The sequence below is a fragment of the Protopterus annectens genome, chromosome 10.part0 (genome assembly GCF_019279795.1).
Source record: "Protopterus annectens isolate FY-2018-M chromosome 10.part0, PAN1.0, whole genome shotgun sequence".
Classification (NCBI taxonomy): Eukaryota; Metazoa; Chordata; order Ceratodontiformes; family Protopteridae; genus Protopterus; species Protopterus annectens.
Window position 1 is genome coordinate 1,085,152,821 of NC_056744.1, and position 72,089 is coordinate 1,085,224,909.

Consider the following 72,089-nt stretch of genomic DNA (forward strand, 5'->3'; position numbering starts at 1 on the left):
ATATACACCGACAACCCTCTACTCTTGCCTCCCAACACTCAGGCTTGCGAGAGATGCACTTGTCTTTCAGCTTTTCCTGGTTAGGGGTCACCACAGTGGAACTCTGGTCCGCTCATGATTGACAGTGGATTTTTATGGTGCCCAGTTTATAGCCCTACGCCCAACCTTCAAAGAAGGCATGCCCATTCACGCTCGCACCTACCTGCATGCCTTTAGTGTCACTCGACCATGGGGAGTACATGCAGACTCCACACAGAAGGCACTCCAGCCGAGAATTGAACGGGAGAACCTCTTGCTGTGAGGCGACAACACTAACCGCTGCACCACTGTGACTTCTTGCGAGAGATGTACTTATATATCCAAACTGGAAGACACGCACTCTCCAGCTAAGACAGGAATAGCTGGTCAGGAGGAGAAGGTCAACACTTGCACCACACCACATGGAACACATAGCCCTCCAGAACACACACCAGCACTGCCTTCACATAAAAACACAAACCACACACCCACCTTCCCGGAGGCCCTCAATAAAAATCTACCCAAACAGCAGAGGCTTTCAAGGCAGAATGCACTCAACCATCACAACACAACACTAATCACGAGACACATAACTTTCCTAAATAGTGTGCCACTTAAACAAAGCCCTTAATGCAAAACAGCATGCCCAACACACTAGTCATAGGTGACTCGATAGTGAGGCACACTGATGTCCCACTCACTAGGTTGAATAAGGAGAAAGTAACAGTCAGCTGCCTGTGAGGTGCCAGGATCTGCCACATAACGCATGCACTCAGGTCCCTCAACAACAGATACAAATATGACTCTGTCATTGTACATATGGGTGTGAATGACCTGAGACGTACCTCCCTGAACTACATGGATTATGTAGCCTAGGTGAGTATGAACCTAGCCCTGAGTAGCATCCTACCATCACCCAGAATGATACCACAGTACAAGCAGAAAATGATTGATTTCAACAATTGGCTAAGTTTCTGGTGTCATTCTAAGGGGATCCAATATCTGTCTGCCTGGGATGACATGACTGGCAGACCTCGATGCTTTTCCAGGGATGGCATGCATCTGTCACTCCTGGGCTTCTGGATACTGGTCAAGGCTCTTGCCACCCCTATAGTACCTTTTTTAAGTGGTGTTCCAAAGACCAAATTACCACCATAACAGCTACAGACAAATGACTCTGAGGGTTATGCTGCTCAATGCTAGCAGTCTAAATCGCAAAATGCACTTGCTCGAAGCACTCCATAAAATGGAGAACATTGGTATTTGTGCTGTAACAGAGATCTGGTTTAAGGCAGCAGAAAGCACCCCTGCACTACCAGGCTATAACTCATTCAACACCTTTCGGCCCAGAACTTGGACCAAAGCTCAGAAGGTGGTAGTGTCTCCATATTCATAAAGGATGCGCACACCTCCAGACTGGTGGCCCAACATAACACATCAGAGATACTTCAGGTGCAGCTAACATTGGGTAAGACAGCGATTCAGGTCGTAGCATGCTATAGGTCCCCAACCATGTCCCAAGACTCGCACTCCACTTTCCTAAGCACCCTGGAGAATATTAGGGTCCAACCTAACACTCTCATACTGGGCAACTTCAACTATCCCTCCATTAACTGGGAAAACTACTCATATACCAATACACTTGCCCAACATTTCTTGGAATTCATCAATTCCAATGCCTTGGACCAGCTCGTTCTTGCCCCCACTAGAGGTAGCAACATCCTTGACCTGGTCATTACTAACATGGGTGATCTTTGCTCTACACCAGTAGTCAACTCTTCCCTGGTTAGATCCGACCACAAACTAACCACCTTGGAAATCCCCCCGCAAAGGTAACCACCTCAATAAACTTCTCCAAAGCTAACTTTGGGCTCCTAAAAACAGAGGTGGCTAACTTCACAGCATCCATGCAAATGGAGGATAGTTGCATGACTGCCGAATCATACACCAATGCACCGTATGAACATGTACACAAATGCATGGATCTCACCATACCCAATAGAACCAAAATGCTCTCCTCCAAAAAAAGGAAGCCAATCTGGTGGTCCCCTGCCATAAACAAACTTTACAACAGAAGGAAGAAACTGATGTGGAATAAGGTGAAGTCCCAAGACTGGAAAAACTCCCTTATCAGTCTCAACAAAAAGTTGAGATCCCTTATCAAATCTTTAAAGCTAGCTATGAAAACAGAATTGCAGCAGATAGTAAAGACAACCACAAGGCTTTCTATAGTTATGTAAAGAATCTCCACAGCAATACCCAGATTTGCTCTGAGCTGCTGCACAATGGTACCACCTATGAAGAGCCAACAGATATTGCCGATGTACTGGCTGACAGATTCAGTACCAACTTTACCCCTCCCCCCCAAAGGGACCAATCACAATACCAGTAGATTGTCAGGCACCCAGTATTACTGCTGCACAGGTTAAAACAGCACTGTCCAAGGCCAGGAGTGCAGCTTCTATGGGACCTGACAATATCCCTGTCTGTGTTCTACGTGAACTACAGAATGAACTGGCACCACCCCTGAGTGCCCTGTTCAATCACAGCCTCAGCTCAGGGTTTGTCCCTATCAAATGGTGCACTGCTACAGTCATCCCTCTCCACAAAGGAGGAGTGACTACAGAGCCTGGGAGTTATCGCCCCATTAGCCTGACGAGTCTGATATGCAAAGCTATGGAACACATCATCATGGACCTAATAAACAAGGATATAGGGAATCTCCAAACTCTGGATCTCACACAGTTTGGTTTTGTGAAGGGTAGATCATGCCTGCTCAACCTGGTCGACTTCTTTGAGTCAGTTACCAGAGCTGTGGATGAAGGTAAGGTGATTCATACAGCCTACCTTGATCCGGCCAAGGCCTCTGATACCATTCCCCACTCAGGAATCATAGAAAAACTCACTAAGCTAAGCATCAACCCCTATATCACTAGGTGGGTTGCAAACTGGCTCACAGATAGAACCCACAGTGAGAAAGTAGCTGACTCCAAGTGAGACTGATGACCAGTCACAAGTGGAGTCCCACAGGGTTCAGTCCTGAGTCCTCTCCTGTTTGGTATCTACTTCTCTGAAGTCCAGGCCAACACAAAGGTACTCTGGCTGACAAAGTTCGCAGATGATTGCAAGTTGGGTGCTGTTATTAAGTAAATGATGTTGACATACTGCAGAATGGCCTCACTGAGACCAGCGACTGGTCACAGAATCATGGCCTTAAGCTCAATAACAAAAAATGCGTTGTCATCCCTTTTGCGAAAAACTGAGTTCCCATGAATTACCACATCAATGGTAGTCCACTGAACACAGAAGACGTTATAAGAGATCTGGGAACACAGGTTGACAGCAACCTTTCTTTTGACCACCACGTTGCCGTGGTGGTCAGTAAGTCCTTCTATGTGGCACATCTTATTACTAAGGGTTTTGCATCCAGGAAGGAAGAAAGAGGTCATTGTCTCCCTCTACTCTTCCCTCATTAGGCCAATCATCACGTACAACACCCCATTTGGCATGTACCTCACTAGACACCTGCAACAACTGGAGAGGCCAGAGAAATACTTCACAAAGATGATCCTAGGCCTTAAACACTTGTCCTATATGGACAGACTCAAAAATCTCCAACTATTCTCTGTCTCATATCGCCTACTTAGAGGTGATCTCTGCTTGATTTACAAAGCCATGTCTGATCCAGCTCTCTTAGAAATGCTACACCTAAAGAAATCCCAATCCCTCCGCATCACATGCTCCAGAGACCTTATCCTCATTACCACAATCAACAGAACATGCTGGAAGGACAGGTTCATAACCCAGAGACTGCTCATGCTCTGGAATAGACTTCCCATGCATGTCAAACAGAACACCTAACTGGCCCTCTTCATGACAGAATCTTGATGAGTGCATGGGAAATCGAAAATTCACCCAAGGGATCACTCCAGTGGCACTGGGAACTAATGTCAGGTGGCATAATGCCAGGGTAATCCTATGGGCTAGGCTTGTAAAGGCTCCAAGGCCATTAGCCTAGTACACACCTATGAAACTATGTGTGTGACTGTACCGTTCTTAAAGAAGAATGGCATTAAAAACAAAACAGTGTATTTTTTTTAATTAAATGTGGCAAAGGTGCTCCCAGGGAAGACTGCCCTGGTCTTAGTAGTCTAAACATGGTGCATTTTAGTAATATATTTTTGCAGCAGCTTCTTTAGAGTGTCCTGCAAATGCAAAGGCTTTGTCATTTGTCAGGGTTCAGGCACCTGGGCAGCGTGACATTTCCCTGTGGTACATTTGACTAGGGACACATGGCTGAAGTGACAGTCAGCTGCAGAGAAATATGGCTGTTTGCAAATTCCCTGTGGGCAAAGAGAAGCACACACTGCCATGCCCACAGCTTTAAAAACCAAATGCATGGCAGCAGAAGAAGTAATGAGTATTGTGTTCAGTGTACAGTACATACTTATGTAACTACAGCATATAGAAGTGTGCTACAGCATGGAGGAAATCCTGCAGGCTACTGTAGTCATATTTATGCTCCAGTATGCATTTTAGGTAATGTTCGCTACACTCTGTGAAGGGGATAGTGGTCCACACACTCCAATTATAAAGGCACTGCCCATTGTGTACTGCATTTTTACTGCTACTGACATGCCCTCTGGCCAGCCTGCTGCTGATGCCTGCCATATTGCCTGCTGCCTCATGTTCCCTTGGGGACCATGGACATTGTTTTCCCCCTGTGCATTTGGTTCTTGAAGTTGTGGGCATGGCAACATATTCTTCTCTTTGCCCACAAGGAATTTGCAAACAGCCATATTTCTCTGCAGCTGACTGTCACTTCAGCCATGTGTCCCCAGTCAAATGTACCACAGGGAAATGTCACACTGCCCAGGTGCCTGAACCCATCCTGATGTAGGACTATGAATATGAGAGAGCTGAGTAAAAGGTCAGCTGTCTGCTTAACAGGCAGACATTTGGCATTTATAATTATGTATTCTGTATTATATGTTCTTTTATGTAATTACATGTGGAGCTTTTCTTCCCGGGCCTCCACTGAAAATGGGCTCATCCCTGATAAGGGTTCAGGCACCTGGGCAGCGTGACATTTCCCTGTGGTACATTTGACTGGGGACACATGGCTGAAGTGACAGTCAGCTGCAGAGAAATATGGCTCTTTGCAAATTCCCTGTGGGCAAAGAGAAGCACACACTGCTATGCTCACAGCTTTAATAACCAAATTCATGGCGGCAGAAGAAGTAATGAGTATTGTGTTCAGTGTACAGTACATACTTATGTAACTACAACATATAGAAGTGTGCTACAGCATGGAGGAAATCCTGCAGGCTACTGTAGTCATATTTATGCTCCAGTATGCATTTTAGGTAATGTTCCCTACACTCTGTGAAGGGGTAGTGGTCCACACACTCCAATTATAAAGGCACTGCCCACTGTGTACTGCATTTTTACTGCTACTGACATGCCCTCTGGCCAGCCTGCTACTGATGCCTGCCATATTGCCTGCTGTCTCATGTTCCCTTGGGGACCATGGACATTGCTTTCCCCCTGTGCATTTGGTTCTTGAAGTTGTGGGCATGGTAACATATTCTCCTCTTTGCCCACAGGGAATTTGCAAACAGCCACATTCCTCTGCAGCTGAATGTCACTTCAGCCATGTGTCCCCAGTCAAATGTACCACAGGGAAATGTCTCACCGCCTAGGTGCCTGAACCCCATCAGGACACTCTTATACCACTCTCTGATGTGAAAAATCCCCCCCTTAGGCCAATACTTGCAGCAAATGGGTCCAAGATACACGCCCTTGCAAAATTTTGTGATTTTTAAGATAAAAAATTATGGGCTGGAAATAAAACTATTTTAAAGGACTCATGGGACCTATTAAAGAGCCTTAAAAGTGAGGTTTATAGAAATGAGATTATTTTTGTAACCATAGATGTGGTGGATTTATTCACCAGTATACCCCATAATGAAGGTATAGTTTGGTTTGAAGAAGAGATAAGGGAAAGGAAGTGTATGTCAGGAATGGCATTCGGGTTTGTGTAGACCTTATGAATTTAGTGTTAAAAAATAATTTTCTCCATTTTGAAGGAGAATTTTACCAACAAAGGTCTGGAGTAGCTATGGGGGCTAGTTGTGTCCCTACTTTTGCAAACCTGATACTTTATGTATGGGAAAAGTAATATATTTATAATTCAAATTATACTGGATGTTGGACTTTATAGCAGAGATTCCTGGATGACATTTGTATTTTGTGGGTAGATTCCAAAGAAAGGTTAATGGAATTTATTACATATATTAATGGAACTACCCACTTTCTAAGATTCACCCATGAAATAAATTAAAAAGTTATGAATTACTTGGATGTGCTATTACTAAAGCCGTTAAGAACAAGAGGTTTAAGTCTAAGATTTATAGGAAGAATATTTTCTCTTACTCTTACTTACATTATACAAGTGAACATCCTTTTAAGCAAAAAAGGAACACAGTAAAAGGATAATATGTCTGTATAAGTGGAATGATATTGGAAGATGATGATTTTGTCCAGGAAAGTAGACATTTGAAGAGTATATTTCTTGAAAGGAAATACCCAGAGAAACTAATAGATCAGGTACAGGAAGAAGTTACAGTGGGTGGAAAAGCTAAATATTGGCCCATACTAGGTTTGTGTGATGCTGGTGAAAATGTTAGTAAGGTTAAAAATAACAAAAGAGAAGGGTGTCAGTATGGGTGATGCCTTTGTCATAGATTATATTGGGGATGCCAAAGTAATTACCAAGATCATTGGGGAAGAATGGAAGAAATTTTCTAAGTTTTCTGATTTAGATGTGCTTTTTAAGAATCCCCTTAATATAACTTATAGGAGGGCCCAGAATTTAAAGGACCTGGTGGAACGTCAGGTTAAGACTAAGGGCAATGAAAGGATGGGTAAGTTTAAGTGTGGTGCGTGTGCCCAGTGTGCTTATATTGCCCACAAAGAAAGTGTATTTCTGACAAGTAGGAACAAAGTTATTAAAATAACTTCCTTTTCCAATTGCAATAGTCAGGGGTTAGTGTATCTAGTTACTTGTGAATGCTGGAATGCATTCTATATTGGTAAAACAAAAAGAACCTTAAGGAGAAGAATATATGAACATTAATGTGATACATTCTAAGTCTTTTGGATTAAGCACTTGGGCTTCAGACCAGTTGTTTTACATTAGGAAGGTTTGTGGCCTGCACTGTGGTGGCAGGACAGGTGGCTTACATCCTTCTAAGTTGGGAACTGCTGATTGAGGGCTCAATGTCTGTTATTCTAAAAGTGTATTAGTTCTGGTTTAAACACTTGGGCTTCAGGCCAGTTATTTTACATTAAGAAGGTTCGTGGTCTGCACTCTTGTGGGAGGAGAGGCTGGACTCTGACCTTCTGAGCTGGGAATTTCTGGTTAAAGGCTTATAGTGCCTGCATATTTCAACTGTTTCTTACTGAAATTGGTACACCTTGTTTGCTGTAGCATAGACTAGATCCAGGCCTGCTGAATCTAGCTCTGTTTGTATGCATGTTGTTTGTTTGCTTGTTATTTCCCTGAAACGCTAATACCACCTAAAACACGGCTTTTCAGCACTTCTGTGGATCCCTAGTGATATCTGCATTGCTTACTGTACTCATTTCCTTGTTTCACTTAAAAGAAAGTTACTGTTTGTCGTTTTTGCATTTAAGTTACCTGTAACACATTGCATTTAAGTTACCTGGCACTTGCTCACTAAAGGCACTTGCTCACAAAAGCAATTATATAAGTCAGCACTAAAAAATTAAAAGCACTACACCCTCACAAACTCCTCTCGAGTACCTTGTTCCCCATTGGCCCTTTTTTTTTCAATTATAAAGGAATTCCCAATACTATTCTAGCATGTCCAAAGGTCAGTTGTCAATCTTTTCTCCGGTCCAGCTGGTGAATCTGGGAATCTTGAGGCAATGTTACAACTGCCTCATGTACACAGACAACCCTCTCCTCCTCCCAATAAATTCCAACACATGTGAGAGATGCATCCATATAGCCAAACTGGAGGCTAAGCTCTCTCAACTCAGTACTGGAGTAACCAGTCAGGAGGAGAAGGAAACCACACTCAGTACAATTCCAGTCTCACATAGACCTACCACGACAGCAGAACAAACACATAAACACACAAAAACATACTCGGAGGCTCTAAATAAAAATCTGCCTAAGCAGCAGAGACCTCCAAAGCAGACATCCAAGCAACTGCTACCCCAAAACAAAACACGTGCAACACATAGCTCACAAAGCCAGTGTGCTGAACAGTCACATCCCTTAAGGCTAAACAACACACCTGATACACTTGTAATAGGTGACTCTATCATCAGGCACACTGACGTCCCACTCACCAGGCTGAACAAGGAGAAGGTCACGGTGAGCTGCCTGTCGGGCGCTAGGATCCGCCACATAACACAAGCACTCAGGTCACTCTAAGGCAAGTACAAATATGACTCAGTCATTGTCCATGCTGGTGTGAATGACCTGAGACGTACCTCCCTGGACTACATGAAAAGAGGCATAGAGGAGCTCTCTGAGCATGTGGCCCAGGCCGGTATGACCCTGACCTTGAGTAGCATCTTACCCTCACCAAGAATGATGCCACAATATGAAGACAAGATGATCAATTTCAACAATTGGCTTAATTATTGGTGTCATTCAAAGGGGATCCAATGCCTGTCAGCCTGGGATGACATGCTCAACAAGCCACGATGCTTCACTAGGGATGGCCTGCACCTGTCACCCCTGGGCTTTTGGATATTGGCAAAGGCTCTTGCTACCCCCATAGTGCCTTTTTTAGGCAAGGCCCAAAAGACAAACCCACCTCCATAGGTAACACAAGGGATAAGAAGCTAAGAGTAATGCTACTCAATGCCAGAAGTCTAAACCTCAAGATGCACGCACTCGAAACTCTCCTTAGCATGGAGAAAATCGATATCTGTGCAGTAACAGAAACCTGGTTCAAGGCTCCCGAGAGCACCCCAGCACTACCAGGTTATACCTCATACCATGCTTTTCGGCCCCAAAACTTGGACTGACCTACAAAAGGAGGGGGAGTATCAATATTCGTCAAAGATACCCACACCTCCAGGTTGGTGGCACAGCACGAAGCATCAGAGACTATCCATGTGCAACTGCCTTCCAGTTTATAGCCTGCTACAGACCACCCTCCCTAACACAGGAACCCCACTCGGCCTTCATGAGAACACTGGAAAATATGAAGGTCTCTCCAAACACCATTATATTGGGCGACTTCAACTACCCAAACATAGACTGGGAGCATTACTCTAGCTCCAACACCCTAGCCCAAAGGTTCCTAGAATTTATAAACTCAAATGCTATGGAACAACTTGTTACCACTCCCACAAGAGGGGAAAACATACTGGACCTGATCATCACCAACATGGGGACTCTATGCTCCAGACCAGAAGTGTATCCCTCACTGATAAGATCAGACCATAAACTAATCTCACTGGATGTTCACATCCTGACACCACCCCCTGCCCAGAAAACCACAGTGAAAAACTTCTCTAAAGCAAATTTCACACTCCTCAAAACTGAGGTGGAATCCTTCAAAGCCCCCGGGCCTGTGGAAAATACAGCCCAGACCGCAGAATCCTTTATAAATGCATTCTATGAACACCTTCAGGAATGCATGGATCATGCGATCCCAAATAAAACCAAGACCCAATCCTCCAAAGGCAGACGTCCTGTCTGGTGGACCCCAGCCATAAACAAGCTATACAATAGAAGGAGGAAGCTACTAAATGATAGAGCAAAATTCCAAAAAGGGAAGGCATCTCTGATCAGTATTAGCAAAAACTACGGGCACTCATAAAATCGTCTAAGGCCAGCTTCGAGAAAAATTGCACAGGACACTAAGGATAATCACAAGGCTTTCTTTAGTTATGTTAGGAACCTGGGTGGTAATTCCCAGATATGCTCAGAATTAGTCCAAAATGACAAAAATACACTGAACCCACAGACATTGGCAACATCCTAGCTGGCAGGTTCAGCGCAAACTTATCCCCCCCCTACCCACCAAAACGGCAAATATGTATTCCAGCAGAGTGCTGCCCCCTGACATCTCGGATGCTCAGGTAAGAGCCGCCTCTCCAAAGCAAAAACACAGCATCAATGGGACCAGACGGTGTCCCGGCTGCGTCCTACATGAACTCCAAGAAGAGCTAAACCCAAACATAAAACTACTGTTCAATCTCAGCCTTACTACAGGATATGTACCCAAAGAGTGGCGTACAGCAACTGTGGTCCCTCTCCACAAAGGTGGTGCCTCAATGGATCCTGGAAACTATCGCCCCATAAGCCTGACTAGCTTGGTCTGCAAAGCTATGGAAAGGATAATCATGGACCTCATAAATAAAGATATTGGGGACCTACAGACACTAGATCCTACCCAATTCGGCTTTGTTAAGGGCAGATCCTGCCTCTTAAACCTGGTTGATTTCTTTGAAACAGTCACCAAAGCCATTGACGAGGGGAAGGTGGTCCACACAGCCTACCTGGACCTCGCAAAAGCCTTCGATACAATACCCCACTCGGGCATTATAAATAAGCTCACCAGCTTAAATATAAACCTCTATGTCACTAGATGGGTTGCAAACTGGCTCAAGGACAGAACCCACATGGTTAGAATTGCTGGAGCCATGTCAGACTCCAAACCAGTTACAAGTGGCATCCCACAAGGCTCAGTCCTGGGACCTCTCTTGTTCAGTATATATTTCTCTGAGGTACAGGCCAACACAGAAGAACTGTGGCTGACCAAGTTCGCAGATGACTGCAAACTGGGTGCCATAATCGACTCTCCAGCCGACACAAGCATCCTCCAAAAGGGCCTCATAGAAACAGACAACTGGTGCCAGAGCCATGGCCTCAAGCTAAACGCCAAAAGTGTATAGTCATCCCCTTTGGCAAAACAAAGTGCCCACAAATTACCACATAGGTGGTAATCCATTAAGTACAGAAGAAGTAATTAGGGACCTGGGGACCCAAGTTGATAGCAATCTCTCATTTGACAACCATGTGGCCAAAGTGGTTAGAAAAACATTTTATATACCCCACCTAATCATGAAGGGATTCACATCTAGATCAGGGGAGGTCATCGTGCCTCTTTACTCATCCCTCATCAGGCCCATAGTTGACTATAATGCCCCTTTTGGGATGTACCTTACCAGACACCTGCAGCAACTGGAAAGACCCCAAAAGTACCTCACCAAGAGGATCAAAGGGCTCAAACAGATGCCATATGCTGCCCGGTTAAAGAAACTCCAGCTCTACTCAGTGGCATACCGCCTGTTCAGAGGTGATCTGTGCCTGAAGTATAAAGCCATGTCCAACCCGGAATTAATGGACATGCTGCACCTCAGAAAATCCAAATCCTATCGAGCTACACGCTCGAGAGACTTGAACCTCAGCACTGAAATAAATAGGACATGCTGGAGGGACAGATTCATAACCCAGAGGCTCCCTTCACTCTGGAATAAAATCCCAGTCCAGGTTAGGCAGAGTCCCTCATTGACTCTCTTCAAGAGGAATCTTGATGAGTGGATGGGAGATCGTAGGTTTACCCCGGGTATGACTTCTGTGTCACTGTTAGACAGAGGCACAGTATACTAACCTCAAAAAAGGGCATAGCAAAATTAATTTAAAATGAGTGGCGAAAGCCAAACACATTCTGGCTAGGCTTATAAATGCCCTAGGGCAGATAGCCTAGTGTGTACCTATGAACCTATGAACAGCATATGCATTTGAAAGGTTGCCTCAATGGCAGAATATGTTTTTTTTTGTGATAGAAGCAGTTCCTTTTGATTTTAAGGGGGGTTCTTGGGAAAACAAAATTGAATATTGTGAACTGTACTGGCAGTTAATCCTGGAAGCTAACAGAAGCCCAGGACTTAATGAGAATTTAAGTATAAGTTCAGTGTTAAAAATGAGAACGGCTAGATTGTTTATTATTTGGTGTAGGATAAGATTTCAGCACTTTATTTTTTTCTGTTTATGTCCACCTGCATTTTTGTGCTTTGGCCACTAGATGACACTAAAGAAAGATTAATATTTTGCTATTTTAAATGCAGAAACGTTTTTTTTTTCAAACTTTTATTTTATTGTATTTTTCAACATTTAATATGAAAAAAACATACAACATGACATACCTTCATCAACAGATTAACCGTGAACTATCAATTAACAAGATAATGCCTTTTAACTACTAGTCTTAGATGACAACGTTCTAGTACCAAAAGAAAATGATTCATTTATACAATTAAATTAAATGTTTGGAGTAATACAGGAATACATTTAGAGTAAGTGGTACATGGCAGGATTCATTTACACATACTATATGAAACTACTTAACATATAGTGCTACAATTATTGAAGTTAATGAGTGATCACTTCATTACAATGACAGTCATAAATGAAATCATCAGAGACTATTATCTGTTAAAATCTCATGAGGTAGAGACTTCAAGAATCAGCATAGGGATAGGATGATAGATATGTTCTTTTTATAGCTTATTTCAAAATGTGTACCAAGATATAAGAGGCGGCCCTGCACCTTTATGTCTGGAAGAATTGGAGTTAGCCTGGCAGATTAGATTAAATGCGTATAATCACCCAGGCTTGAATGAGACATGTTCTATAAGTAGCATTTTAAAACTGAAGAGTTTAAAGAAATAAAGTGGAGTTTTTGTATTATAAATTTAGTTGTATACTGATCGTACATTTTTTTATGCATGTATTTGTTATATGTGATATTAATATCTCCATCATGACATACATACTTTTATTTCTTTATTTTTATATTTTTATATATTTCTTTATACCTTTGTAAATCTGTTTTTATTTATGGATACGAACAGGCACACAGCAGTATGCTTACTGTTTTAGAGTAAAGTATTAATATATCTAATATGCCTTTAAGAAAGTGATAAAGTTACCTTGAGTGACTGGATTAGTTAACCAGCAATAGCTGAGTCTATTTATACGTGTTTTAAATGTTGCACATTGAGCAAACGAAAAGCGCTTCAAATTAAATTTACTTTCATAATAAGGCTTCTCTTGCTTTGTTACTCTGACGAATTGCAGTGATCGATTCTAGCTTGTTTGTAGTTTTTTGAGTTTTCTTGGTTATTGTTTATACCTAAGTACTTAGAATCATATTTTAATTTAATTGCCGTGTCTGGAAAGTGAGATGGGTTGTGTTTTAATGGGTTAATGGGAAAGATGAGTGACTTTGAGGGGTTAATTTCATAATTGGAGGCTTTTGAGAAGATATCAATAGTTTGTAAAATTTTATTTAAATCCGAATTAGGTAACTGGAAGTATATGTTGAGGTCATCAGCAAAGGCTTAGAACTGCAGGTTGTTATTCAGTACCCTGGGAATATGATAAAAGGTGTTCTGTGATAAATAAATAAATAATGGTTCAATATAAATGTTAAAGAGATATGGTAAAAGGGCCAGTCTTGTCTTGTACCATTAATTAATTTTATTCTGCTAGAGCAAGATTTATTTCTAAATAATGTGGTAAATGAAGAGTTATAAAGTATTTTACTTATATTTATAAATTTGTTTGAAATGTTGAAATGCTTTAAAGTCAAAAATAAGAAGTCCAAGTTAACTCTGTCAGATGCCTTAGTGGCATCAAGTGCTAGAATATATCTGGGGAACTTTTCTTTCATCAAAAGTTGCATGGCTGCATCCAGCATGAGGTTATTATCACAAGTCTGTCTCCCCTTCATAAAAACCTGCTTGTTCTGGGGATATAATTGTAGGTAATACTTTTTTAAGTCTATTCGCTAGTATTGTGGAAAGAATTTTTATATCTACATTTATAAGAGATATTGGTCTGTAGTTTGTTGGAATGGTTGTATCAGTGTTGGGCTTATGTATAAAGATAGTCTTGGAGTTGTTCAGGTATAAGTCCTTGAAACCAAATTTGCTAATATGATTGTAGACTTTAAGAAAGATAGAAATCAATTTAGGGGCAAATGTTTTGTAGAAGTTTGAAGTAAAGCCATTGGGACCAGGGTCTTTGTTTTTGCATAAGCTTTTAATTGCATTTGTAACTTCTTCTGATATAACGAGGGCTTCCAAGAGCTCAATTTGATGTTTTTTTATTTTTGGGAAATTAATATTGTCAAACAGAGTGTTATAGTTCTCTGAGGAGACTGAATTTTGGGGTCCGTATAGTTTCCTGTATATTCTTTCAAATACAAGTATTATATCTTGGTTGGTAGTAAACAGTTCACTATTATAAGTAGTTTGCATAATTACTTGTGGGTTGTGATATATGTCAATAAGTCTAGCAAGTAGTTTTGAGGGTTGCTGTGCCCACTCAGAGTAATTAGCGATGAATTTCATTTCCAGGAGAGAGAGGTTTTGCGAATGGAGCATATACAACTCCTTTTATTTTGTTCAGCAGTTGGCTTTCTAACTCTAATGTGAAGTTCAGTTGAAGTGATTTTTCAATTTCTGAATTTTGTATATTATACTGTTTTCTTCTTGTTTAAAAATTTTTTTATATTATGAGTTTTTTTTGCATCAGGAGACCCCTGATTTTGGCTTTACTAGCCACGTATAAAACATCTGGTGTAATGTCCAAGGTTGGAAGACTATTTATTAACTCTTATAGATCCTTATTAATTGCTTCTACAACTTCTTCTTTATTGAGGAGATTTGGGTTCAAAGACTAAGACTTGAAGTTCTTAACATATTGTTTTTTTTCAGGGGTATAACTTTTAAGGTTATTTTTGAGTGGTCCGAGAAAAGTCTAGGGCTGGTTGAATATATGGTCTCTTCATTTAGTAGGGAGTCTGACATTAGGAAAAAATCAATCCTGGACCATGACTTATAGCATGGGGAGTAGAAAGTATATTTGACATTAGGATTAGATTGACCCCTTGAGTAAAAAAGGGTCCAGTAATTTAAAGTCTAGCATTAGATCATTCAAAGCCTGTGACCCCTGGACATTGTGTGATTTGTTTCTGCTCGACCTATCTTTTAAGGGGTCAATGATAGTATTCCAGTCCCCCTGTTACATACTCATGGTAAGGGAATTTTAATAGTAAATTAAAGATTTGTATAATAAATTCTTGTTGATTTGAGCAAAGACCATATATGTTTAGAAAGAATACAAGTCTACAGGATATAGAGTTTGTACAGAGAAAGTAAAACCACCTCCCTAAGTTATCAGATCCAAAATCAAGAATAGTCTCTTTGAATGTTTTTTTAATAAGAATAGCCACTCCTTTAGAATTAGTCCTACTACCAGAGGCAATAATTGAGGTTAGCCAGGATTTATCTCTATTCCCATTCTAATCTTCATTAAGTAAGTTGTTTCTTGCAGAAAAATATTTGCTTGTGTTTGGTAAAGTAGATGTAAAAGTAGTTTCTTTTTCTTCTTATCCCGTAGATCTTTTATATTCCATGAGTCTAATTCCCACATCCTCTACTTTCTATTAAGGTCCATGTTATTATGAAAATGAAATTTAGAAGTCCCTTCCACACATGCATTTCAAGGTATAAGTATAGAAGTACAGAGTTTTCATGTTTTTTGTAGCATTAATATCTCTCAGAACTACTACTGTGCATAACCACATTACCACTACACCTGAGAGAGTATTATATAAAATAAATACAGTATTAGTTAGATTACTAATTTATAAACTGGAGTTAATAGAACAATATTCTAACAAGTCTGACATTTCTAACAAAAACAATGGCAATATATACATGTACAAATAAGTTCAAGATGTGAAATACCACATGGGCCAAACACTCTAGTATTATTACACTCCATTTGACATGTTATTAGTGCTTCTACATCATATGGAGAAAAAAGATGCTTCTTTAACTGAGTTCCAATGATTATAATTCCTGCCTAACAAGGAGACTAGAAGGATACTCAGTCTCACTGTGGCAAATACCATAAGTATTATTATGTGCATTCATGTATAATAGCCAACTAACTGAGAGTAATTTTTATGTGCTTCACCTAGGAGAAAAAACTTAATTCTTGTTAATTCTTCAGCATGGAGGTAACCATCATAATTTCCATGTTATTGTTAATTATGCAATAACTAAGAATTTGAATGAGTCCCCCCTTCTTTTTTTTCATAAACAGTATATATATCTAATAACAAGGAGAAGTGACATTAAAATAACTAGCCAACTTATCCTATGCTTTTTATTTATTTTATTTATTTATTTTATTTTACATTTGTTGACCGGGCTAGTCTAACTGGATATATGTCCATTTTCAGTAGAGGCCCGGGGAGAAAAGCTCCAAGCATCAGCAGTGACAAAGAATTCAATATATAGTAATAGTCAAGTGAATTACAGTAAATTGGCTACATTGGTCAGAACAAAATTGTACAGTCATTTAGTAGGTTTAAGCTAAGATCAAGTACAGAGAGCAAAAACATAATTTTTTTTCCAGTACTATGAAGGAAATTATTAACTACAGATAGGCGACATAGAACCGTAGAGTAGAGAAGTATAGAGAGAGCAGGAAGGTGAAAGAGATATCAGTCAGGGTTAGAGCAGGGACAAAGCCAGTGAGTTGTAAGATATTCTTTAAGATGTTTTTTAAAAAGAAGAGTGGAAGCAAGGATGGAAAGTTCAATAGGAAGCTGGTTCCAGTTTTTACCTACCGTGTTGGTGAAAAGTGAGTCCTCAGCTTTGTTTTTTGATTTAATAGTGGAAACTAGAAGCTTATTAGCTGAGTGTAGTGTTGCAAGATTTTTGTAGGGTGTAATCAGATTAGGATAGGGGTATTATTAGGGTGGTAAAGGATCTTTTGGGTGATAACAAATTGGTGACAAAGTAGTTGGTTCTGCAGTTCTAGCCATCCCAGTTGTTTGAGGTTGAGACAGTGGTGAGTTTTAAAGGGGGTGCCAGTGGAAAATCTGGCTATGTTATTGTAACTGGTGGAACGTTTGGTGAGGTTGTTTTTTGTTAGATTGGTATATATTGCAGAAGCATAGAACAGGGTAGAGATAAGGCGGGTCTGGGAAATAGTTATTCTGGCTGAAGGGGAAAAGAAGGGTTTGATTCTGTAAAGGGTGCCTAGTTTTTTGTTGACAGACTTTATTGTAGAATTAATGTGGTCATCATAGCTAAGGTTGCTATCAATTGTTACTCCCAGTAGACAGGTTGAAGTGTCTGGGGATATGTTAGTTGCATTGTTAGAGGTTATTGTGAAGTGCAGTTGAGGTGTCTTATGAGTAGGAGCAAAGAGCAATAATTTTGTTTTTTTGGGGTACAGGAGGAAGCAGTGTTGCAGGAACCAATTTTCAACACTGTTAAATACTGTTTGGGTGAGGGACTGGAGAGAGGTTCTGGACTTGGCTGAACAAATTAAAGTAGAGTCATCTGCATATTGTATGCAGGTGGCCTGAGGAATTTTGGTATGTAGATCATTAATAAACAATGAGAAGAGTAGAGGTCCTAAAATAGAGCCTTGGGGTACTCCAGTGTTCACAGGGAGGGAAGTAGAAAGATCATTATCCCACAGTACTGCTTGCTGTCTGTTTTCCAGATAGGATTTATACCATTGTAATGCTTGCGGATCAAGTGATTGGGCTTTTAGTATGTATATAAGCATATTATGGTACACCATATCAAAGGCTTTTGAAATGTCAATAAATAGTGCAGAGGAAAAGTGTTATTGTTATGATTTTTGTTTATGGAGTCAGAAAAGGATAGCAGGGCAGTTGTGCTATGGAATGGCCTAAAGCCATGTTGGCAGTTGGCAAGTAGATTATTTTGGAGAAGGTGGTCAAGTAGTTGTCTGTGTATGCATTTTTCCATTATCTTAGCTATTGGAGAGAGTAAGGTGATAGGCCGAAAGTTGGAGAGCTCAGTAGATGACCCACCTTTATGTAGAGGGATGATGTGGGATACTTTCCATATGGAAGGGATTTTGCTTTCTAAAATTGTTCTATTTATAAGGATGGAGATGGGATAGGCAATGGCTTTTGCTGCAATTTGCAGGTATTCAGCTGGAAGACAGTCAGCAGAAGGGGTGCATGGTTTTAGCTTTTGAAGGAGGTTGCAAATGAGGGATGTAGGTACAGGTTGTATTTGAAAGGTTAGAGATGGAGTCTTAGTGATATTTAATGGGGAAGTGGTAATAAGTGGTAAAGTATTGGCTAGGGTTTGAATGGCTTCAGTAAAGTAGTTATTAAAGGCATCAGGAATCTGGTTAGAGTTATTATGGTTGAATCCTGAAGGGGCAGGAGTTTTAGAGTGCCCTGGCTGAAGAAGTTTGTTTATGCCTGACCAGAATTTTTGTGTTTTTTTGTTGATGAGTTTGTTGGAGGTGAAGGTAATAGTCTTTTTTGTCTCTGAGAATATCTTTCTTGGTGGCATTTCTTAACTGTTTAAAGTAAAGGTGATCTGATGGACATTTGGCGACTCTCCATTTGGCCCAAATTCTATTTCTGAGGAGGATCTTTTGCCTAGTTTGTTTTGTGAGCCAGGGGGCAATTTTGGTCCTTATTCGGGAAGAGCGATAGGGGGTGTGTTAATCTAGGATTTGAAGGAATCTAGTGTTAAAGTAGGTCACTGCTTCATCAAGTTGAAGATGAGACATTGGTGACCAGTCACATGCTTTCAGTTCATTTAGGAAGCTCTCTGGATTAAAAACAATATTTAGCTTCATTGGTTGACTGTACAGTTAAACAGAGATTTATTAAGCTTTATACCCACTTAAACGTTTGCTGTGCGTTATCTTGGTGCATTTTTTACTTTTTACCTTTCATTTAGATTTATTTCTGCACCAAGGTTTTACCCAACACAGTTTCTTTGGTTTTTAGGATAGAAAGAGAAACAGTATATACTGTAACAGAATATCAAGTAAATATTAATAGCTAGCTTAAATCCAGTTATTTAGGAACAAATCACAAGACAAGTACAGGAAGTAAGTCTTAGCTTGTTGCCTCAGGAAAAAAGGTAATACAGTCAAAATCTGCAGGTAGGACCAGAAAGACGGCTATATGCATTTCCGGTCAGCCCGATTTCAGTGTTACCATCTGCAGCTTTGAATGTTGCAACGGAGCTTGCAGCCTGCTGTTTAAGACCCCTACTATGCAGAACAGAACAAAAACAGTAAAAAATGCAATGGAGAAAGAAAACAGCTCTGGAAACAAGATCCATGGCTTAAGTGGAAAAATACATCAAGCTGCTGTTAGGTGAGTTATTTTTTAAATTACTTGATTTTCACTCACTTTATTCTCTCTTTTAGGGTTTCAGAAGTTCTCCAAAGGCTTTGAGAAAGGAGGTTTTGGCTTCTGATCTAGTTTTTAACTTGAATTTTTGGTCATTTTTAGAGAAAACTAATGTGTTAGGATATTTCATTTGGAATTTGATTTGTTTGGTAATAAGGAAGGTGCAGAAGGGTGACAGCAGTTGTCTTGCTTGCTTAATTTGCATTGGTAAGTCGTGGGCAAATGTGATTTTGTGACCTTTCCAGATTAATGTTCCTTTTTGTTTTGCTGCATATAAGATTTCTTGAACATGTTGGTAGTGCTTCTTAAACTACTTTTCCTTCACTGTTGGATTACTGGGCCATAGAGAAGCACTTGTTCTACTACAGGTCTCTAACTTTACATTTCAGTTTCATTGACTTTGTCCTGTCACACACTACACCTGACATTCTGTGCTATTTGGCTACAACACTTCTTATTCTGGCTTGGACCTCTTTATTCATATTTCCCTTCTTTTCTAACACCCCTCCCAGAAACTTGAAGCTTTTAACTTGTTCCAATATTTTACTTGTATCTCAGTTTTCAGATTCTTCTGATTTCTGTCATTTGCTGCACTGACAGTTCATAGGTTCATATTTTTTTATCTGCACTCACTTTCATTCCACATGCCTTCAGTTTTGTATTTCCATCCTCTGTCATTTGTTGAAGTTACTATTAATTGTTTGCGTGCTGTGTCATATCATATGCAAATAATAACATTGTTGATCTGTCCCCTCTGACTTAGGTTCATAGGTTCATAGGTGTTTACTAGGCTAATGACCACAAGGGCCTTTTTTAAGCCTAGCCATAAATCCAAAATCTCTAACAAGTTCTGGTATCCTTGATAAGTGTAAGTAAGAGCTTGGTAGATGAAGCATTTACAACCAGGGGCCTGTGAGATGAACCATTTACAGGCTGCCTGTGCCCATTAGAGACATAGGTGCCAAGCCAGGGATGAATTTCCTGTCCACATCCAATTGTCCAAGTTACACTTGAATTGGGGTAAAAAGGAACTCTGCTTAACATGGATCGGTAGCCTGTTCCAGACTCAGGATAGACTCTGGGATACATACCTGTCTCTCCAACACATCCAATTTATATCACAGGCAAGGTTTAAGTCTTTAGCAAAGGTAATTCTACTACTGTTTGTTTTGCAGATATGCAGAAGGTCCACCAGAGTGGAGCCTGACAATGCCTTAAATGCTAGGCATGGATCTCCTCTCAATAGCCTGTGGGAGACAGAATACAGGGATAGAGCCTTCTAGTGGCCTACACAGGACTTGGTACTAATGCCCTGTATTCTTTTAGTGAGGAACTTCTGTGGTTGCTCCAACTCTTAGATATGCCTGGTTAGGTACATACCAAAGGGGGCATTGTACTCAATGATAAGTCTGATGAATGCCGAATACAGTGGAGCAATGCCTTTCTTGGACCCAGATGCCATACCTTTATTTATAAGATGTGCAGCATAGAATGATTTCCTCACTACTGTAGACACATGGTGGTCAAAGGCTAGACTACTGTCTATGTATATTCTATAGCTATGTCAAGAATCTAGATGGCAACACCCAGATCTGCTCTGAGTTACAGCACAAAGGCACGAAAATTACAGAACCACCTGATATTGCCAACATCCTGGCAGATCGCTTCAGTGCTAACTTTACCCCCCTCTCACCCCCTAAAGGGCCCATATCTTTACAGGAAGAATGCAGAGTCCCTGTAATCATAATGTAGGTAAAAGCTGCACTCTCTCTAAAGCCAGAAACACAACATCCATGGGACCAGACAACATCCCAGGCTGCGTTTTACACGAACTTCAGAACAAACTGGCTCCCCACTTAGGCACCATGTTCAATAATAGCCTCGCATCAAGCTTTGTGCCCACTGAATGGAGCACAGCAATAGTTATCCCACTCCACAAAGGGGGAGCCACCACTGATCCCGGGAACTATTGACCTATTAGACTGACGAGCCTGGTCTGCAAGGCCATGGAACGTATCATCATGGAACTCATAAACATAGACATTGGTAACCTCCAAACTCTGGATCCCACCCAGTTCGGGTTTGTGAAAGGCAGATCATGCCACCTGAACCTGATCGACTTCTTTGAGGCAGTCACCAAAGCTGTGGATGAGGATAAGGTGGTTCACACAGCCTATCTTGACCTCGCCAAGGCTTTCGACACCATCCCTCATTCTGGAATTATAGCTAAACTCACTAAACTAGGTATAAATCCCTGCGTCACAAGATGGGTTGCCAACTGGCTCACTGACAGAACCCACACTGTAAAAGTTGCAGACTCCAAATCTGACCTCAAGGCAGTGACAAGTGGAGTGCCACAGGGTTCTGTCCTGGGACCTCTCCTGTTTGGTATCTACTTCTCTGAAGTAGAGGCTAACACAGAAGGCCTCTGACTGACGAAGTTCACAGATGACTGCAAACTAGGAGCCATAGTCAAGTCCCCAAATGATGTGGACATCTTTACAGAAGGGCCTCACTGAGACAGATGCCTGGTGTCAGAGCCATGGCCTCAAGCTCAATGCCAAAAAGTGCAGTGTCATCCCCTTTGGTAAAAACTCTGTACCCATGAACTATCACATAGGCAGCAATTTACTTAACACCGAATGCGTGATAAGAGACCTTGGGACCCAGGTGGACAGTAGTCTTTCCTTTGATAGTCACATCGCCACAGTAGTCAGGAAGTCCTTCTACGTGGCACACCTCATCATAAAAGGGTTCTCATCCAGGAAAAAAGAGGTAATTGTTCCCCTCTACCCGTCACTCATTAGACCCATTATAGAGTACAACGCCCCTTTTGGAATGTACCTCACAAGACATCTGCAGCAGCTGGAAAGGCCACAGAAGTACCTCACAAAGAGGATTACTGGCCTCAAACAAATGCCCTACACTGACCACCTCAAAAAACTCCAGCTTTACTCCGTAGCATATCGCCTACTCCAAGGAGATCTCTGCCTAACATATAAAGCTATGTCAAACCCAGAGCTGTTGAACATGCTACACCTAAAGAAATCCCAATCCCTCCAAGCTACACGCTCTAAGGACCTAAACCTTGTCATCACAATAAACAGGACATGCTGGAGGGATAGATTCCTGTCCCAGAGACTTCCTATACTCTGGAACAAGCTACCCATCTATGTCAAGCAAAGTTCTTCATTAGCACTCTTCAAGAAAAATCTTGATGAGTGGATGGGAAATAGGAAATACACCCCGGGGATCACTTCTGTGTCTCTGCTGGACAGTGGCACAGGAAAATAACTTTCTTGGGTGGTGTAAGCTATAGTACCTTGCTGGCTAGGCTTACGTAGGCCCTTGGGCTGATAGCCTAGTACCTACCTATGAACCTATGAACCTATGTGTGTCCCCAAGATCCTGACTACTGGGTCAACTCTTAGGGGTGTGTTGTCAATATGATAGTTACCAGGGGTGGATGATGTCCTGAAGGATATTATTATGCATTTCTTGGCATTTAGTTATAGTCTATGGTTCTAACACCAGTTGTTTGTCTGTGTCAGCTCTTGCTGGAGAGCATTTGTGTCAGTGTGAGATTCAATGACAGCTCCTAATTTGCAATTATCTGAAAATTTAGTCAGCTAGAGGCTATTGATGTTGGCTTTGACTTTAGAGAAGTAAATGCCAAAAAGAAGTGGTCCCAGGACTGATCCCTGAAGGACTCCACTTGTGAATGGCCTCTTTGCAGAGTTGGACTCCCCATTTCTAAGTTCCTGAGTCCTGTCTGTGAGCCAGTTGGCTATCCACTGGGTTACATAAGGATTTGTACCTAGCCTCTTGAGTTTAGCAAAAATGCCTGAGTGGGCCATTGTGTCAAATACCTTGGCTAGGTCAAGGAAGGCAGTGTGAGCCATTTTGCCCTCATCCATTGCTTTGGTGACCTTCTCAAGAAGTCCACCGGGTTGAATAGGCATGACCTACCCTTGATTAAATCAAACTGAGTTGGTTCCAGTGTCTGGAGGTTTACTATATCATTTCCATGATAATTCTTTCCATGGCTTTGCATATGAGTCTAATGAGACTTATGGGTCTGTAGTTTCCAGGGTCTGTAGATGGACTATCTTTGTGCAGAGGGATAACTGTTGTTCTCCATTCATGAGGCATGAAGCCTGTTTGGAGGCTATAGTTAAATAGCAAATCCAAATGGCCTGACATGTCATGTTTCATGCTATTTAGAAGGCATCCTGGGATATTCCTTAGTGATAGCAGGAGGAGTTATACTTGAAGGTATTTCCTGAGAGAAGGTTAAAGGGAAGAGAGGTGTAAACTTGGAGCCGAATTTGTTGGCCAGTAGGTTTGCTATGTCTTCTGGCTCCATTTACAATGAGCTCTCCACACAATTGTTTACTGCCTTTGAGGTTGCGGAAATAGCTAAATAATGCCTTGTGGTTGTCCTTGGCCTGGGAGGCCAAATTTACCACAAATTTAGCTTTGGTAGACTTTATTTGCCCTCTGAGTTGTTTGTTTAGTTTGATGACAGTGCTTTTAATCCTGCTGGGTGCTGCACCTTCTACTTTTTGACATGATTTTCTACCTTCTGTTTTAGAGCCTATTGATTTTGTGATTCCAGCAGGGTGGCTTGTTTTTTAAATTAGCTCTGTATTTCTTTGTGGTGGATGCAGCTACCTCTATGAAGTATTAACATGCATGTATAGGGTTTCTGTGAACAGTTCTGCATAGGCAGCAGTGCACTCAGTGTTTATGGGGGCTTGAAATTTTGTCAGGTTGCCCCTTAATAGCAGGACATTAGCCTTAGAGTAGTTCCTGAATATTCTAGAGTTAGCTGGGGTTCCAGGTTTATTTTTTCTCCATTTTTACTTTCAAAACCTTTATTTTTACTTCAAAGGAGACCTTTTTGTGGTCTGACATTACCAGAGAAGACATTACACTAGGAGGTGTGCAACACTCTCCCATATTAGTGTAGACAATATCCAGTATGGTTGCACCCCTGGTTGGTGTATTGAAAATCTGGTCCAGGGACGTTGTGTTTACAAATTCCAAGAATCTCTGTGCCTGTACATTTGGTATCATATAGGATTCACATTTAATAGTGGGGCAATTAAATTCACCCATGAATGTAGCATTGGGTTGGATGGTGAGTGTTTCTAATAAGTTTAAATACATGGTTTGGGTTTTCTGGGTCATAGATGGGGACTTAATAACTTTCAAGGAAGTGGTATTGGATTTTGACTGTGGTGGTTTGAACATGATTTTGACTGTGGTGGTTTGAACATGGAGAAGCTCAAGTGCATTATCCTGTTTGACCAGTCTTGAGGTATATTTACTTTTGATGTTAAAAACCTCCACTTTTAGCCCCTCTTTGTGTAGTAGCTGGTCTAAATGTGTAGACAGCATTATAACCCTGCACTGTCTGTGTGCTCTCTGTGGCTTTAAACCATGTCTCAGTGACCACACAGACATCAGCATTCTCTAGAGTGAAGAGAGCTTCTTGGGAGTTGAGTTTTTGGCTTAGACTGCTAGCATTGAGCAGTAATATCTTTAGATTTTCTTGGTTTTAATTTGCTAAGTCAGAAGTACTTTCAGTTTGGAATTGCCTAAAAAGGCACTATCGAGGAAGACAATGTTTTAGCTAATATTCGAAAGCCCAGTGGAGAGAGGTGCAGGCCGTCCCTGACAAAGCAGCGTGGTCTGTTGACCATCTCCTTCCATACTGACAAATACTGCACCCCCTTAGAGTGACACCAGAAACTGTGAACAGGCAGGGTGCTGTGCACTTTACTATTGGAAAGGAACTGTTGTTAATTTAAATGGCCTGCTAGAACTAATTTATTTAAAGGAAGTGAAAATGGTTGCTCATAGTTATGAAGCATGTCTTTCTGAAGAAGTCTTGATAATAAATAAGACAAAAGCGCTAAAGTACTACAAGAGTTGTTGGTGTGATTTACTATTTTTTGATTGCTGTTATTGTCACAAAGTTAATTTCTTAGTTAAAATTTCTTCTCTTCATTCAATTTTTTTGAGTATGGTTAATTATATATATATATATATATATATATATATATATATATATCCACTTTTAAATTTGGAAGTTTCAAAATTTCAAATTTCTTGTGGTCGACACCACACGATCAATGTTTTGAAATTTTTAAATGTAAATAACAAAAAAAAATCTTTTTCTTTTTTTTGCAGGGGGGGGCACCCCCACACCCCCTGCTAATTAAATATACCAACTCTGAGATCGCACTACAGAGAGGAAAATGGTAAATATACCATTCCGTACTGTACGTTGATCTCCATTTAAATAATTCAGTGTTTCAAAACTTCGATCTTATGGTCTTGACCATAAGAAATTCAAAGTTTTGAAACTTCAAAATTTAGAAGTATATATATATATATATATATATATATATATATATATATATATATATATATATATATACGCATACACACACACACACACACACACACACACTTAAGTGCCCTGTTCCAGAACTTATTGAAGGACTTTGTTATAGCAGTTCACCATAAGTAATTCAAGGCAATATCAGTATGACATAGTTAAATGAAGACTTAGAGCAAATATTTCAGTCTGTAAAATGATCTGACAGTACCTCCATTGCAAGTGCTATGACTGTGGCCGGACCACATAATTTTCTACTTCTTGTTCTTCATATTTGTTATTCAAATGTGGCAATAGTGTATTCAATAAATGTAATTCAATATGGTGATAATTCATGTAATTATTTATACATTTACAAATAACTAAATGCAATTCAATATGGTGATGATTTATTTATTTATTTATACATTTGTTAACTGGGTAGTTACACTGGTCCAAAGCCCCTTTTCAAGTACAATCCTGGCCAATAAGGTAAAATATACAGACAGTGTAACGATATGACAGCAAACATTTACAACACTGTACATAAATAAAATAAAGGTACATAAATAAACAAATATCTTTATACAATAAAATGACATTATAATTTAAAAGCATGCAGACCTCCACTGCAAAATCCACTCAGGATGCTCATTGTAAATTAAAAGATACCAACAGGAAGACATTCCATTACTTCGATTTCTCCACGTTAATAGTGGAGAAATTAAAATGTAAAAAATAAACTTTTCCTCATGAATTAATTGCTCTGTGGAGCAAAATAATATAATATATTGAAATTAAAGAAAAAAAAAATTCACAAATGTAATGCTGGGAATGCTGCTACAAGCAGCACCACAACATATCTCACTACCTTTTGCCTCCTGAATCAGACATTATTTAGTGACTTCAGTCCTTAGTTATAAAATGAAGGACCCTGCAGTGATTGTTAGAAATGAAAATTATCCTTACCAATATTTGACTACTTGGTATCTATTTGTTAAATCAGGAAAGAGATGAGGGCGGGCAGACCTAGAGAGGCAAGTTTTTGCAATAGATGGAGATGTGAGACTGTGGCAAAAGCTTTTGACAGGTCAAGAAATGGACATGATGCCATGTTGCCAGTATTTCTGTTTTTGTTAGTGGTGTCAGCAAAGGGAAGTAGGGCAGTGGTGGTACTATGATTAGGACAAAAGCCATGTTGTGCAGGGGAAAGAAGATTGTTATTATTTAGGTATTTCAGTACTTGGGAGTGAATGCATTTTGCAAGGATTTTAGACAGTGGAAATAGGATTACGATTGGTCTAAAGATGAAGCAGCTGACAGAGTATATATCCTTATGGAAAGGATGTATGTAAGCCTTTGTTTCCATATGGTAAGGATGTAAGATTCCTAGATAGCTCTATTAGAATTGCTATGATGTAAGATAGACTTACAGCTGCTATTTTGATGAATCTTGGTGGGAAATTGTTTGTGGCTGCGGTAATGATTTTTCACTTCAAGAAGTATTTTTATGGTGGCAGTAGGGACAGGTTTGAGTCAAAAGTGGGTTTCCCTAGGTTTGTGAGGGTTGGGGTGGAGAACTGGTGGTTGAATTATCTTTTATAAGAGTGTCCACATTTTGTAGGAAGAAGTTATTAAAGTTATTTGCAATAGTTGCAGAAGTATCAGCTGGGGAGGTATTGGGCTGTGGGTTGCATCATGGGCTCAATAAATTATGAACTGATGATGAGAATTGCTTGGGATTATGCTGAAGTGCCTGCAGTAGTGGAGTTTTTTTGTCATACTTTATATACTTTGTTTTGTCTTATTTTGAAATTATCTCAGTTGTATTAGATTTTCTTGGGATTTGTTGATGAGCCATGATTTTCAGGCCTTGTCAATGAGCACCATTGGTTGTCTTGAATTTTTAGATAACAAAGGTGTAGGGTTCTTCTTAGCTCCTTTTTTTCCTTCGGGAAGCTTGGTCATTTAGAATGTTGGTAATTTTTTGTTGAATTCATTAGTGACTTCATCACCACTACATACATCACATCAAAATAAATAAAAATAAATAAAATAAAATAAAAATCACGAGGAAGATGTTTTAGTTTGTTCCAGTTGTATTGTTTAAGTGTAGAGATGAAAGTATTTACATTGAATTTAGATAAGTTAATTTATTAAATAAGGTAAAATACATTTTTCATATTTTATCTGACTCCAAAAATGGCCGAACAGTAGCAGACACTGACTTTTAAAATTACTGACTTTTGATCTAAAACCCAGCCATCAGGAAGGCCACGACTTTTGATGGAAAACTCAACCATCAGGCAGGATATAATGTCTTCCTATGTTTGGATCAGTAAAGAAGAATTTTAGAAGTCGTTGATCCACTTCTTTACTTCATCATAGACAAATATGTCCTTCAGCAAGCAGATAATGCCCTCTACCAAGAACATTAATCAATCATTTGGCATATTACATATCCTTGGTAAATCCTTACAAGAGAGTCTAAAACAAAAACAAAAACAGTCTATCAAAATTCGTTAGCTTCTACAAGGGTTCTGCAGTCTCTGTCTATTATGTGGATAAATTTACTAGGACCTACAGCTTTATAGGGCTTAGCATTGTGTGGCCATAGCAAAACTTGGTCATCTGTCACTGGAATGCAAAATAATATTTGGTCCATTTTTTAATCAGTCACAGTATATTGTTTAAAATATTCTCTCTTCAGCTTTTTGATTTACTTTGTACTCATACTAAAACTATCAAGGGCTTTTCAGCTATAAAGGGCATGTCTAAACTCTGACTGCCATACATTTTATCCCACAAAAATGCAACCAACCCCTTCCATATGTATAAAGTTACAAGTAATCTACTTGGTCTGCATGAAAGATTTGTAGATGTATCTTTTTTTTTTTTTTTTTTTGTAATCAGGTTCTTGAACCTTTCCGCTATATGTGGGGGTCTTTTACCAACCTAGCCAGAAGTCAAGTGAGCCGACTCTCCCAGTGGTGACACTTCAACAGTGCAACAGTACATGTTGCTAATACTAGCATGGGGGGCAAAGGAATAATTTTTGCACAACTAGAATGTGGACTCCCATTATTTGTCACAGCTCCATCAAAAATACAACAACTTTGCAAACAATCTCCAACAAATTATGTTGCTTCATGACCAACTCTACTTGAGTAGAACATCATTGTATAACATTCTCCAAAACCAAATGGTTCCCAGTCATAGCAGCATCAATCTTTCGCCTAGTCTCACTACTGTATAATCTACTCCATCAGGAAACCCCCCCATACCACTTGCCATGAACTTATTGCACTAGCTCCCACCTATAACTTCAGGAGTCAATAAACCTGGGCTCATCATTGCAAACCCCCACAGCTAAGCTCCATTGCTTTAACCACAGCTTTTCTGTTTGTACATCCAAACATTGGCACTTCTTCCCTCCAAATTTCTCATAAATATCCTCCTTTGCTAAATTCAGACCCCCAAACTCAAGCAATTTCTACTTGTACAAAACAATTACAAATGCTACATCATAGTTCATATAATTTGATCAAAAATTCACTGGCTATAACTCTTTCTTCTGTACCACTCTACACCTACATCGCTATATCCATGTCTGATTGTTATTATGTAAATATGTGTACAGCTTATTACTGTAATGTATCTCTGATTTACACTAACATTTACATATTCCTTTATTATGTAACAACAGCAATACTTTTCTGCACTGATGTAACATAATGTCAGTTGTTTATAATTATGCGTACAGGAATGCTTTTCACTAATGTCAGTTCGTTATAATGACATTATTCCCTCTGTAAATACGATTCATTTATATATTCTGCTTTTGTTTCTGTATCACTTTTTTTTGCACTTAACATTGGAGCTTCACCTGCAGCTTGTCATATCTGATCAGTGATCTCTACTCCAGCAAACAAAACAAACAAACAAAAAAAAAAACCAAATAAATACAATTTGACTACAGGGACCATAATCTTTGAAACATACAGATGGACAGGCCTTTTTGTATCCTCTGTTATTTGATTCTTAAGCATGGTACAGTGTCTAAGCTTGTTTCTCACTTGCCAGATGTCACAGTATCTGTGAGAAAGATATTAAAATGTGATGAGGTATGGTATCGGTCAGCAGAACAAGAACATAGTTTTGAGTTGTTGAAATATCTGGTAACTACTGCACTGATTCTCAGATATTATGATGTAACACTTCCTACAGCTTTGCAAATTGATGATAGTAAATGTTGCTACAAGAAGCCCTATAGCTAGAGCACTGACAAGTGCTTAGGCACATTTTTCTAAAATAGAAGAAATTTTTGTTATGGTCTTCGGCTTCTAAAAATTCAAGTCAGACTATAAACTATTTCAAATAATTTTTAGAAAGATCTTATATAAGGCTACTCTGCAGAAGATGTTGCTGTTTTTACAGCAATATGACTTACAGGTAGAGTGCAAACCAAGAAAACTCATGCACATTGCTGTTTTTTCGAGCAGGGAATATCTGAATGAAACTAAAGAGGTCTTTTAGAAACAATCTAGAAATGTTATGAAAATACTGTGGATTGAGTTTCAGTTACCAGTAACAGCATAGAAAATGCAAGAGCTGAAAGTGTGCATTAGGGATGACTTAGAACTTAATTTGTTTGCAGATGTCATTATGGCAGGATGACATCCAGGTCTGTACTCAATGCATTCTTTCAACCAACTATAGTTCACAGTTTTTGATGAACTGCCATGTGTTCAATGACTCATTTGAAGGTGATGCAATTGTCTACTCTGACATGTTTACTATGTTCCTCATGCATTTCTAATATTGTGTTTAAGGGTTACAGTGTTTATTCATGCTGAGACAATAACGCCATTCATACTGTAAATGACAACAGATTTTTTTGTTTATTCTCATCAGTGCTCTGAAGTATACATGTGAGAAATATGTCAGACAGACTAATAGGATGGTTAGACAACAGGTTTTGTAACATCTAGGAGATATTAAAATGATGCAGAACTAGTTCTGTTGCTGTGTTTTTTCTATGAACATAATAGTAATTTTGACCGCTTTAATTTTTTATTGTGTATGAATGTGGAAATAAATATTTTGTTTTTGAATATTTTAATATTGTATTACTGAAAGAAACAAGAAGAAGCAGGTTTATTTTTACTTTTTATAATATGTATCATAATGGCATGAAAAATGAATTGAATTGTAAATATTATTAGGAAACTTAATATATGTATGTATTTATTAAAAAATTCTACCTCCACCCCCCTTTTCCGTTGGTAGATGGTGAACTTAGAAATGCTGTAAACTGAATGTCTATAGCTACTGTGATTTAACAAAGAAGGCAGTGCGCTGACATGTTAGTTCGTTTAAGGTTATGAAATAAAGATGATTTTTACTTCTTATTTTGTCCCAAGCAGTGTTTGTTCTATGAGAGAGAGTGTTGTGAAATAGTTTGGAGTTTGGTGTATATGCAGTCTTTTATACAATGTGTCTGTGCACCATCCATGCAGTTCCTGTGATTCTCACATCTAACACAAGTAGAAACTATACCAGCATTTTGTGTGGGATGACTTTCTATGGGGTCATCAAGTTGGTAGGGGCACAAATGGCCACCCTCAGTATGCCCAGTATGCCATCTTATTTAGGTAGGCAGTAGGACACACATTATTGCTGGATCATAGCTGTGACTGTCAGCACCATTTGGCACACAGATATCGTGGCAATCATCTACATAGCCTTTGGGCATATATGCACTTTGTGGTCTAAGTTGCACAATTGCAGATCCATTGTCCCTGAATGAAAATGTGCACATGTGTTTTCCTTTGTAAACCATTCACAGTTGCAAAATACTGTTTTACAGTAAGGGCACATGCAGCCTGGGTCATCCCTATAGACATTCAGTCAATTGTTACAAGCCTAGCTCCCACATGCAAGTCACTGCCAGCTATGAGGTTACTCTCACCATCCCCAAGAAGGGCTATCATAAATTTCTCCACCCCCATGAGATGCCTCTGTGTTGGTCATCCAAATGCTGGTGGTTTCCCTGTTTCTTTCAGTTCCCTATGCCTTGGTGTTTGCATGCAGTGACATTTCTGTGACAACATGACACACTTGTACAGTTGACTACTGTGGCTGCCAACTGCACTGATGTCCTGTAACAGTACTTGCCACACCTGGCCATGGAAGGCCTTGTCTGCTTTATTCTTCTCAAAGATACCCATGTCATGTGTGCATCCAGCCTGTAGCAGCCCCTCTGTCTCTAGTGAATTGAACTTTTTCAGGTGTTGTCTTTCATTTGGTCCCATGACAGGATGTGTACACCTGTGGAATACACATGTGGATCAGCATGTTTGCACATGACTGTCCACGTTAATTGGCAGTTGTCTCAGTATTGTTCACAGACCTCATTCTGTGACCACAGCCTTGTGTGTTACTATCCTGCCACTGTTCTAACATCATGCCACAGTGTAGCAGCAGTGGGAATGTTAACAATGACTACTTACTGCTGAAATTGTGCTAATGCCACAATCTATGCTCAGTGGAATGTAGGCCTGATATACCCTGTAGGATGTCTTGCAATCTATGTGTATATGGTACACTGTTGTAAACCCTACACCACAGAGTGGAGAATGGCAAGATGAAAGTGGTCTGAATGGAAAGATGAAAGGGGTCTGCATGGAGAGATGACATCAACAAGAAAAGAACAGTAGTATTGCTGGAACTGAATTCATCCTCAGGTCTAGGCAATTACCTTCATGTGGGGGATCCTGTTTTTACAAAATGTCATCAAGAGAACAGTAATATATATAGACTGTATTTTCTATATCACTGAAAAATGTAGGTGCAAAATAAAAAAAAAAGAAGACTGGATGCACAGGTCCCAGATTAAAAAAAAAAAAAACCCAAAGACTCTCCTTTTGTATGCTGTCATGCCAGGACTGGAAAAAAGGTAGTGTAGAATTCTCTGAAAAGGAAAGCATTGCTACCACTGGGTTAGGCCAGGCTCAGTTGAGAATGTGGCCCTCCTGTGGTAGAAGGAAGTAGTAGTCCACAAAAAATTCAAAAACTGACTGGCCAATCAAGAAACACAGAGAAAATAAAGTGAACTGTTGAAGATAAGGAAGACATTTTATATTATTTATATTAGCAAGAAGCTCAAAATTTATAGGATATATAGCAAGAATTAGAGAGAAATTAGAGGAAAGAAAATACTTCTACAAGAAAAACTGTTAAAAGTTACAAATAAAAAAAGTAAGATACTTAATTCTGGAAAAAATATTATCTAAAAAAAAACATTGGGGCACCAGGATAAATAAATAACATAGGAAGTGAGAAAACATAAAAAAGTAGCGGTTTTTGAAAGATATAAAAAATTAACTTGGACATGGGAAAGAACAACAATCTGATATGGTGCAATATTTATGCAGATATAAAAGCCAAACAAATAAATGCAAAAATGCAGCTCCAAAGACATTTAAGGAGAAATACAGGCAAAGATAACATGGATAAGATCACAAAGGAGGAATGTAAAAAGAAGATAGCAAGGTAGAAATTAAACAATTAGAGACTGAAGTGATATACTATCTGTGAAGTAAAGTGAAGGATTTGGTGAAGAAACTCCAACACAGACAGTGTTGCAACATTTTGGGCCAGTTAGTCCCCATATAAAGGAGAAGTCTGTGGAGTGGGATGCATCTAAAGAAGATATGCCCCAGGGTGATTTATTGGAACCTTTTGTAGGAGACTGTCATGAACGTCCAGTTAAAATTGTACAGCAAGGAAAGAAGTAGGAAACAATGACAACTCTGACACAAGCAATGTCCCAATGGGATGGGCAAATTGGTCTCTATCAGGAGGAACAGCAGATGGAGGAGGATGCATCAGAAAAGGATATGTTACAGGATAATGGTATGGAACCTTCTACAGATGACATGTAGGAAACAGAGAGCAAAGAAAACAGTCAATGCAGCAGAAAATGATCTAAGGGAAGACTTACTTGATTTAATAGAGATGGATAGACATATTAAGAAAAATAAAATAAATAGATTACAGAATGTAAATAAGACTCACCATGTTACATGAGTGGTAAAACAGATGCTAAAGTCATAGCCTACCCCATATCCATCCACATTAACAGAACTATTTCTGAAGGATCTATTCTCCTAATCTGGAAAGTCTCTCACATAATTCCCCTGCATAAGGGTGGTAACTCCAAAGAGTTGTCCAATTATAGGCCCATAGCTATTCTATCTCCTTTGGCAAAAATAATGGAGAAATGTATACACATACAACTGTTAACCTACCTACTCGATCACAATTTATTAGCACCCTGTCAACATGGCTTTAGACCATTTCATAGCACCACCTCTGCTCTCTTATCCTTCACTAACCATATTAACAGTAATCGTAATATTGATACTCTATCCTCAGCTGTTTTTATTGACCTGTCCAAAACATTTGACATGGTGAATCACCACGTCCTTATAGACACACTCAGAAACCTGTCATTGGACAACCATACTATACAGTGGTTCCAATCATACCTACATAACAGGCAACAGGCTGTACTATGGGAAAATACTTTATCTTCCCACGTCCCAGTCACTCTAGGGGTCCCGCAAGGATCTATATTAGGCCCATTACTCTTCTCCATCTTTACAAATGACCTTCATTCTGTAATTCCTCAAGCTGACTGTATCCAATACGCTGACGACTCCACACTCATATGCGCTGCTGCTTCTCAATCAGAACTTCAGTCACTAACCCAAATGACCTATAGTACAGTTGAAAACTGGCTCCTACAAAGACGTCTTATCCTTAACCCCAAAAACACAAAAATGCTACTATTTACCCCCACCCGCAGAACCTCCCCACTTAACTTTACTATTACTTCAAATGATGGAACTATAATATCTCCTGAACCAACCACCAAACTACTCGGGGTACTAATAGATAACAACTTGTCCTTTGAACCTCACATTAATAACACCATAAAAATAGTAAACAAGAAACTAGGTTCCCTCTATAGAATAAAACCCTTTCTTACACCTCCAGCCAGGGTTACTATTGCTCGTACCCACCTCATCTCTACCTTGCTCTATGCCTCCCCTATCTATACCAAAATATGTATAAGTAATCTGAGTAAACTTACATCCTCCTACAACAATATTGCCAGATTTGCAGCTGGGTCCTCCTATAGAACTCATCACTGTATCAATCTGAATCAGTTAGGATGGTTAGAGCTGTCAAATGTAATACTTTTCAATCAATTAATAGTAGCCCATAAGATCCTGTATTTACCTCAAAATACACCCATACTTACATCCCTAGTCATCCCTATAATAACCTCAAGACCTTATGCTCAGCTAATAACCTACTTGTACAAATATCAAAATCCAACAACTTAGCTGGTGACACCTTGTTCTCCAATACAGTAGGTAAAGCCTGGAACATCCTCCCAAGCCAGCTAACCTCAATATCCTCTGTCAGCTTATTTAAAAGCAAGCTTAAACCCTACCTCAAATCACACTGGCTATGCCCCTGTGTTAACCCAGACTAAGTACCTAACTATTAACTAGACTCCCACAATTCCTAGCCTTCCATGATCATGATCTTGTGTTGTCTCACTAATTTTTAGTGAGCTTAACCTTCCTTAGGATTTTTTCTCATGTAAATAAGTATATACTGTGGAATGATCAAACACCTTCATATAGTATCACAACCTATGTGTTAAATAAGACTAGAAATACATCCTTGTTTGCTGTTCTTCTATACTCTTATCTATTGATCTCTAGTGTTTTTCTTTCTTAGGTTTTTGTGAGACCTTAGTATCTCTTATCATAAATTACTAGGTGTATCTAATTTTGTAATATGTTATAAAGATTTGTACTACATTTCTAATACAAATGTATTATTCTTATTCATCTATTCTTAGATAATGTTTTTCTTTTTCCTACTGAAATATAAAATATATAATCTTAGGCTTGTACTATAATTGTTAAAACTTCTTATGTACCAAATTATACTGTTATTGTCTTTGTCTTGACCTTTTATGCTGTTGTAATTTGTGGAGCTTTTCTCCCCGGGCCTCCACTGAAAATGGACATATATCCAGCTGGACTAGCCCGGTCAACAAATGTAAAATAAAATAAAATAAAATAAAACACAGTAATCAGCATTACTGAGAAAAATGCATGTGAATTAACAGAAATAAATAAATGTAGCTAAAGTAAGATAAAGTGTTACCACAAAAATGTAGAGTAACAAAGTAAATGGAGGGAACAGTAGAATGCCACTATGTATGCATCAAATAGAGAAAACTACAAAGCAACTAAGACAATATGTATCACTGTTAGAAAAATACAGAAAATAGAACAGATTATCAAAAATCCTTAGAAAGATAGATTTGGCAAAAACAACACAGAATCAAAACAGGCCAGGATTTATCATCCACTGTTGCCAGTAATAAAGTAAAAATACCAGCACAAACAGAAAAAACATGGCAACTGTTTGAAATGTTGGGACCTGCTAGAGTGAGTACTGAAATATGGAGACTGAATAGCTTAAAAAACAGGCTTACATAAACTAAGTCTGAGATGCCATTTCTAAGAATATTCCCTTTTCTCCAAGGTATGGTGATTTTGGGGTTGGAATATATAAGCTCGCGGTGTGTGAGGGGCTTGTTCCCCCAAAAAGCAATTTTAAGGGGAAGAGAGATCTTTGAGATTCACTCTTTTCCCCTGTGTTTTCAGTCTTTTTTTTGTCATGTTGGCACTAGGCATTTTGAGTGCTAATATTTCAATAGAAAACCTGAAAAATATAGATGGTATACAGATAAATAAACAAGAAAAGTACAATATAAGCAGTGCATTGATAACCCTAATGTGTTTATAGAGAATTGGCAAAAAACAAAGAGATTACAAACTTCACCAAAAAGAAGAAATAAGTACATTTTGGAAAAATGTTTATGAAGACCCAGTTGAACATAACAAAGATACTACTGAACAGATAGAAGAACTAAAAGCAACAGTATCTCTAATATATTGTACTGTTTGCATAATTCCCAATGAAACAGTCTTGCCATATTATTGTGCCTTTCAATGTGCAGTCCCTCTGCCATGAATGTATCACATCCAGCAACAAGGTGTACACATTTTTCCAATTCTTTTATTACAAAACCTACTTTTGTCTGTTTCTCACACATGTTCAAAGTACATTGGAAAACAATGAGTACACAGTCCACTATCCTGGGTTGCCATTATTTACCTTTCATTCTTTGGTTTCAACTCATCTCTCCTTAACCATTCCTTCATGAAATCCTGATCAGCATAAGGTTGTTCCAGGAGATCTCTGGACTTGCCACTATATTTATAGCTTTTCCACATTTCTTTCCTTCTCATCTCATCATTCTGCTTATATTCTTTCTTTTGTTTTTTTTAGCACATTCAGTTTCTGTTTTTGTCTACTTCCAGTTTGATTTCCATTCCTACTTGACTCCAGAATGCTTCTCTAAACTAAGAAGAGAGGTCATCTTAGACTTCCTCTCCTTATGTTTTAAAACTTTCACTATGTTTAGATTTGATAGGATGAGCAGATATGAAGGCAGTCACACAACTGCAGCTCTATACATGTAATCAATTTCAAAAAGGCCCATACCTTCTTCAGAGTATGGAATATATAATCTTGTTATATACACTGATTTTGATGTATCATTTGATAAATATGAAACATTTTTAAGGTTTTCCTATCTAACTTATCCAGTGCCTTTTGGAGGCAGTCAATCAATCCAAAACTGTAAGTTAGAACAGGAAGAACAAATTGGTTTATAGCTTAGACTTTATTTCTAGATGACAAGGCTGTTTGCAATATTAGTTTTAATCTTCTGAAGTATTCCTTACTTAGTTTTATTTGCATTTGTTCATGTTTTCATGTCAATTCCTCAATTCCTAAATATTTATTCACTTCTTCCAACTCAAGTTCCTTTATACCACATTCCAGTGCCAGAATGATATTTTCTTGGTACTGCAACTTTCCTGCTTTATATGGTTGCTTTTGCACATTTATCAAGACCAAATGTCATTCTTATATCATTTGAGGAAGTTTTAACCACTTGTAGTTGCGCTTTCAAATCATAATATGATTAACTATACAGTTTGGAGTTATCCAAAACAGTAGATGAGAAGTCTTTAAGCAAGGCTGTTTTCTGGGAGCCAAATTGTAAGAAAGACCTAATATGCTAAGTAAGCAGCTTAAGGGTTAATGGCAAGACAAAACAACAGTGGTGACAAAGTACCACCCAGGAATGTCTCCCTTTGACGTTTTATTTCTGGGATAATAATTTGACCTTTGTAATGGCTTAACTGTAATGTAATTGATCGATATAGGATGCATCTTATATATCTGTAAGCACTCCTGATCCATGAATGTGGGATGATGCATTACTGCTGCACAGGTTAAAACAGCACTGTCCAAGGCCAAGAATACAGATTCTATGGGACCTAACAATATCCCTGGTTGTAGTCTACATGAACTACAGAGTGAACTGGCACCTCACCTGTGTGCCCTGTTCAATCACAGCCTCACCTCAGGCTTTGGCCCTACCAAATGGCACACTGCTACAGTCATACCTCTCCACAAAGAAGAAGTGATTACAGACCCTGGGGACTATTGCCCCATTAGCCTGATGAGTCTGATATGCAAAGCTATGGAACACATCATTGTGGACCTAATAAACAAGGATATAGGGAATCTCCAAACTCTGGATCTCACACAGTTTGGTTTTGTGAAGGGTAGATCATGCCTGCTCAACCTGGTCAACTTCTTTGAGTCAGTCACCAGAGCTGTGGATGAAGGCAACGTGGTTCATGCAGCCTACCTTGATCTGGCCAAGGCCTTTGATACCATTCCTCACTCAGGAATCATAGAAAAACTCACTAAGCTTGGCATCAACCCGTATATCACTAGGTGGGTTGCAAACTGGCTAACAGATATAACCCACAGTGTGAAAGTAGTTGACTCCAAGTCAGACTGCTCACTAGTCACGCATGGAGTCCCACAGGGTTTGGTCCTGGGTCCTCTCCTGTCTGGTATCTACTTCTCTGAAGTCCAGACCAACACGAAGGGACTCTGGCTGGCAAAGTTCTCAGATGATTGCAAGTTGGGAGCTATTATTAACTCCCCAAGTGATGCTGACATCCTACAGAATGGCCTCACTGAGACCAACGACTGGTTTCAGAACCATGGCCTTAAGCTCAATGCCAAAAAATATGTTGGCATCCCCTTTTGGAAAAACCTGGCTCCCATGAATTACCACATCGATGGTAGTCCACTGAACATAGAAGGTATTATAAGATATCTGGGAACACAGGTTGACAGCAACATCTCTTTTGACCACCACATTACCACTGTGGTCAGAAAGTCCTTCTATGTGGCACATCTCTTTACTAAGAATTTGCATCCAGGAAGAAAGAGGTCATTGTCTCCCTCTACTCTTCCCTCATTAGGCCAATCATCGAGTACAATGCCCCATTTGGCATGTACCTCACTTGACACCTGCAACAACTGGAGATGCTGCAAAAGTACCTCACAAAGAGGATCCTAGGCCTTAAACACTTGTCCTAAATGGACAGACTCAAAAAACTCCAGCTATTCTCTGTCTCATATTGCCTACTTAGAGGCGATCTCTGCTTGACTTACAAAGCCATGTCTGACCCAGCTCTGTTAGAAATTCTACATCTAAAGAAATCCCAGTCCCTCCACACCACACACTTCAGAGACCTCTACCTCATTACCACAATCAACAGAACATGCTGGAAGGACAGGTTCATAACCCAGAGCCTGCCCATGCTATGGAATAGACTTCCCATACATGTCAAACAGAGCACCTCGCTGGCCCTCTTCAAGAGAAATCTTGATGAGTGGATGGGAAATAGAAAATTCACCCCAGGATCACTCCAGTGGCTCTACTCAACAGAGGCACTGGGAACTAAGGTCAGGTGGCATGATGCCAGGGTAATCCTATGGGTTAGGCTTGTAAAGGCTCCAGAGCCATTAGCCTAGTACACACCTATGAACCTATGAACCTATGTCAAATGCTTTTTGTAATCTAGCCATGCTATACTTAGATTCTTCCCCTTTTTACAATTCTCTATTATGATCCTTTGTTCTGTATGGGTTTATTTAGTTACTCATTTGTTCTATTGCCATGATTGAGTTTTCTTCTAAACAACTACGTACTCTGCATTAATTCCAGTATATAGTTTGTACATTGTGAGAAGGCAAGTTATTGGACTATAGTTTTTAGGATTGCTTACAGGTTCACTGTTAAGGAGTATCATTTTTCCTGTTGTTAAGCAGATTGTTGTCTCTTCAGGATGGGCATATAAGCAATTCTTACTCAGAGCTAAATCTTTGTTTAAAAATGCTAATAATTTTAGCCAGAAGTTAGATACTGCATGTGGGCTTGGGTTTTTTTTTAATTTTGTTTCAATTTCTTTGGCCATTACTTCATCCCATTTCATATCCTGTACATTTGAACTTATTACTGTTTATTTTAGTTTTTCTAGCCATTCAGTGTCTTTGTAATGTTCCACAGGGTATTCATAAATCTTTCTCCAAAATGTGTCTATTTGTATTCCTTTTGTTTTTCTTCACAGTTCTTTTTAAAACTGATTTTGGTCATCAATGAATTGGTTATTTTGTACTTTTCCTTTATATTTATCTGCATATCGTCTACATTTTTCTGCTTGTGCTATCTTTAGTTTATTATTTGCAATAGTGTATGATAGATCCTGGTCTGTTCTGATAATGTCCTTTGCTTTTAACATGTCTATCTTTCTAAGTATTTTTGTTGATCTGTTCCCTCTTCTATATACTTCTAACAGTGACACTTCTTGCTTTAATTTTTATGGTTTTCTCTAGTTGATGCTTCCATGATGGCATTTTATTTCTTCCCTTCCTTTCCCTTATTGCTCTATGTTTTTGTGGCAAGAGTTTATCTGTTATTAGTTTAGCAGCACAGTAACATATCCTATTTACTTCTGTTATATCACATGAATTTCTGTTAATAGTCTTGATTACTGTGTTAATCTGTTTTATCAGACGTCTAACATTTTGGGTCTTATTTACTTTCTGAAATCTATTTCTTTCATTGTTCTTAATATGCCTGTCCATCTCTATTAAATCAAGCAACTATTTCCTTAGATAATTTTCTTCTGAAATGAGAAAACATTCTTTGCTATTTGTTTCCTGTGGGCATTCTACAGAAAGTTCCAGCAAATCTTCCTGTGACATATCATCTTCAGCTCTATCCTGCATCACTTGCTGCTCCTTCATATGGAAACTCATTGGCCCATCACTCCACAACATTGCCTGCAACAGAGTTGCCACTGTTTCCTGCTCCTTCCCTTGCTGTGCAACTCCAACTGAACTTAAGTTTTGTTTTCCTACTGAAGGCTCCAGAGCATCATCATGTGGCAAGTCATCTGATACTTCCTGTTCTACCTGTTTCTCCTTAGACTGGGGGCTCATTGGTCCATAATACTGTGACACTACCTGAGTTGGATTTTCTACATTAAATCCTTCACTTTGTAGGTAATTCATAACTTCCGTTTCCATTTCTTTGACTTCTCCATTACTAATCCTCTTTTCTTCTTTCCCCCTTTTTTTCTCATTTTTTGTATTGTGAAATTTTCCATCTCCAGGTGTCTTTGCCTGTATTTCTCTTCAAATATCTTTGTTACTGTTTTGTTTTCTATTGATTAGTTTTGATTTCTCCTTTGCATAAAAATTGCACCATATCAGATCTCTTTTTCTTTCCCATGCCTATATTTTTTCTTCAGATGTCTTCTACTCCACCTATTTCTTCTTAATTTGGAGACTCATTGTTTCATAATACTGTGACATTACCTGAACTGGATTTTCTGCATTAAATCCTTTACTTTGGAGGTATTCCATAACTTCAGTCTCAGTTTGTTTAACTTCTACCTTACTAATCTTCTGTTCAGCATCCCCTCTTTGTGTTCTTATTTTTGTATTGTGAAACTTTCTTGTTGCCTTTGCCTGTATTTGTCTTCAAATATCTTTGGAGCTGCATTTTTTTATTGATTAGTTTGGCTTTCTCCTTTGCATAAATATTACACCACATCAGATCTCTTTCTTTCTCCAGGTCCATGTTTCTTTTTTTTAATACCTTTCAAAATCTCTGGGTTTTATTCTTTATATTTTTGCACTTTCTCTTTGCTTCTTTTTCCAAGTGGTCCAAAGTTCCTTTGTTTATATATTGTTTTTCATAGATCTGTTATATTTGAAGGTTTTGACAATTTTTTGTGCAAATATTTTTCTTTCCTCTAATTTCTCTCTTAATCTTTTTGAATATCTTCTACCTGGAAATTCTGTGTTTCTTGCATAATAGTAACAATACATAATTTCTTCCTTATCCTCAACATTTCACTTTATCATCTTTATGGCTCTTTGTGGCCTGTGAGGTTTTTGTGTTTTTTGTAGACTAATATTCCCTTCTACAACAGTGTGGCCAACCATACTTATTTTGCATTGGTTATGTTGCTCTAAATTTTCCATGTTATGTCTTAAGTCACTATTCCATTTTGCTTCTTTCTGAATACCAAAAATAATCCAACATACAAAAACACCATCAGATATTCCAGTATAACTCAGTGTTTAATAAACTCTTGATGCACCATTGGAGAATAAAACTCAGTAGACAGGTTTCAGTGTAATCACACCTTTCTCAGTAGCAATCTGCACACATAGTTTATCATACCATTTATATAACCTAAACAAGAAACTTGACTCCCTACAAGCCCTTCTCACACTGGAGGACATTACCATCTGTGTAGTGACTGATCTTATGTCACTTAAGTATTTGCTAATGTGAATTTTAAAACATCTAGAAGTCTTACCTACATATAAAGTTACACAAGAGCATGTTACTAAATATATAATCCATTCAGAATTGCAAGTAATTAATTGATTAATATTAAAATATGACAGGTATTGGCAGAAGAAAATTCCTTAGATTTATTTACTTATCTACAAAAAGAACAATGCTCACAAGAGGAACAGACCCGCAAAATTTGTCCATCAATAGTTTTTTGTTTAAATTTGGTCAGTGAAGATAAATTTCTGTGATAACCATTTATAATTTTTAATGTTAATGAATTAATTACTTATAATTCTGTCAGGATTATATATTTAATAACATGATTTTGTTCATTCTTTTATGTAGTTAAGACTTCTAGATATTTTAAAATTCATATTAGTTGACATTTAACTGACATAAGATGGTCTAGAGGTACCAATGCACAAAAGCACAAAATAAAATATCTAGGGGCTATTTATAGATATAAAAAAATTGAAAAACATTTACTATAGACACCTAACAAATCTGGATGGTAAACCATACTAGATATCAAAGAAAGATATTGGATTGCTACAGGTACTTAATGAATGTTTCCAATAACACTCAGTCTGTCGTTATGTATATACATATTTTGGGGGTCTGTCACTTTAAAAGGTGGTTATATAAAGGGTGTGATTAACTCTCTGTAGAGATTTGTTCTAAGGATGGTGTGGTTACATTGAAACCAGTCTACAGTTTTTTTATTCTCCAGTGGTGTCTCAAGAGTTTATTAAATGCTGTGTTAAATTGGACTATTTGGTGGTGTCTTTGTGTGCTGGATAATTTTCCAGTGCTGTTTTTTTGGCATCTTTGCAACAACACTAGTGCCTTATATACCCCCTTGCTTCTTCTTTGGTCACTTATTTTAGAAATTTGATGCATTAAATTTGAATGTGCTAAAATTTTATTTTTTATAATTGTTTTGTTGTTACAGTTTGCTTCACCATTTTGATTTCTCAGGTTTATTTTATTAAGTCCCACTGTACTGTATAATACCACTTTATCTAAATGTTATTGCTTTTACATTTAAAAATACTGCATTATTTAAGTTCACGTGTTTTACTTATAATTATTATTTCTAATGTTTGTGCTGTTGTACTTGTTTTCAAGTTTATTTGCTGTTAATTACTCTACTCCACTCTATTATACAGTGTAACTTTGTTTAATTATTATCATTGTATCTTTCTTTTTTATCTACCTAGAACTCCAAAGTGAATAGGGACTTCCAGCTGGACATTCCCAGTTAACAAATATAAATTTTATTTTTTATTTATTTATTTTATTTTATTTTACATTTGTTGACCGGGATACCCCGACTGGACTCATGTCCATTTTCAGTGAAGGCCCAGGGAGAGAAGTTCCAAAAACAAACAATAACATTAAAACAATGAAGAAATTTACAGATTTGATATGTACAAAGAATGAAAAAGCAAGTTCTTAGGTTAGAGTTTCCCCCAGGTTACAGTCAGGGGAAAATTTTACAGTAAATTGACTAGTAATTAACATTTACAATAAGAGTTAGCCAGGCTTGTTACAGTTGTAAAGCCAGTTTAGAGTCAGATGTAGTTTAGCTGGTTTTTAATTGAGTTAGGGAGGAGAGCAATGTAATATCAGCTGGGAGTAGGTTCCAAACTCTACCAACAGAGTTTGCAAAGAGGGAGTCACCGGCTATGTTGTTAGCTTTGATAGTCTGAATTAGTAGTTTATTTGAGGAGTGAAGCAGTCTGGGATTGTTATAGGGGGTGATAATATTCTTAAGAGCTAGTTTATTATCTGGGTTAAGGAGGATTTTCTTGGCCACAATTAGAAGATTAAATTGGATAAGACTGGGAAGTTCTAGCCACTCAAGTTGTTTAAGGTTGATGCAGTGGTGTGTTCTAAAAGGCAGACCAGTGGCAAATCTGGCAATGTGATTGTAACATGTAGACAGTCTGTTAAGTACAGACTTGTTTAGATTAGAGAGAAGGAGGAAGCATATAGAAGTGTTGAGAGTAAGTGAGAGTGGGCTATGACGATTTTAGCTGGAGGGGTTAAGAAGGCTTTAGTTCTGTATAGAGACCCAAGTTTTTTATTGATGATCTTGATCAATTAGTTTACACGTAGGTCAAATTTTAGGTTATTATCAATAATGATGCCTAGTAGTTTTGTAGAAGGGTCAGGGGAGATTATTGTCCCATCCTTTGCATTTATGGTGAAGGTAAAAGCAGTGGACCTTTCTGTGGGTGAGAATAGCAGCATTTTAGTTTTTTTTTGGGATTTAGTAACAATCAACGTTCAGAGAGCCAGTTTTCTATAGTATTAAAGGTGGACTGGGTAGCAGATCTCAAGTCTGCAGGAGATGTAGCTGAACAAATCAGGGTGGAGTCATCAGCGTACTGGATACAGCTGATATTAAGGACCATATTTAGGTCATTAATAAAGATAGAAAACAGTAGGGGCCCTAATAAGGAGCCTTGTGGGACACCAAGGGTGTTAAGTAATAGTTTAGAGAGCTTATTCTGCCAGAGAACAGCCTGCTGCCTCACACTCAGGTAGGATTTAAACCACTGAAAGGCCTTAGAATCTAGGCAGAAAGTCTGCAGGGTGTGAATCAATCGATGATGATCCACCATATCAAATGCCTTAGAAAGATCCAAGAAGAGGGCTGAGGATATTTGATTATTGTTACGGTTATTATTAATGGTACTGGTAAAAGCTAGCAGGGCAGAGGTTGTGCTATGGTGTGGACGGAAGCCATGTTGGGTATCAGCCAAGAGGTGATTCTGGATTAGGTGGTGCATGAGTTGTTTGTGTAAACATTTTTCCATGATCTTTGCAAGTGAAGAAAGTATAGCTATCAGTCTGTAGTTGGAGAATTCAGTGGAGGAACCTCCTTTATGTAGTGGAATATCATAAGATGTTTTCCAAATGGTGAGAATTTTAGCCTCAGTTATGGTACGATTAATTAATATTGAAACTGGATAAGCAATAGCATCAGCTGATTTTTGAAGGTATTCGTCAGAGAGTTGGTCAGCTAAGAGAGTGGTGGGTTTTAATTTTTTGATTAAGGTGTGAATAAATGATGTGGACACTGGTTGGAACCTGAAAGAGAGTAAGTTTTTATGGGTGTTACTATCAGGACCAGGAGAGCTTGAAGGTAATTGGCTAGCCAGGGCTTGAATTGTCTCGGTAAAGAAATAATTAAAACTGTCTGAGACATCCTCAGGGGATTTATCAGTGGTAGCAGCAGGGATAGGGGTGGAAGTTTTACCAGGATGAAGCAGATTATTCAGACCTGCCCAGAACTTCTGAGGGTTGTTCCGGTTGACTGTCTGAAAATTACAGTAGTACTGTTTTTTGTCTTGTAAGACAGATTTTTTTGGTTTCATTCCTAGCTTGTTGGTATTTAACTTGATCATGGGGGTCTTTAGTAGAGCGCCATAGAGCCCAAAGTTTGTTTCTGTTGGTAATTTTTAGTCGAGACATGTTAAAAAGCCATGGTGCAGTTTTTGCTTTAGTTCGCAGGTGCATGCCATTAAAGATTTCAAGAAATTTATTGTTGAAATATACAAGCCTGAGCACAGCAAGGGCGAGCGTAGTGGGGCTAACACCAACTCCAAGAATAATCTTAGATATCTTCTTTGGTCTTGGTAAGTAAGGATAAGTTGTTGTTTTTCTTTCGGCTTTTCCCGGTTAGGGGTCGCCACAGCAGAACTCCGGTCCACTAATGATTGGCAGTAGATTTTTATGGTGCCGAGGTGTAAGGATAAGTAATGTAGTGATAACCTAATGGTCTTTTTTGTGTATTTTATTTTTTTAAACAGAGTATATAGCTGCATTTTTAACCTTGTTTACACTAAAGTTAGACTATGCCTTAAACTCTTGCAGGGTGATTATTAGCTACAGGTAGTGGGTTCAGAATATAATGTTCAGGATTATGTGTGGGAGAGCAGGGTAAAACTTCAATATTCAGGGCTTAATTGTAGTTAAGTAACTAAATGTTATAGAGTGCAAGGGGCAGCTAGAATAAATTATAAGCAGGGGTACCAGATTATTATGGGGGCAGACTAAGGTGCCTTTAGACCCAGGTCAGCAGAAGACAATATATGGTTTACAATGGAGTTTTAAGGCATTAACCTTGGCAATTATAAGATGGACTCCAGGATGATTGTGGGTTTTTCAGAATCAATAATAATTGTCTTGACTGAAACTAGGGATAGACATTTCAACAAACATCTACATCTTCTGTTATGGATGGACTGGTACTTTAAATTTCTTGAAACAGTGCAGTTAAAAAATACTACCAGTCAATTACCAAACATTGTATTAATGATTATCTTTGCAAGACATGATATTCTACAATAAGTTTTATGTACATGAGGGAATGTGACAGCTCTTTGATGATTCTTTCAATGTGAATTGTTTCTGAAAATCATAATTGCTGAAAACCATTTTCACTGCAAATAGACTTTTCACTTTTCCTCACTGTTGTAACCATGGAGTTGAGATATAAAATTTTGATGTGTGTACTAGGGAGTGTCCTTCCACATGGGGTGCAGTTATACTTTTGTCCTTACACACACACACACACACACACACACACACACACACACACACACACACACACACACACACACACACACACACGCACGCACAGTTTATCAGTCAAGTGTTTTAGGATTTTGCTAATCAATTGTACTTTGTGCATATCACCTCAAGTCTCTAATATTCACCATGAAGCAGAAAAGTTGAAAGAATGGTTGAAACAGAGAAGTATTCTAAAGAAAAGTGAGTATTCAGGGGAAAAAGATTGTATTTAATACTTACAGAGTACAGAAATACTTCATTTATTGGTGGATTAAGGGGTCCCTATTAAGTCAGCGAATGCATTAAATTGCGAACGTTGTTTAATCGAACCAACTTACCCGAAATGACAAAATCTCGAAAACAAGGAACAGTGATTTTTTTTTTCCTAGAGAAAAAAAAATCACTAGGCCGTTTTTGGGACTTTGCCTTTTCCTCCACTGTGATGTGATCTTGGAGTTGGTATATTTAAGTAGGGGGTGTGAGGGGCTCAGCCTGTCACTTCTGTTTTATTTTGTGTGTTTTTTTTATGGATCAGCTGATCTGTTTGTTCAACGTTTTGTTTTTTCGGTATTAGTGGGTCAGTTATATAGCATTTGCAATTTAGTGCATTCGCTTGTATAATATAGACCCAGATTAAGTATATCTTGTGCTCAGGGCTGTTTTCAATCCATAAACCCCACCCATCCCTGCTCTCAATCCTCTGTCAACCATCTTGTTATTTTGGGGGACCACACACACACACACACACACACACACACACACACACACACACACACACACACACACACACACACACACACACACACACACACGTTCTAATTGATCCAGCTTCCTCACTGAGATGGTTTTAAATTATATCTGTTTGATAAAGCAGAATGTACTTAAGCATGTTTGCTTTATCTCTGTCTTGAGCTTAATGAGATGGCCATAATTCTGTTTCCTACATGAATGTGATAAGCAGCAAAAATACAACACATTAGTACAGCAGTTTAATAAATTGCCAATAAGAAGCAGATTGTACACATGCCAAAATATGCCCACAAATCATTTGCAAACTGCAATTAGGGGTTCTACAGGGCTGGCAATTAGCACAGAGGATTAAGGCTTTCTACTATTAATAAGCTTCTTTTTGTACTCCAAGGTTTGATTCCGTCCTTTGTAAAATGCCTACTTTGTAATTCTGAAGATGTCACTTAACCAGAGAATGCTCACAGTCCCAAACTGCTCCAGAAAAGAGATGTTTGTGCCTAGTGGACTTAAACCAGTTTAAAAAAAAAACAAAGGATAAAAATCCACCAAGCTTAAACAATTCATTTAGGACTTTTCCTCCTCAATTTATATCTGACTTTGTTGTTTTAAGGAAGCACTAAATAAAGTGTTACAGTTAACAACAACAACAACAACAAAGAAATCATTGTACAGAGTTCTTTGCACAGTCCTAGTTTTCAATGTTGAGCACACCCTAAAGCCACCAAAAACAAACAAATGTTACATGTCTGAACTATTTCATCTGGAATTGGAGACAGGAGCACTTAAAAAGTAATTTATCTAGAAGAAGAAAGACTACATTATTGTGCACTCTGATACTGTCAGTTACCCTGTCACTGTCAAAAACAAATACATATGTGTATGTATGCATCTATGTCTTTACACACATATACGTATACCATCTCAATTTTTTTACAGTTGCTATAATATTGGCAGTTAGTGAAGAGGATTAAGGCTATGCTTTATTAATTAACTACTTCTCTCTACTCTAGACTTTGATTCCATTTATCTGTTGTGAGAGTCTGACCAAGTTACCTAACCAGACAGTGTTACCAGTCCCAGGTTGCTCCTGCAAATAGACATGTACGGCCAGTCAACTTACCCCACCCCAACCCTAGAAAAAAATGAAAATCCCCTCCACACACAAATACTTACTTTTTTAAAAAATTTTTTTTCACAAACCAATAATCAAAGTAAATCTTTATATACAGACTTAACACATTTGATCTGAAAGTTTCAGTTTTCAGCCATACAAAAGTGTCACTGAAACCAAACTTCTCAAACAATTTCAAAATTTCAAAAGGAAGTAGAGATATAAACAGTAATTTGGAAGGTGAAAGTGTTCATTACTGTACTGCTGTTTTTGCAACTACCAGACTCCATTGTACAAAAAAAAAATAAATGAAACATACATGTTCACACACCTGTTATTTTTTTAATCAATAAACCATCTAGTGCCAAAATATATCCCTTACAAATACTGTGTAAAGACAGTCTGCCGGATTCACGATGGCTTGCACGGAGTGTACGAGTAGAGTAAGACTCCATGCAGCCATCATATCCGACGAGCGATCCAGGAACAGCTTGTAGAGGCGTGTAAGAGAGCTCCTTAAATGTCTCCTACACGGACAGGGCTGGGATATGCAAATTACCTCACTTGCAGCCGAAAGGCATGAAAATGAGGTAAATTTGCGATCCAGGAAGCACAAACCTGTCCGAGTAGGAGCCGTGTTAGCTGCACAAATGTACTCAGTTGACAACTGAGTACCGTTCTGCAAATAGCACAATGGAGCCTTGTCGGCTCCAAATAAAGATTGCATATGGTTGAGGAAGCATGCCAATGGCCAAATATACGGCCAATGGAAATGTTCCCAGATGCAAAATTAAAATAAAAATACTTTTTTTTTTCCGGCGATTTCCGATGTTTAAAGCGTGAGCGCCACGCAAACGGGGTGCGCTAAAAAAAATCATAAAATAAGAAAATAAAAGCCCCAAACGTGGAATCTATGAAAACTGTTAAATTACAATGTAAGGGAATAGCAGGCTGAAGACAACATGGCCACCGAGTAGGGGTTGCTAAGGGGAGAAGCCCAGTCTAAGACATGTAACCAGGCATTAGTAGGCAATCCTATGTAAATGAGTGTTAGGATAGTGAATCACACTTTTACATAGCAAATGAGCACAGTCAGTGGAGTGTAGGAGTAGGATATGGGGAGTAACAGAGTAGGAGATAGGTGACATCACAAGGGGGTATGTATGAAAGTAGTGAAGCTCATAGGAGCAGAGTGGCATGTGTCAGCTGTCAGTTAGACATCATGGAAAGAGGTGTGTCAACAGGTAGGCCAGGGAAAGCCAAGAAATGGAAGGTGTATACTGTGGATAACACCAAAGTTTCTTGCTGAGCGAGTATGCGTGCGTGTGCGTGCCTGTAAACCCGAGTAAGACAGAGTGCGTGCGTGAAAGCGTGAGTGCGCCGTGTAAGCTGGAGTAAGCATGTATAAGGCTGTTTAAAGACCTGTAAGCGTGTTTTAATCCGGATAAGCAAGTTTTAGTCCATCTAAGCATGTGCGCACGCGTGTGAGCTGCTGTGAGCGTGTTTGCGCTTGTATGCGCGTCGCTCCCCCCTGAGGAAACAGAAAGGAAAAAGGAAGCACAGCAAATAGTAGGAAGCTACCAGGGAATACTAGTAGAGCTAGCAGGTGAAAACAATCAGAATCAGGCAATTACACAGGCAGAACACTAGCCCAGGCCAGCACTTAAAGCTCTGCAAACAACAGTGCAGTTTGTTTCTCTCAAGAGACACTGCAACACTGGAGTAAGCTACTAGAAGTGAAAACTGAAAAAGCTTCACTCAGACAAAAAATGCTAGGGGCTGCCATTGCTGTTATAAGGCAACATATGCAACATGCTGAGGGTGGTGACAATGCAAATGCTGCCGGACAACCCACAGTGAGGAGATGGAGAAGAGTGTACAGGCCCAGGGTCACCTACCAGGGGTTACATGAGCTGGAGATAGTGGAGTGCTATAGAGTGGACAGAGACCTCCTGCAGCAAATTGTTGAGCTGTGCAGGCCACGCCTCACACACAGAACCAACAGAGGGGAACCCATCCCAGTGGAAAGCAAGGTATGTGTTGGCTTAAGAATACTAGCAACAAGTACCTTCCAGAGACCAACTGGTGATATGATGGGGATATCACAGGCATCAGCATCCAGGGTACTGCACCATTTCCTGGATGCCATGTCAGCACATGTTGGTGATCATGTATATTTCCCCAATTCCCGTGAGGTATTGGCCAGCAATATGCGTCTCTTCCAGCAAATAGCAGAATACCCTGAGGTAGTGGGTGGAATAGACTGCACGCATATACGCATCAAAGCACCAGCCGGTGAGCGGGGTAGGGCTTACATTAACCGCAAGGGCTTCCCCTCCATCAACTGCCAGGTCATGTGTGATGCCCAGGGCATAATAATGAATGTGTGTGCTGGCTGCCCTGGAAGCTACCATGATTCCCATATCTGGCATCTGACGCAGCTGTACCAGACATTTGCCAATGGGGACATCCCACATGGTCACTTAGTGGGGATGATGGCTATGCACTGGAGCCATGGCTGATGACACCCATCAGAAATGTGCACACACCTGAACAGGAATGAGGCACATGCACAAACACGAAATGTAATTGAGCGTGTGTTTGGGTTGCTCAAGTCACGGTTCCGGTGCCTGGACACATCTGGTGGAGCCTTGCAATACTCACCAACTACATGTACCCAAATTGTCATGGTATGTGCTATGCTACATAATATGATTCTGCGAAAACAGCTGCAGCAGGACCAGCATAGGCCTGGGCCAAACAGCCCCCCACCATTGCCAAGGCCATCACAGGCAGAGTGTGACTCGGAGGAGGAACAACCTGAGCCTGCCCCAGTAGGCAGAAGGAGGCATGCCCAGTATGCCTTGGTCTTGGCAAAGAGGCAACGCATAGCACATACACTGGCTCAGTAGGAACCCTGGAAATGATACCTCTCTCTGACTCCCACATATAGTGAAAGGGATGCCTAAGTTGACACAACCTGCTTTCAAACATGTGCAGGGAGTGTAGTATGTGCATCCGACATAGGCAGCCCTGCAGCACCACCTGAGGCATGATGGCCATGTGTTAAGCAATGTAAGGTAGTGCTAAACAGCATTTACCACCATGTAGTATATGCAAACTTGATGACCTTGAGTATCATCCTACCCTCACCAAACATGATGTCACAATATGAAGACAAGATGATCAATTACAACAATTGGATTAAATATTGATGTCAGTGAAAGGGGATCCAATGCCTGTCAGCCTGGGATGACATGCTCGACAAGGCATGATGCTTCGCTAGGGATGGCTTTCACCTGTCACCTGTGGCCTTTTGGATATTGCCAAAGGCTGTCACCTCCATAGTGCCTTTTTTAGGTAAGGCTCAAAAGACAAACCCACCTCCATAGGTATCACAAGGGATAAGAAACTAGAAGTAATGCTACTCAATGCCAGAAGTCTAAACTGCAAGATGCATGCACTCCAAACTCTCCTCAGCATGGAGAATGTTGATATCTGTGCAGTAACAGAAACCTGGTTCAAGGCTCCCAAGAGCACCCTAGCACTAACAGGTTACACCTCATACCATGCTTTACAGCCTCAAAACATGGAACAAACTACAAAAGGAGGGTGAGTATCAATATTTGTCAAAGATACCCACACCCCCAGGTTGGTGGCACAGCATGAAGCATCAGAGACTATCCATGTGCAACTAACAGTGGATAAAACTGCCTTCCAGTTCATAGCCACACTTGGAACCACACTTGGCTGACTGGAGAACACATGAAAATATGAAGGTCTCCCCAAACACCATTCTATTGGACGACTTCAAATACCCAAACATAGACTGGGAACATTACCCTAGCTGCAACACCCTAGCCCAAAGGTTCCTAGAATTTATAAACTCAAATGCTATGGAACAACTTGCCACCACTCCCACAAGAGAGCAAAACACACTGGACCTGATCATCACCAACATGGGGACTCTATTCCCAAGACCAGAAGTGTATCCCTCACTGGTAAGATCAGACCATAGAGTAATCTCACTGGATATTCACATCCCGACCCCAGCCCATGGCCAGAAAACCACAGTGAAAAATTTCACTAAAGCAAATGTCACACTCCCCAAAACTGAGGTGGAATCCTTCACAGCCCATGTGCCTGTGGAAAATACGGCCCAGACCTCAGAACCCTTTATAAATGCATTCTATGAACACCTTCAGGAATGCATGGATCATGCAATCCCATATAAAACCAAGATCCAATCCTCCAAAGGCAGGCATCCTGTCTGGTGGACCCCAGCCATAAAAAAACATACAATACAAGGAGGAAGCTACTATATGATAGAGCAAAATCCCAAAAAGGGAAGGCATCTCTGATCAGTATTATTGAAAAACTACAGCCACACATAAAATTGTCTAAGGCCATCATTGAGATAAAAATTGTACAGGACACTAAGGATAATCACAAGGCTTTCTTTAGTTATGGTAGGAACCTGGATGGGAATTCCCAGATATGCTCAGAATTAGTCCAAAATGACAAACAATACACCAAACCCACAGACATTGCCAACATCCGAGCTGACAGGTTCAGTGCAAACTCCCCCCCTCCCCACCAAAAGGGCAAATATCTATCCCAGCAGAGTGTTGGCTCCCTGACATCTCAGATACCCAGGTAACAGCCAGCCTCTCCAAAGCAAATCACACAGCATCAATGGGACCAGACAGTGTCCTGGGCTGTGTCCAACATGAACCCCAATAAGAATTGAACACAAACAAAACCACTGTTCAATCTCAGCCTTACCACAGGATATGTACCCAAAGAGCAGTGTACAGCAACAGTGGTCCCTCTCCAAAAGGTGGTGCCTCAATGGATACTGCAAACTATTGGCCCAGAAGCCTGACTAGCTTGGTCTGCAAAGCTATGGAAAGGATCATCATGGACCTCAGAAATAAAGATAATGGGGACCTACAGACACTGGATCCTACCCAGTTTGGCTTTGTTCTGCCTCTTAAACCTGGTTGAGTCATTTGAAACAGTCACCAAGGCCATTGACGAGGGGAAGGTTGTCCACACAGCCTACCTGGACCTTGCAAAAGCCTTCCATACAATACCCCACTTGGTCATTATAGATAAGCTCACCAGCTTCAATATAAACCCCTATGTCACTAGATGGGTTGCAAATTGTCTCAAGGACAGAACCCACATGGTCAGAAATGCTGGAGCCATGTCAGACCCCAAACCAGCTACAAGTGGCATCCCACAAGGCTCAGTCCTGGGACCTCCCTTGTTTGGTATATATTTCTCGGAGGTACAGGCCAACACAGAAGGACTGTGGCTGAACAAGTTTGCAGATGACTGCAAACTGGGCGCCATAATCGACCCTCCAGCTGACACAAGTATCCTACAAAAGGGCCTCATAGAAACAGACAACTGGTGCCAGAGCCATGTCCTCAAGCTAAACGCAAAAAAGTGTATAGTCATCCCCTTTGGCAAAAACTAAGTGCCCACAAATTACCACATAGGTGTTAACCCATTAAGTATGGAAGAAGTGATAAGGGACCTGGGGACCCAAGTTGATAGCAATCTCTCATTTGACAACCACGTGGCCAAAGTGTTTAGAAAAACATTTCATATAGCTCACCTAATCATGAAGGTATTCACATCTAGATCAGGGGAGGTCATCGTGCCTCTATACTCATCCCTCATCAGGCCCATAATTGAGTACAATGCCCCTTGTGGGATGTACCTTATCAGACACCTGCAGCAGCTGGAAAGACCACAAAAGTACCTCACCAGGAGGATCAAAGGGCTCAAACACATGCCATTTGCTGCCCGGTTAAAGAAACTGCAGCTCCACTCAGTGGCATACCACCTGCCCAGAGGTGATCTGTGCCTGATGTATAAAGCCATGTCCAACCTGGAATCAATGGACATGCTGCACCTTGGAAAATCAAAATCCCATCAAGCTACGCGCTCAAGAGACCTGAACCTAAGAACCGAAATAAATAGGACATGCTGGAGTGACAGATTCATAACCCAGAGGCTCCCTCCACTCTTGAGTAAACTCCCACTCCAGGTTAGTCAGAGTCCCTCATTGACTCTCTTCAAGAGGAATCTTGATGAGTGGATGGGAGATTGTAGGTTTACCCTGGATATCACTTCTATGTCACTGTTAGACAGAGGCACAGTATACTAACCTTGAAAAATGTCATGGCAAACTCCACTTAAAATGTGTGTTGAAAGCCAAACACACTCTGGCTAGGATTATAAATGCCCGAGGGCAGATAGCCTAGTATGAACCTATGAACAGAATCACACACACCAACTAGTATAACTGTGGTCAATGTGGAGTAATTTTTGGCAATGTCCACCCAAGTTGGTGAATACACAGCAATGTTGGACAAGCCTGGTATAAGTTGGCCATAGCTGAACAAAATGCAACATGCTCATAGTTGCTCAACTGGCCCTTAACCAATCTGGTCTGCTCAGTATGAACATTTAAAGCAGTGATGGGACTCAAACCCATGATACTGTGCACCATAGTAAAAGTACTGAACCAGTACACCATGACAGTACTGCAGTGTTCATGCAGTATGAAAGAATGTTGACAAGTCTTTGCAAAGTATCCCATGGAAACCCTGCAGGCACAGCACAATCCCTGTTGAGTTATGACACAAAGGAGTCTGGCAGTAAGAACACAACATGACTTCCAACACACACAGTATAAATGTCAATATTGGTCATGTTCACACACAGCTACAAATGTAGTGGACTTCAGATCACAACATATGGAAAGGTCACACTGGGCATGCTCACACACTTGGATAAATGAGACATATGTCAGGCAACAAACCATGGAAAGCCTGAACTGGGCATGCTCACACACTTAGGCCATGTCTGAGTATAGCAGTCGGCCACACATATCTGCCAGTTGTATGTGTTAAGCCAGGAACCTCCCACGATCCAGCAATCTGCCCTGTGCACACAGTTAAATGACAACAGACACATATATTAATATACTGGAACCCTGTCATGATCAAACATGTTACGCTGATACACAAGTTGTTCATAGAAACTGGGAAAGCTATGGCAATAAAGACCTGCAAACAGTATCAGCAACAAATATTGTGCATCCCCAACATAAACATAGGTGCAGAGGTCGATGCTAGGCTGTCTGCCCTAGGGAATTCATAAGCCTAGGCAGAGTGTATTTGGAGTCTGCCTCCCCAGTAGAGTAGCCTACTGTGCCTCTGTAAAGTAGGTCACAGAAGGCACCCTTTAAGGCTAGTTTGCTGTGCCTCTGTCAAGCAGGGACACAGTGGAGATCCCAGGGGTAAAAAAGCAATTTCCCATCCATGCGGCTGGATTTTGCTGGAAGAGGGTTGGCGAGGGGCTATGTCTAACTTTAATTGGGATTCAATTCCAGAGTGTGGGGAGCCTCTGGGTAATGAATCTGTCCCTGCAGCATGTCCTATTTAGTTTTGTGCTGAGGTTTAAGTCCCTGGAGGGTGTAGCACTAAGGGTCTTGGATGTTATGAGGTGGAGCATGTCCATTACTTCTGGGTTTGACATGGCTGTGTACGTCAGGCATAGATTACCTCTGAGTAGGCGTTAAGCAACTGAGTAGAGCTGGAGATCCATTAGTTGAGCTGCATAGGACATCTGTGTGTAGCCCATGATCCTCTTGGGGAGGTACTATTGTGGACACTGTAGTTGATGCAGGTGTTGGGTAAGGTACACCACAAAAGGGCCATTGTAGTCAAACATGGGCCTGATGAGTGACTAGTAGAGGACCACAATGACCTCCCATGATCTACATGCAAACCCCCATGTGATAAGGAGGGCTATATAAAGATCCTTGCAATGACTCTGTCAATATGATTAGCAAAGGAGAGGTTACGATCTATGTTGGTCCCCAAATCTGTAAATACATCTCCTGTACTTAATGGATTACCACTTATGTGGTGATTTGTGTGCACCTTGTTTTCCCCAAAGGGGATGACTATGCATGTCTTAGCATTTAGCACCAGGCCATGGCTCTGGCAACAAGCATCTATCTCTGTGAGACCCTTATGGAGGAAGCATGTGTCAGCTGCAGTGTTGCTTATGGCCCCCGGTTAGCAGTCATCTGTGATGTTTGTTAGACATAATCCCCCCATGTTAGTCTGAACCTCAGAGTAGTACATACCGAACAGGACAGGTCCCACAACTGAGCCCAGTGAGACACCAGTTGTAACTGGTCTGGAATTGGACATGGCACCTGCAATTCTGACCATGTGAGTTCCATCCCTGAGGTAGATAGCAACACATCTAGTAATATAGGGGTTGATATTTAAGCTGGTAAGCATATATATGATGCCTGAGTGGGGAATTGTGTTGCAGGCTTCTGCAAGGTACAGGTAGACTGTGTGAACTACCTTGCCCTCATCCATGGCTTCAGTAACCGTTTCAAAGATATGAACTATGTGTAAGAGGCAAGATCTGCCCTTAACAAAGCCAAATTGTGTATGATCCACTTTCTGGAGGCTCACAATGTTTTTGATTATGACTTCCATGATAATACGCTCCATAGCTTTTTCTACCACACTAGTCAGGCTTATGGGGTGATAGTTCCTGTGGTCCGTTGTGGCACCACCTTTGTGGAGTGGGTGTACTGTATCTGTATGCCATTCTCAGGGTACATATCCTGTAGTAAGGCTAAGGTGGAACAGTGACTTAATGTGAGTGTTCAGTTCTACTCAGAGCTCATGTAGGACACAGCCTGGAACACCGTCCGGTCCCATACATATGCTGTGTTATTTGCTGTGGAGAGGGCACCTTTCACCTGTACATCTGTGATGTCAGGGAGGTTACATTCATTTGGGATGGGTATCTGTACCCTTGGGGGCTAAGGGGGGGGGTGTTTGTGCAGACTCTGTCTGCCAGGGTGTAGGCTATGTCCGTAGGTTTGGCATATTATGTGCTGTTATGCAACAATTCAGAGCATATCTGTGCTGTTTCCACACATATTCCTGACATAACTAAAGAAGGCCTTGTGATTATCTCTAGTGTCTGGTCAATTTCACTGTCAAAACATGCAAGTGATGATTATATGAGGGATTGAAGTGTCTTGCCAATACTGTTCAGAGATGTCCTCCCTCTGTGGGATATTGCTCTGTTATGTAGTAGCCTTCTCCTTCTGTTGTGCAGCTTATATATGGCCGGGGTCAACCAGACAGGTCTCCTGTTTTGGAGGAGTCATGGTTTTATTTGGGATAGCATGATCAATGCATACCTGCAAGTGCTCATACAATGCATTTGTAAAGGATTCTGCAGATTGGGCTGTATTATCCTCCAGCACGGGGCCTTTGAAGTATTCCACCCCAGTCTTCACAAGTGCAAAGTCTGCTTTTGAGAAATTCTTTACAGTGATTTCCTTGGCTGGGGGTGGGGATGGGATATGGATGTCCAGGGAAAGTTGTTTATGGTCTGATCTCAACAATGAGGGTTCTACCTCTGGTGTGGAACATAGAGTCCCCATGTTGGTGATGATCAGGTCCAATATGTATTCTCCCTTGTGGGTGTGGTGACTGGTTGTGCCATAGCACATGGATCCACAAATTGTAGTGGCTGTAGGGTGATGTTGTTGAGGGCCTGAGTAGTATCTCCAGTCAATATTTGTGTACCTGAAGTCAACCACTATAATGGTGTGTGTGAAGTCCTTCATATCCTACACTGTTCCCAGGAAAGCCGGGTGCAGTTCCTGGTATGGGGGGGGTGGTGGTCTGAACTACACACCAAACCAAAAGGCAGTTTTGCACAATGGTAGTTGTATATGTATGGCCTGTCGTGCTTAGTGCAGTGGTACCAACCCAGAGGTGTGTGTATCTGTGATGTATATGGATACACCGCCTACTTGTGTTGTGTGTTACAAGTCCTGTGGTCATGAGGCATGGTATAGAACATAACCTGGCAGTGCCAGTGTGCATATGTGACCCTGAACTAGGTGTCTGTTAATGCACAGATATTGTTATCCCCCATACTGGGGGATAGTAAAAGATGTACATTCCTCTTTGGAAAGACTGATGATGTCAGCACCCTATAAATACAGTAGGAGAAGATAAATCATCCAGTAATGCGAATAGTGCACTGCGCTAATGAGTCTCTCTCAAGTATCATAACATAGTTAGGTAGGGGTTTGAATCCTGCAAATGCTGTGTGGAGTGGCAGGGGTGTGTGTATGTATGCAATTCTCTGTGAAAGGAATGACCTTTTTGAAGACTGGGATAACACACTAAAAGATGTACATTCCTCTTTGGAAAGACCGATGATGTCAGCACCCTATAAATACAGCAGGAGAAAGGAGATCATCCAGTAATGCAAATAGCGCGCTGTGCTAATGCGTTTCTCTCAAGTATCATAACATAGTTAGGTAGGGGTTTAAATCCTACAAATGGCATGTGTGTGTTTGTTACACAGTTTGTCAATGTGTTATGTGTTTTGCTTTTATTATTGTATGACATATTATTATAACAGTAATTTCAATGCACACATCAGGTATGTGTGTGCCACATACAGATATGTACCTGTGTCCTTTAATAGTTCCTATGTGTGAAGCCTGCCTCATATGATTACAGTTGTTACCTCTGCCAGCATGTGCCGCAGCTTACCAGACCTTAGGCCATACATGTATGTTGACAATGCAGGCTACTGCAGTGACCTGTGTCCTAGGCTAACTATGTGACACACACCCATGAAAGCTTTGATAGATTAATGTGGGTGAGGGTTCATGTCTGGAGTATATGTCAGACAGGTTAAAACACAGCAAAGTCTGTGAGTGATGGACATCCAGTGTAGGTGTATGGCAACTGTTGCCGATATGCATACAGACACCGCCTTGCCTAGGTGATACACCGAGGGACTGCAGAATACCTTTGGAAATGTGAATATCACAGGATAGACAAGATAACACTTGTCCACATGTACACACCATTACCCATTCTACATGATGGGTGCTACCACCTACATGGTACTGTTGGAATACTATCTTAACTACATGCCGATGACAATGCTACAGTTGCGTTACAGCAATACAGCATGGCTTGGACAACAGGTATCTGTCTGTATGATACCCTTGTGGTGGTTAGGTGTGTCATGTTTAGAATGCATTGTAGGCCACTGTATGAATTTGCACTCATGGATGGACATATCCGTAGTGTGTTGACATGTACGTGAGACTGCTATATGCCAAAGAGTATTGTTCCCAGGGATGTGTGGGGCTCAGTAAGAATGGCTACTGGTATAGTGTAGTACTGCAGGGATATCACTGACACCAGGTTCCTACATCTGTGTATCAGTTGAGGAGACACCACGTAATGACCACGGAATGTCAGGCTATGTAGGCTGTGTATAGTACCAGAATGCAGACCATTGACATATGGAAACCGTATCACCCACAGCATACTGTCAAACCATGTCATGTTCCATGCTAACCATGTTCACAAATGTACACCTGCAACTCTGTGCTGCAAACATCACACATGTACTGTCCACACCCCAACACATGCAGGCACAGGTACACACAACAGCCATGTGGCACATGTGCAGACAGTACACTTTGGGAATTAACACTGGTGTATACAAAACTGCAATGACAATCATAGTTAATGCATCATGCATGCATGCTCGAATATACCCACAACGATATCATTACACTGTACTCTTAACAAGATGATATTATTACTACAGTGCTATGTAGTCACCCTGTGCATCAGCACCATGCTATCCTGTTCCTGCATCAATGTTACAGATGGTAGGAGGTGGCACAGTTTCATCATATGCACAGGTTGTGTACTTGGTTTGCCAGAGTCTGCCACTGACACATCCAAACAACATGTATGTGTGTGTGTGTGTGTTAGTGAGGGACAACAGTACAACATGGGGCAATGTTGAAGCGATGTTTGTGTGTATGTGTTAGCCCTAGGTGTTAGCATTATGTGTGTGTGTATGCTTGCACACAGTTCCACCACGTGGCTGCCATATACGGGTGTTTGTGGACAGCCACAGACTGTACCTGCCAGGTCATACAGATCACTGTCTCTGGCCATGGACACTGTACCTGTGCCTGGCAGGGGTGCTACGGACAGTATTAGGTACTAAGCCAGACTGGGTACTGTCATCAGAAGCAGTGGGTTGTTGACTGGACACATGTCCCTGCTGGGACTGTCCAGAGCCACGTGCACGTGGTCTTGTAGGACGGTGTAATGACAGCACAGACCCAGCATTGCTGGGGCTGGTACTGGCACTATTGGAGTGGCTGCGGATTTGTTGTCATCCGTGATGACTGCCAGCTGATTATGTTGCTGGCATACGTCCACGTTGACGCCTCAACCGTCCTGCACTGTCTTGGGTCCTGGACATGTAGTTGTGGAAGAGATCTAATGTGTCCCCCCAACGTCTATCAATGACCTCGCTGATATTACGGATGGCAGCCGCAACGTCACGCATAGTGTCATTCATAGCGGTGCTATGTGCTCTAAGCTCCCTCAGACCCTGCCTGATGTACCGTTCCATACGTGCCTGTGCCTGCATTACAGCCCGGAACATAGCTGAGGTTGAAAGACCTCTGTGGGCACGTCTGAGAGGGGCAGTACGACCACGGATGCTCCCACGAGAACCCCTGGACATCTGCCTGTGTGGTACCATGTCAGGAATCTGGCCATGGCTGCTGTGAGGGGATGCATGTGCCAATGATACCACACTACCCTGGTCAATGCCCACTGTATGCTGTCCCTCAGCTAAGGACATTGGTGACAATGGCTGTATCGGCAAAATGACTGTGCGCATTGATGGGGTTGACTGCTGTGTAGTGTCGATTGGCTGACCAACGACAGACCCTGTCACACCTCCCTGTGCCATTACACATGTATCATCATTATCACTATCCCCAGCAGTGGCTTCAGGTTCCCTGCTGCACTCCACCAGAGCAACATCAGAACCTGTGAGAGGAAGATAGGAAACACAGTTTACAAATGTGTACACGATGTTAGCACACATGCACACATGCACACAGGCGCACATGCACACATGCCCACATGCCCACATGCCCACATGCACACATGCACACATGCACACACATGCACAGGTGCACATGCACAGGCGCACATGCACACAGGCACACAGGCACACAGGCACACATGCACACATGCACACAGGCACACAGGTGCACATGCACACAGGCACACATGCACACATGCACTCAAGCACACAGGCACACAGGTGCACATGCATACAAGGACACAGGCACACAGGCACACAGGCACACTCCTCAGTGCAGCAGATACAAACACAGACACACCTGCAATCCAACACATACACAATACTGTTTGAGGGTGGGTGACAGTATCACAAGGAAAAACATCACTGCACACGTGTCAGCATGCAGATTATGTGTTGCACAGGAACATGCAGTGCAAGTGTAGACAGCCCTTGTTAATAACAGTATACGTGTACTTGATGGTTGTGTGTAGTTGTTCAGTGATTGTCTCCACCCTGGGACACAATGTGTACAAGGACATAACAATGTTGTGCAAGTGTTGCAAGCTGTGGGTGCATATATTTGCGCACACACACACAACACATGACTGTACTATGCAATAACTGCTATGTGTACTGTTGTGGTCAGTGGAACTGGATGTGGTGTAGTAACATGAGCCATGATCAACATGCTTCTTGTGGTCAGTCAACAATAATAATGTGTGCCAGACAGGCAGCTAGCATGCTGTACCTGAACTGCAGTAACATGACTACAGCCACAATTACACAGCCACTTGTTACATGGGTATGTAAGGTGGCCAATAGTGAGCATTGCCTAACATGAATGTATTATTTGTTCAAGACTGTTGCACAAAGACATGGTAGGCCTCTACCCCTCAGGTATATTATGTGTGCTGCATAGAGGATAAGTGGGATACTGAAGGGTGGCCATACAGCAGGTGTCATAATTGGACATGTGTAGCAGGCTAAGGTGTAGTGTCTATGCTAAACATGTGTGTGTTGTGTACATGTGTATCAGGTATGCCTATACAATGTCCAGTACTGTTTTGCCACATGTGTGTCATGCTCTGTGTATTGCATGTGAGTGAGGCAGCTACTGAGAATAATGGGATATGCATAGTCTCACAGCAAACATGCACAGCATGCATTATGCATAGGTGTTACATGTGCAAACACTACACCTCCATATGACATGCACATGTCATTAGCAATAGTATTGTTATTACACACTCACCAGCATGGATTGGCTGCCTTGCTGTCTCTCCAGAAGGACCTGCAAAAATATGACAGTGATTTCCAGTGGCCACAACTGTGCCATTGATACTGTGAGTATGATAAAGTACAGTAGTACAACAGGTGGCTTTCACAGGTGTACAGATTATGCTCAGAATATCAATCTTGCAGAAGAATAGGCAGGTTAATAGCTACACACACAGTACATATCTCACACATGCAAAAACTACCAGTACCGAGAACAGTCAACTACAGATATGGCATGTTACCTGTACACTCCATTTCAACATGCTGGGTGGCTCCAGCCTCCATGATGACACATGTTTGTGGATGTTGTTGTTGTTGGCCTGGAGCCACAACACTTAGGAGGTGCTCCTCCACACTGGTGGGGGGGGTGGATAAGTACCCCACCACCTGTGGCAAGCTGTTGTCTGTGGATATCAGACGCACGCTGCTGAACATGTCTAATTAAATCACTGCAGTGATGGCATACCTGCTCATATGTCCAGGTATGCATGCCTATGTCATTTACCCGACGGACAAGATCTTGCCACAGTGCAGCCCTTTCATGCTGGTTCTGACTGGTCCTGGAAAACAGCACAGAGAAATTCTGCACCAGGCTCTGGTGGATCTCCTGATCCTCTGCTGCTGTATAAGGTGGGTTATGCTGATGCACCATCACCCTGGAAGGAAAAGAAAAATATGTGAGCAAGTCATGTGGCATACTTAATATTCTAACGTACTGATATCACTTAACTGCCATATATAGCATCTGTCTGTCTATCAGGGGATACACATGTTCGATACCACATATCAGTGCTCGGCCCACAACTGTCTGACAGTGCCTGCCACACTCCATACAACAAACTAGTATACACCAGCACTCAGCACACTGTTTGGGATACAATGCACAACCTCACACTGGGGGTATGTATCAAGCTAATGGATGAAGAATATTGTCATCCCATGCAATGAATTCAATGCACATTTACAGTTTAAACGGTAATTCACCCTAGTCTTTGATGCCATACCCCTACCTGACATATGTGCACAGTTGTTAATATAGCCAGCATATTGCTGTCACAGAGTATACATGCTGCCAGGTACACACACATACCCTGTAACACACATGTGATTGCGACCATGGTACAGGCATCCTTACACACACATTACACATACATACAACACAAAAATGTATGACGACACAGATGAGCATTACCTGTGTACCTTATAGTACTGTGTGCCCCTACTTACAGATACCTATGCATGAGGTATGTAATCTGTGCAGACTACAGGAAATACACCAGACAGTGTTACCAGGGAATGTGAACATACACCATACTGTAGTGTTTAGGCCTACAACTTCAGGTAGTACAACAGTTCATATGTGAGCTGGATTCAACAGCAGTACTACTTACTGAGCATACATGTATTGCTTCTGCCTACGATGGGACACCGCAGTTGTACACAGGGAACTACAGCACAACATATGCCAATCTACTATGTTTGCATCCCGATAACTGACACATCTTTCTCTGGCCTCACACCTACGACACAAACTACCATGACAGACACAAACTCATGCTAAGCTATCACACCTTTACAGACCTTGCACACAGTCAGTGTCACACTCATTCAACCTCACATAGCTGGTATTGCACTGAGTACATGTGTGTGTGCATTGTGTCATAGGTAGGTACTATGCTATTGGCCCTGGGCCTAGGGCAGCCTAGCCATATTCTACCCTGCCCTTTCGGACACATGTAATGTGATTTTACTTGCTCCTGTGAAACGGTTACACAGAGGTGACTCACAGGGCATATTACCTATCTCTATAACATTCATCAGGGGTATGTATGACATCTACTAATAAGGAGCCTTGTTTGTTAATGCTGGGTGGTTTAGTCCAGGGTATGGCATATTTGTGTATAGAAACCTGTACCTCCAGCATGTGCTGTTTAGTGCAGTGACAAGGATTAGGGCCCTAGGTCATGTAGGCTGGACGGATTGTGAGGTGTTGCCATGGTGGTTGGCCGACTGGTATGGGTGTGACATAACTCTGTATGTCCAGCAGTGGTAACCTCTGTGTAGGAAGTATGCAAGGCACTCTAGCTGTGGTTTTGTGAGTCAGTCTGCATAGGGAATGTGTTTGAGGGCATTATCAGTCTTTGTTAGGTATGTCTGTGGCCTTTCCACTTGCTGTAGTTCTCATGGGAGGTACATACTGCATAGGACATTGTGAGGTGTAGAGGGGCACACTGACGTATATTTCCCTAGCTGACACACCTTTTGTGATGACATGTACCATGTACAGGGATTTCAAGACTAGTGTGCCACTGTGGATATCAAAGGGTAGGCTATTTTACACCTGTCTCCCATGTTCCCTTCTGACACCTCCAGTGGTAGGCAGGCAACCACCTATGTGGTAGTTAGTGGGTAACATGTTTTGGAATGGGGTATGGTACTGCAGTATCAACACTGGTGTTCAGTCCATGCCTTGGTCACCAGGCACCTGTTGCAGTACATCTGCCCCCATGTCCCCCTCTCTCTCTCTCTCTATATATATATATATATATATATATATATATATATATATATATATATACACATATAAATATATATATATCAATATATACACACACACATATATATATATATATATATATATATATATATATATATATATGTAAATATACATATATATATATATATATACATATATATATATATATATATATATAGATGTAAATATATATATACATATCTACATATATGTATATATATATACATATCTATAGACATTCATATATATCTGTATATATGTATGTATCTACATATATATCTATATATGTATGTATCTATTATATCTATATGTATATACATATTCTATCTGTATATCTCTATCTATCTATACACACCTCTCTATTTATGTACATATATATATATATATATGTATATATATATATATATATATATATATATATATATATATATATATATATATATATATATATATATATATATATATATATATATATATATATATATATATACATACACACACTTCTAAACATCCATTGCTGTACATATACATGCACATGTAGGCACATAGACTGCCCACCTTTCATGGTGGGAATATCACTTCTGAAACAGTTGTGAGACATACCATTCTGTAATGATATTGCACAGTGTTGTGCAGAATGCATTATGCTGTCCTCAGGCCGTATAGCTGTAGCAAGCCTCACTGGCTCAGTCCCACAGAAGTTCACCACCACATGACATATACCTGTACTGCATGCTGTTTTCAATGCCACACACTACAACCTATATTGATATGTGCACATAGCAACCTTCAATTACATATGTATGTCCAGCCTTCACTAACAGTTGCAGTATGTCCCTTGCCCTATGCACATCTGCATATACATATAGATACAGACTGCTAACATATATGGAGGGTTCACAGTATGTAGATTATTAGATTATGTAGTTTACATTGTAGTTTACATTACCTTTGTCTCTGACAGCTTTTTTCTTTTGGCTTGCTGGCTGGCTTGCTTGCTGGCTTGTTTGCTTGCTGGCTTTTTTTTTCTTGGTCTCTCTCTCTCTCTCTGTCTCTTTCTCTCTCTCTCTCTCTCTCTCTCTCTCTCTCTCTCTCTCTCTCTCTCTCTCTCCCTCCAGTTGCTGCAATGATATTATTGCATGTGTGGACTGGCAGTACAGGCTGCTTTTGTAGGTATCTGCACATGTGCATGTGATGGCCTCTGCACCAATTGGTGGCCAGCATTTAATAATTGCATGCAGCCTGCTGTGTGGTAATTGCAGTTCTCACTGTGATTTCAGGACACTGCTATAAAATGATAGGTTAGGTAGGCGTAGGCCTTTCAGTTTTGCAAGGTGGGGACCATGCTGGTTTGCTGTGGACACTGTTGTGTCAGTCAGAAGGTTGGCATATCTCTCATATCTGAGGCTGTGTTGTAGCCACTGAAATGCATGTTGTACTGAAACCTGACTGTTGCTTCTTCCAGTGCACTCTTCTCAGTGTGTATGTTAACTCACACCTGCTAATGCTAACACTGTTTACATGGGAGTATGTACTTTCCTGTGGGATTTGTGGATTAACTGGCATACAACAGTGGTTCTTGCAATGTGTTGCTATGGCTTTTCTATTTTCCCTTTACATTCACTCCTTGAATGCCTGATATTTGTCTTTACTGGAATGTGTTGCTATGGCTTTCCTATTTTCCATTTACATTCACTCCTTGTAATGCATGATATATTTCTTTCAGCACTAAGTTCTTATATGTTTGCTGTAGCTTGGTGGTATTTCATGCAGTCTAATGAGCCCAAGGTCTGGGGTTTGACACTTACAAAGGTATTTTATTTTGCTGCTGAGCAGTACTGGGGCCTTGTCATACAGAGTGAATAAGGCACTTTTAAACAGTTGTAAGCGGGAAGCAGGATGTCAGTGGGGACACCAGCTAGGGATGTGCAGGCTGGGTGTAGGGAAGGTCCATAGCTGCACATTTCTTTAACTGCAATAGCTGTACATATGTTTGACATTTGCTGTGACATTTGAAACCTTCCACCCCTGAGAGAGGGGTGAGGACAACTAAGTATATTGTACTAACAATTATGAATATCAGGCACATGCAGTGCTTGTGAACTGCTATACTGTCAGTAGTATGTTAGATGGCTACATCCTTTGATATTTCTGTGTTGTACTCCTACATAAGGGCATGCTTGTGGAAGTAATTCTACAGCTATTTGCAGAGTGTTTAACAGCAGACAGGCTGATATGCCTGTGTGTTTCTGACACTTCCAGGCCTCAGATACTCTCAGGTATATATTTGACCAGCCTCAGGGAAAGGTACATATCAGTGGGATACACCCGTGATATATTTCAGATATTCTGCAGTTGTGACTGTGGAGTATTTTGAGCATATGTATTACTACACCATTTCTGACATGCAAGTAGTGTCTACTGTAACTTATTGACAATTACCATTACTTGGGATTCCCCACCTTTCTGCCTACTGTGAGTACATTTCACAGGGAGTCAGTGGGGCACAGGTAACATTTGTTTGCAAATCAGGGACATCCCTGTAAATCAGTCACAGTTGGGAGTTCTGGCCTTTTACCTATTCAAATATGGCAGTGTTTATCCTGCTCTGATACTGTGTGGGGTTTGTAAGGTGCTACAGTAACATTATTACCTACTAGCATGGCTGTTTCTCTTATCACACTAATGTAATGCAATTCCACAAGAATTGCCAGTAAAGATACACAGAACAAGCTTTGTGTAATGGCCTTCCTATTTTCCCTTTACATTCAATCCTTGTATTTCATTATATATTTCTTTCAGCACCAATTTCGTGTATATCTGCTGTGGCTCAGTGGAAATTCATGCAGTCTAGTGTTTCCAAGGTCCTGGGTTCGAGACTGACAGGGGTATTTTATTTTGCTGATGAGCAGACTACAGGCCTTGTCATACAGAGTGACTAAGGCACTTTTAAGCAGTTGTAAGCGGGTTTGAGTGAGTTTGCGCGATGCTTAGCTATGCTTATCTATGCTTAGCTAAGCGCACACAAGCGCACACCCGCTGACTACTGCTTAAAAGTGCTTACTCCCGCTAACACCCGCGCTATTTTCTTTTAAAGAAAAGAAAATGGGGAAATAGGAAAGTGGTGAAAAAGGGGGCATAAAGAGGGTAGGACAGTAGGAAAACAAGCTTGGGATGTGCAGGAAGGATGTAGGGAAGGCCCATAGCTGCCCAATTCTTTACCAGCAGCAGCTGTGCATATGTTAGAAATTTAGAGTGAGATTTGACACCTTCCACCCCTGAGAGAGGGGTGAGGACAACAAAATATGTTGTACAGCCAATTGTAATTATCAGTTTACATGTCCAGCAGACATGTATGCGAAATGGGCAGCTATGTATGGGGCATAATTTTTTTGTGGGAACAGAGTGCCCTTTTTTTATTTTTTTTTTTCAGGTGAGAGTGGAATGTGAGGTACAGGAAGTAGGTATATTTGGGGAGGTAGGTTGGGGAGGTTAACAGACAAGACAAACAAGACACATACAGGGGCGGAGTATGACACATATCGGGGGAACACAATTGATGGGGACGGATGTTTGGATATTGCAAGCCCATGAGCCCACAGATGGCAACAGTGGAACTGAGATCCCACCCATGAATACTTACCACTGCGCCTTCACAGCCCAGGCCGGGGCTGTGCTGGGGGCTGGATAGGACGGGCTGGCACACCCATGAGTTGCACCACTCTCGCCTCAAGCTGGCATAGGGGATCAGTCACAGAACGCCTGATCTCACTACGCACCACAGACCGGACCCTATGGAGGGTGAATGGAGGCTCTCCTCCAGCCACACTTGCAGAGGGGGGATGAGCCCCATCCCCTGCAGAGCTTCCACCCAAAGGTGGCACAGGGCCACCGGAGGAGGAGGTCCCGGCCTGGGCACTGGTGCCAGGTGCACTCGCCAGCTGAGGTGGGAGAGGTGGGTCTGCTGGAACCCGCCTTCCCTGTTGTCCTATGTTTACCAGTATTTTATGGTATTTTGGGTTAGTAACAAACAACACCATTCAAAATTAGTTGTAACAGCATGCATCAGTATTCCCATTAACCAAACACACATGAATTCCGAACATTGAGCAGCAAGCATAACACATGCATATTTAGAACAACAGTGGACATTCCAACAGCATGCAGGGTTGATTGGTGGCAACAGGCCATCAGGTTTGGATATGTGAACAGGGCACATGCATCAACGTACATGCAGATATGTATAAACCAACAGGACAAATGTCCATGGGAATTAATTGTCAATACACATACCCAGTTTGGTTTGGAATGGCATAATTTGTGAAAATAGGGTAGGGTGGAGAAATATTACATTAACAACGTAAACTACCTATGCATATACTGTACATTCCTAGTAGATGCAGATGCAAATGTATCCCCTACATGTATTAGTACAGTTTCCTGTATGTAACCTTAGGAATGTTGGTGATGGGGATGTTACTGCTACATTAATATACATTCCATTTTTATTCATATATGTTCATATCTGGCTGTGTTCAGGTAAAGCATCCTGCTACATTTGATTTATATTGGTCTATACAGATGTGGATGTTCAGCATTTCATACAACCATACTATCTCCATAATGCAAGGGTACAGCAACATATCCAAATTGTGGGACGGACGCAGTCCAGGTTCTGTACTTTATTAAAGACATTTCACTCTTTGGTTGTGGCTGTCTCATTCATTTCATTATGTAGTGAATGCAGTATACCTTTATTCCAGACTTATTACAGATTTCTTGGCAGCTTCAAACTCTCTTTCTCACACTCTCTCACTTATTTTATATTTACATTTCAGGATATAACTTAATTCTAGGCTTTATTAACATTTATTACTGGGTTACAACAATCCTTTCCAGTTGACTCACTTATTTCATATGGCAGAATTTACAAGGATGTATTCGACAGTTGTCTATCCTTTGTTGATTGATTACAACACTCATTTTCAGGCTGAAGCAGTTATCTGCTATTACAATACAGGTGGAAACTCTATTTGAGACTTGTTAAATCTTTATTACTGGACTGCAATACTCTTTTCCAGGCTGCATCACTTATCTAATCTTACAATACTAGCAGAATCTTTTGTCTAGGCTTATTTCACCTTTATTACTGGGTTACAACACTGAACTCTTTTACAAGCTGTCCCACTTATATTCTATAACAATACCAGCAGAATAATTACTAACCTGCCTGGTGGTGCAACCTCACCAGCCAATCAGCATAGGCTTGCCGATTCGCGGAACGAACACCTGCAGCTGTAATATAAAGGAAGGAATATTGTAACATACCTATCCATACTATAGGCTCGGATAGCATTTCTTACATACTTAATTACATGGATACTTAGTAGTGGGGCATTGGGCATTTGGTGGGCCTCCTGGATCCATCGGTTCAGTTGGTCCTCCTTTCGTCGCTTCAGGTCCGCATGGTGGTGACGGACCTGTTCACCAGTCCTCGGAATGCCTGTGGCACTGGTGAGATCATGTGCCAACCAGTTCCACGCCTCCGCCTTATACGCTCCCCATTGAATCTGGCCCTGCATGAGTTGCGCTTCATGATCATGGACTAGGAGCCAAACCATATATTTTGACTCCTCAACACCCCACCTTTGTGCTCTAAAGCGATTTCCCTCTCCTGCACCTGCCATCCTGACTGCAAATGGGTACCACAATCAGTTATGGTGTGTATTCCCACCTATGGGGCTTATATATGCCGGTTTTCCCACACTTATCTGTGATTGGCCATTTTGGATATTTTTCTGCTTACAGCAAACCTGCTTTGTCATGGTTATATTTTCATTCATTCCTATATGTATGGTAATACTGTATTTCTCAGTACAACTGTCATGGCTTAGTGGTTCAGTACTTTGACTATGGTGCACAGTATTCCGGGTTCGATCCTTGCCGTTGCTTTTTTATTTTACTACTGTCTAGACAGGCTAGTAGGTGTGTCTGTGTAAAGGCGACTTTGCTACAGCTTGCCCAACGTTGCCCGACGGTAAGCTGGTTGGCGCGCTGCGCAGCTCCGCACAAACGGCTTACGCTGGGTAATGTGTTATTTAGCCATAAGCACTCATATTAAGCTGGGTAAAGTGCTGCCCAGCTACGGGCACTCATATTGAGCTTGTTAAAGCGCTGCTCAGCTACGGGCACTCATATTAAGCTTGTTAAAGCGCTGCTCAGCTACGGGCAAT